The following is a 67,500-nucleotide window of genomic DNA, read 5'->3' as shown; positions in this document are numbered from 1 at the left end:
CTGTGTCTGCGTCTGTGTTGGTGGGAGCTCTGTGTCTGCGTCTGTGTTGGTGGGATCTCTGTGTCTGTGTCTTTGTTGGTGGGAGCTCTGTGTCTGCGTCTGTGCTGGTGGGAGCTGTGTGTCTGTGCTGGTGGGAGCTCTGTGTCTGCGTCTCTGCTGGTGGGAGCTCTGTGGCTGTGCTGGTGGGAGCTCTGTGTCTGCGTCTGTGCTGGTGGGAGCTGTGTGTCTGTGCTGGTGGGAGCTCTGTGTCTGCGTCTCTGCTGGTGGGAGCTCTGTGGCTGTGCTGGTGGGAGCTCTGTGTCTGCGTCTGTGTTGGTGGGAGCTCTGTGTCTGCGTCTGTGTTGGTGGGATCTCTGTGTCTGTGTCTGTGTTGGTGGGAACTGTGCGTCTGTGTTGGTGGGATCTCTGTGTCTGCGTCTGTGCTGTCTCTAAAATCCAGTCTTATGTGCCTGTCCCTGTCCCTTTCCAGGTCTCTCACAGTGTATTAAGCATCTACCATATTCTCCATGCTTCCTATGACACTCAGTTCTTGCCCTTCAGTTGTGCTCATGGTTAAGGTGCACCCCAGCCCCTCCCTCTCCCACACCTCCCTCTCTCTCTCTCCCACACCTCCCTCCCTCTCTCTCTCTCCCACACCTCCCTCTCTCTCTCCCTCTCCCTCTCCCACACCTCCCTCCCTCTCTCTCTCTCCCACACCTCCCTCCCTCCCTCTCTCTCCGACACCTCCCTCTCTCTCCCTCTCCCACCCACACCTCCCTCTCTCTCCCTCTCCAACACCTCCCTCTCTCTCTCCCTCTCCCACACCTCCCTCCCTCTCCCACACCTCCCTCTCTCTCCCTCTCCCACACCTCCCTCTCTCTCCCTCTCCCACACCTCCCTCTCTCTCTCTCTCTCTCTCTCTCTCTCTCTCCCACACACACACACATCTCTCTCACTTTTCTCCTCATGCTCTCTTTCTTTTAATCCCTCTCCTTGCAGCTGTCTTGGCATCAACCCCTTTGCAGGGCAGAAAGAAAGAGGGTGGAGGGCTCGAAGAAAAGAGGTCAAAATTGCATGACAGGAAAAGGACTGCTCTCCAGAATGAGGGGAAGAGGCATAAATGGAGGGATTACACAGCAGAAGGAAGGAGAGGGGAGAACAGTCTAAGAAGCAGGGAGGAGAGGAGAGAAGGAGCAAACAGGTGCATGCTATAAACCCAGACAACACCTGAGGAGACAGGGGAGGTGGACAGCGTGGGGGAGGTGGGAGTGGAACAAAGGAGGCAAGCAACATGGAGGGAGCAGAGGAGGTGGCGAGAGTGCACGGGCAGCGGCGAGAGTGCACGGGCAGCGGCGAGAGTGCACGGGCAGCGGCGAGAGTGCACAAGCGCGAGGGAGACGAAATGTGAAACAGTAACTCCATTACAAGGCAGAGCTGGGAGGCAGGGCGGCCTCCATGGTAACAGGGCTGCTTTGATCTCAATTGCGGCTCCGAGTCACCGCCGCTGCTGACTCAATACGTCTAGCGGAATAATTACCAGCCGACGCTTTCAATCACACGGAGGCGTGGCGCTGCTAGGGGGAGTCCACCAGTTGTATAAATCATCTCCAATCACGAGAGGGAGAGTTCGAAGGCGCGATTGGATGAGGCTAACCGAGAGCAATATCCGGCCGGGGGGGGTGCGATAGAGGCAGGGAGTGTGCACTGATGGGAGGGGACGAGGGGGCTCGCGACGCTACCTCGGGGGAACTGCCGCGGATGCTATCGCGCGACGACACGCATGCGCCCTCGCGCGGCTGCGCCACGAGACTGCCAAGGAGCAGCGCCCACGGCACGCACTCCCCAGAAACGCAGGCCGTGCTGATCTCCATGGCCCCCAGAGAGGTCGACGTGGCTGAGGGGTGGCAGTTTTTATCACGCTTAAAGTGGATAAATACCCACTCCTGGATATTTAAAAAGCACCTGTCATCTTAACCTGACCCCACTCCAGCTCTGGAGCTCTCAGGGAAAGCAGGAGAGCCCTGAAGAGCCCTGTGAGAGGAGCACGCCAGCCAGCTGGGCACACGCGAGACCATGCACCTGCCGAAAGGACCGTCAAGAGCGCCACCGCTTCAGTCAACCAGACACGCGAGAACGTATGTTAGACGGCACCCCTTCCGTGACCAGGGGGTTCAAGGGCGTGGGTGTAGAATGGCCCTGATTAGGACGTGCTTCTGGGGCGCATCAGCCACGGGAGCAGGAGCGCGGCTCAGCCGCTTCAGCCCGGCTAGGCTGGTCACGGCTCCAGCTGCGCCACGCGTCACGTCACGCGAGTTGGGGCAGTGCTTTGGGCGCAGGCGCGATTCCTCCAAGTGTCGCCGTGGCGAGCGGATTGCGTTTCGCCACTGGCCTGCACGTGGATTACCCAGCACTTCAGTGAGACTCTCACCCGTGGGTTAATCCACCACGTACAGCACGAGTGAGGGACGGGGGAGGGGCACAAAAAAGAGAGAAAGACACAGAGACAGGAACTGAAAGAGAAAACTAGATGACTTAATAGTGGGGGAGAGAGAAGGAGAGAGAGACATATACACACATACATCTCATCTGACACCATATTGCACCGCATGCACCACTACCTCATCCAAGCCTCATAAACAATTAGAGTGAACAGTTAATTATTTTAATGGCCTTGTTCACCCCTCTGGAAGCAACCCGAAAGCAGAAAAAAAGCTTGTAAAAATGAATATGTCTAATAGAGCAATCATAATTATTTTATTAGCTCAGCTTAGTACACGCTGCAGTTTATTTTACTTGAAACAAACACTATGTGGCTTCTACACTTTTCCTGCTAAAACAACAACCTCCAACTTCATAACCCAAGCAGTGTAGTATGGGGTTCACAGTAAGAAAGACATCTTTTTTTGTTTGATGTAAACAAACCCGTTCACCCGTGACCTGGTAACATAATGAATCAAATCGGCAATTTCATCTGAACCCAATGTTTCCCTGGGCACAAATAAAGTCATCTCCAGACTCCGATATTGGACAAGACTATATCAGCCCGGAGATTTTGGCAGGTGCTCAATGGCTCGCTTTTAGAGGTCCTAATTGATTAATTGAAAGGGAGGAGTGATGAGACTAATTGGTGAGCCCTAGTTGGCTGATCAATGCCTAATGACTGTCAGCAATTAATCAACCTTAGGCGCGTGACAAGTGCTGTTTTGAAAAAGGTATATGTGAGTGCTGCAGTGAAACAGGCTCATTAAAATGCATTAGAGTCCTGCCTGCGCAGATTCTTTAATAGGTCACAATATAATATTAATATAGTCTTGGGTATGTTAATCAGAATATAAATATGCAAATTAATGTATATATAAATAACTTCAAATAGTCAGAATCCTCCATACTGAGGCAATCACTACCAAAGTCATATTAGTTTGTCCAGGTGCACTTATTTTGTTTACCATCTCCCGTGTCCCCTGCCCACTGTGTGACATGAACATTGTGTGCCTGTCATTCCAAGTAACATGTCTAGTAATCTGGGGAGACTCTTCTTCCTCACTGATGAAGAAAGGGGCGATAAGCCCATTGTTAGCAGTGGGAAAAGACTGAGTGGATGGTTTCCAATGAGCAAATCATACTTCATTCAGAGCCGTGCTTGATAACTCACGAGCGCTTCAGACACTGACCACACTGCCCGCTGGTGTGTCAGCTAAGCAAAGGCCTACACCTGAAAGCCTCCCATCCTTGGTCTGTCTGGGGTAGCTGTGATTTTATGTGCTCTGTGAGCCATCACTGAGCCCAAGGTCAAGCCTGCGCAGACCGTAAACCAGGAGCAAGAAGTGGCAGCAGGCGGGTTAAATAAAAAACATCTAATCTGACGAACTGATGAAGACACTGATGAGTGTTACCAGTGGGCTCGCGTAACTATCAACAGAGGTTTGAACATCCCCTCCAGTGATCACTCATAGATGAACCCAATTACTTCAAAATCAGACCAGTTCATTGCTGCAAGGTGGGTGGGGTGGGGAGGTCTTCTGATTCAAACACACACACACACACACACACACACACACATATATACACACACACACATATATACACACACACACACACATGTATACACACACACACATATATACACACACACACACATACGACGTACACACACACACACACACACACACACACACACACACACACACACACAGAGACCTTCCAAAGCTCCATGATCTCATTTCACATTCCTCACTCACAGTCCTCCTTCCTGTGCTGTGGCATAACCTCACCTTGCTCTCTGTTCCTCCATTTTGTTCTCTCCCTGTCCTCTCCTCACCTTCCGTAAGCTCTGGGGTTCTCTATCCCTTTCCCTCGGTTCTTTCACTCTTTCGCTCTGTCTGTGTTCTCAGTGAAAGCCTCGGTACACGCCACTGTACGAGGGAAATAATCCTCTCTCCTTCCATCACCCTGGTTACCTCTTTTCTCTAACAGCTATTACTAATTCTCCACAGTCCAGAATCGTGCCTCACACCAGCTCTATCTAAATTACTCTCATCCAATTTACTCCCTCACATGGGCAAATTTGCTCCTGTAAATCGGGAGCGACTGATGTAGGCATTGCAATTTTTGAAAAATCAGTGCCAAAACGGAAACGTATTTGATGCAAAGCAGTAGAATTTTTTTTGCTCTAATTTAGTGTGACTGATAAATGTGTGTTATTACAGTCTTGTTTAAGCCTCTATTCAGGACCTGGGATATTGGTGCCATGGCCTTCCTTAGCCATCAGAGTCCCAGCTGTCCCGAGTTTCACAGTGACCTATCTCTCAGACGCAACCCTGCTTTGAATAGAGAGGACTGGAACCAGAAAAACAAACAGTTTGCATCGCAGCGACATGGCTCTTCATTGTCCCGCCCCATTTTTTTAGTCGCACGCACCTGTGTGTGGATCCATTGCTCTGTGGATGTAAACAGTACATCTGTACTGGTATTGACTTCTCCTCATCAGGAGCGCTGATGCAAGCTTGCTAGCACTCAGTCTTGGATGTCAAGGTTAAGCTTAGCCCTTGGCTACGTTAACCCTTGATTGGACATTTGGTTTCATTAACTGAAGGGAGAACTTTGAGTGACCCTGCCTTTGGACACCTTAATATGTGCAAATTGATTATTTGTGCTAATCTGCCTCTCAGTAACTGAGAGCATCACTCACCCACGTTATATATCAGAAGACACTACACAGAAACTCAGATTGCCTTGTTAACATTATTTCATGCCACAGTGACCTACAGTGCCCTCTGTAGATGGTAACATTAAATGGAACATATTTAATCAGTAAACTATGAATGGGTCTGGAGAGGTTTCCATCTTATAAGGTATATCTTATTTCCATCTTCTGTGGAAACTTTGAATAAAGTTACATATTTAATATCATCCTTACTGCTGTGGCACTTTCACCAACAGCAGCCGCGGCAGAAATATTCTCCTCTGGTCACTTCCTGTGCCATCAGGCGACATTTGCGGGGGGGGGCGGTTACGTGTTTGACACGCATTAAACAAAGAGCGCGTGTACGGGTTTAGACAGACGCAGCACAGCTGGCATTTTCTGTCCATTGCTGAGTTGTTTTGTCTACGTGTGTCCACCTGTGGGCAAAAAGATCCCTGAACCTGCTTGCTTTTCTTTCTCTCTTATCACCTGTCATCAGAGCCACAGAGACAGTACCGAAACTAATCAAATAAGGCTCGTGTGTGCGTGTGTTTATACACCATAGTGAGTTCATGCAAATGATGATCTTCTTTGCCTCCATACCTAAATATAAAATTCCTTATTTCCATCCTGAACCTTGATTGGCAGGTGAATATAGCCCCAGTGTTGGAGAAAAAAAGCTGAGCGCTGGATAATTGGTGCCATTCATCTGCAGGTATGTAATCATGCTCTTGTCATGGTGCTCATTTTCCGTCAGGTACTCCACTTCATGTGACAGTGAAAATGATATGTGTATCACATCACAGTTATGGAATAGGCTTCTATAAAAACTCTCGCCTGGATGTGTGCACATGTGTGTTAGTGTGGACAAGCATGACAGAGCATTTGAAAGAGTTTGTTTGTATGTACAGGCCTTTTATAACTCTGTGAATAAATATGTTCTGAAGTCCCTAGTGAATAGCCTGTTTGTGTGTGTGTGTGTGTGTGTGTGTGTATGCTAATTCACCCATGCACATTAAAAGATCCCTGCTCTACCTTCTCTTCCTCTTGTCTCTCCATAATTCACTCACTCATTTCTCTCTCTCTCTCTCTCTCTCTACCTCTCTCTACCTCTCTCTCCATTCTTCCTCTGCACCTGTCTCTTTGGGCAGGGTTCTCATTTTTCTCAATCAAAGTGCTGGGCTGTTTATTCTTAGAAGGGTGTGCTGATGTTGCGTATAATAGGACAGGCACCCTGTGCGATAATGCTGCCACACACACTCACTCCATCACAGAAACACAGCAGATGAGCGATGGGGCCCCGTTCCCTTATACTGACTGCTGATTGGTTGAGAAGAACTGCCAAATAATATGCTGATTGGCTGAAAGTGCTATCCTATAACCTGCCTTCAGTGTTTGTGGGTGTGTGCTTATGTGATCTAAAATCAGTAGATGGGTCAGTAAGGTTAAGCTGACCAGAGTGCAGAGAGACAGAATGTTTACAAAATACACACACACACACACACACACACACACACACACACACACACACACACACACACACACACCACTGTATCCTTTGCAAACCACGAACAGTCCATGATTGACCTGCACCTGACCCATATCGGAAAGCAGAAGTAACATATAAAATAATGGGCTCATGTAGGTCCTCACCACACGCTCCTATAGCTGAGTTGTTGGAGAGGGGAAACCCAGCTCTGAAGCCCAGGGCTGACCAGTGCCTAGCAATGCGTAAACAGATGTGTTCTGTAAGAACAATGGTTAAAGACATCGGGGTTTTTGTGTGGGAAGAGATAAACTAATATATCCTAAGTATCTAATATATCCTAGACATCTATATCCTAAACATCTAATATATCCTTGTCGCGGGACGCTCCCCCCACGAGTCACGTGGTACGGCCTGCCACGTGCAGGGGGGTTCACTCATGTTTGTAGCCACACCCCCGTGAAGGCACACACCTGTACGGGGTTACATGTAAGTGTGTCTGTCTATTTAAACCCCCATCAGTGTGCGCCTCACTGTTGGTCCCGGTCTGTCTGTTAGCGTCTGAATGTGATATCAGTACTCATGTTTGTCAAGCCTGTGTTAAATGTTAAAGTCGTTAGTGTTAAGTGTGTCTGTGTTCATCGTTAATGTTATTTGTGAGTGCCACCATTGTCTTTATGTTTTTGTATCATTAAATGTTTCACTCTATCGAGAGAGTCTGTGCGTCCTGCTCCATGCCCTTTGGCACTTGGGCATTCGATACAATCCTATACGTCCATATCCTAAACATCTAACATATCCTATACATCTATATCCTAAATATCTAATATATCCTATAAATCTATATCCAAAACATGTAGTATATCCTATACATCCATATCTTAAACATCTAATATATCCTATATATCTATATCCTAAATGACTAATATATTCTATACATCTATATCCTAAACATCTAATATATCCTACACATCTATATCCTAAATATCTAATATAACCTCTACATCTATATTATAAATATATAATATAACCTCTACATCTATATCCTAAACATGTAATATATTCTATGCATCTATATTCTAAACATCTACTATATCTTGCCCATTTCGGGAGAGGTTAACAATATATGGTTTATGGCATTTAGGTTATGGTATATTCTTTATCGTTATCTCTGCAGTGCAGTGTCCTTCATTTCTGAAAAGTTCTCCTTCCTCTCAACCCCTTCTTTTTCCTCTCAATCATTTACAGATCCATTTTTGGCCTGCTGTGATTTCAGTGCATTTACGTAGCTAAAGCTAAGACAGTGATGCAGACACTGGAGAATATACAATACTGACAGTACAGAGGTAAACACTTTTACATAATTAAATACTTAAGACTTATGTCTGAATGCTTTTGAGTACTGCACAGCCCAAACCTTTGTTCGGAGCTCACTGGGCCCCGTGGCTTAGTGATGTTTCGATTAATATCACCACAAACCGGCTGCTAGAGGAGTGCTTCTATTATTTTCTGTAACTCCCTCTAATCTGTATAATCTGTCAGACATATTGTTATATTAACATGGCCACAAAAGAACAGCATGTACAATTAAACTTTTTCCAACAAATAGGTTGACACATCAATGAAATTCCAGACAGAAATAGATAGATAGATAGATAGATAGATAGATAGATAGATAGATAGATAGATAGATAGACAGAGCATTATGTAGGCCAGTGTAAGAGCAAATGAAAGCCTCTGCCTGCTGCACTGTAATTACAGCAGGAAGCCTGTGGTTGGCGCTCTCTCTCCGCAGGCGCTCAGACGAGGTCTCCTCGCACACCACGTTGGTCCAGGATTGGGGGGGGGGGGGGGGGGCAGGGATGCTGGACAGGCCTCAGCAAGCAACCAGAGAGGGAGAAAACCACCCCCTGGAGAACAAAGGCAATTCTCCAGACACTTACAAGAGCAAGTAGAGAGAGATAGAGAGAGAGAGAGGGAGAAAGCGAAGGGAACAGAAAGAGAGTGAGAGAGAAAGAGAGACACAGAGAGAAATGGGCAGAGAGAAAGCAAAGGGGATAGAAAGAGAGAAAGAGAGAGAGCGAGATGGAGGGTGGGTGCAAATTGAAGCGGACTCAGAGTGGAATAGCAGTTCTTTTCTGCTAATTCTGCTCTGACTGGCAGCTAGCATAGTGGGAAGACCTGTGCTGCCTCTGGGCTCCTCCGAGAGGCACGTGGCTGACACCAGGCTGGTGACCTTTGTGTCACTGCTAGGGAATGAGGAATTATGGGCCGGGTGGAGGGGGGTGTCTCTGCCTTCCATCTCAGCGATGCTAGCAGCATTAATGCTAATGGGTCGTAAAGCAGGATTTACTGATGATCATTAACATAGGCTGTCAGTCAAACATAACCAACCAATATGCATACTGATGAAGAAGCATGCATAGACTTTCTCTCTCTCTCACACACACACACACACAGAAAGAAAACATATGATCATTCTCTTATTGAGAAATTAGATCTCACACATACATGTGTGTATGTCTCACACACACACACACACACACACACACACACACACACACACAAATTTGAAAAGTAAGACTTCTCTGGCACACACACACCCACACAAAAATACACTGCATCAGCCAGAATCTGTAATCCATCCACTTCCTTTGATCTCATGCATAAAAATATATTTTTTTCCTACCAGTAATCAACTTAGTCAGTATGCCATTAAGCACACACACGTATATCGGGTGCACATCCGCCATGCTGGTAAAGAGGAAGTGTCGCCGAGCTTCAGATCCCCTCAGAATCACCCGCAGCCCCGACCACGGCCACACTATGAGAAAGGCTCGATAGCGCCCCGAAAATTGCCAATAAACTGAATTATTAAAGAAGAGAAACTCAATAGCCTCCCAGGAAAAATGAGCTTTTTTATCAGTGAAAAGGCGCAGCGAAAACAGAATTCGATGGAGTGGTGTAATAACCATGGCATGTATGCCTGTATGTTTGTAATGTGATTGGTGAGCCACATGCGTTTTTCTCCTGGGGAATGTCTCAGTGTGTGTGAGAGGTGAGGTGTCTGGGAGGGGGGGAGGGGGGGGGCGTGACTATAGCGAGCTAAGGTTCGCACCGGCTGCTCATAAAATGGGTCTGGCTGACAGCGAGCAAACCCTCCTCTTCATCACTGGTACAAATGGCTGCGAGGTCACTTCCTCAGCGGGGGACTGGTAAAAGGTGGCAGCATGGAGGACTTTGAGAAGAGTGAGCTGTAGACCCTCTCTGACACCACGCACCCCTCTAAATCACACTCCTCTCAGAGCCCCAACCACACACACTCAGGGCGCAGAGCAGGCCGACACCGTACACTGCTCTAAATCACACTCCTCTCAGGAACCCCCCCGCCCCAACCCGTCCACAGGTCTGGAAATGGTTCCTGCACCATGTCATCCAACACAGGGGTGGAGCGTGCGTGCGTGTGTGTGAGTGTGGGTGTGTGAGTGTGTGTGTGTGTGTGTGTGTGTGTGTGTGTGCTTAAAGGGACGGGGTGAAGAAGAACGCGTGCAGTTAGATGTCCAGCTGCTTCACACCACGATCGAGATAGCCCGTCTTAATTGGAACAGTGATCCCAGCTGCCTCACTACCTCACTGAGATAAACGATATTACGGAGACAGAGAAGAAGTGGGGCTCGGGAGGCGTGGGGGCAGGAAGGTTGAGCGGGGCTGGGGGCTAATGAATCTTGTGGTTTAACAGGAGCACAGCTGACCCTCCCTGGATGCTCTGTAGCGCAGCACAGGCGAACAATGCCCCTGTACCTTAACCTTGACACGTCTAACGCGGTAGAGGGGATTCCTCCACTTCCACTCTTGACTGTCATAGGAAAAGAAGGAGGATGGAGGAGGGAGTGGATAGAGAGAGCAAGAGAGAGAGAGAGAGAGAGAGAAGGTGGAAGGCTTGCCAGCCTTTCTGAGGAGGCCTAATTTATGAGCCCACTGATCAATGGGTTAATTAAATAGAGAGGCAAGCGGCTGCAGAAGGTGTGGGAGGATGACAGGCAGAAGAAGAGGGTGGCACCCTAGAAAAGCCAAGGTGGGTGATGGGAAATGTAGTTCACGTAATTATATATGTATTGACCTGGCATGAGCTGCTTGACAGGCAGTAACACAGTGGCTATGGAACTTTAAAAAGATCAATTATTACGTCAAAGATTTCTGACATCATGTATAAAATGGATTTTCTTTAGGCAACTAACTGAGAACCCAGGGAAGCTCGTTTCATCTCGGCACCGAGGGACAGTGCAGTGCCCACCCCAGCTCTTTTTGATCCACACTTTAACTCAACAACTCACACATCGCTCGCTGCTCCCACCCAAACAACAGCTCGGTCCGGCGGCTGCTGATTGCGCTCCTGAGCTGGGGAGAGGCACGGGGTGCCGTTGCCAACGCGCCTCAGCACCGAGGGCTGCTGCTCATTAGCGAAGAACAGCTTCGGCCTACAGCAGAGTGCCAACGCTCACAGCACGGCTTGGAAGCGTCCAGCTTCCGGTGAGCGGGCATCTTCCTCCGGACCCTTCAGGTTCCATGTGCGGCTTTTGACACAGGATTACCACAGCGCCGACGGCAGCAGCTCAGGCGACGAGCGGCACGGTGGCGGTCCAACGGGGCGCCCCCGCCTCATATTTAAGACCCGCGAGCCGCCCCGCCCCTGATCCCTCTCGTGAGCGACAGAGTCAGCCTTCGGGGAGAAGCGGATTAATGAAACGCCGCCGAGCGCCATGAAGAATGGCAAAGCACAAAAACGTGACGCCAGCTGCCCAAGAAATAGCCTGTCGAGGGAAATTGGCTGAGAAAACCGTGTCAAGTGTTTATCCGTGTTTTTCTAAAGGTTCTTTCATTTAATTTCTTTTATTTTTCTCCTTCACTGCCCTCTCTCCTTATCTCTCTCAGTATCGTCTTCTCACCCCTCAACCCCTCTGCCTGGGGGCTGATATCCTCAGTGTTGACTGTGACAGTAACAGCGATGATCACCACTACTGCAGTGGTGAAAAGGTAGGAAGCGATGAGTGACACCCCAGAGCTGGTCCTTCATCACCGACATAATGCTAAATGTCCCCCTCTCCTCCCCTCTCTCTTTCTCCCTCTGTCCTTTTCTCAGTCTCCTTGCCTCCGTCTTTTCTATTTTTCCTACACTCCTCTCGGAATCTATAACAGGTGGGCCCTTGTCTGATGAGAGAGCCCATTAGGTGAGAGAGACAGCAGAGTACTAACTCACTCTGCATTAGCTCCTGCAGTGAGAGAGAGTGAGCAGGGGAGCAGCAATCTTCTACCTCTCCTGTTTGGAAAACACTCGCCTCACTGATCTGAGTACAGAAGAAAGGGCTCTCTCCTCCTCTTCCTTCCTTTCTTTCTCTCTCTCTTCCCCTCTCTCTCTCTGTGGGCCGGGTCTGAGTGGCCTCCCCGCTGCCGGCCCACCGCGGCACCCCATCTGGAGCGGTGGGGCCCTGCAGCGCTGGAGAGGCTCGCCAATCAGCTCAGCGGCAGCAGGAGGCCGCCGCCTGCCCGGCCCGGCCTGCTGCTTCCATTACCCTCTGTGACCTACATAACCAGCCAGCCAGGCAGGCCCGGCTGGAGCCCAGCGGACAGGGTGCGCTCCGCTCCTCCGCGCAGGCGCGCGAGCGTGTGTGCTCGCGTGCAGCAGGGATGTGTCAGTTTCGCAAAACGCTCCACACCTCACCTGTCTCCGTGGCAACCTGCCTGCGACGGCACTGGCGGCGACGGCCGCTTCCGCTCGGATGAGGGTGCAGAAGGAGGCGCCCGCCCACGCCCCCCTCGCGCAACGACCCCGGGGCCAGAGCAGCGTGTGAAGGAGGGAGAGGGAAAGGGAGGAGGAGGAGGAGGAGGAGCAGGAGGAGGAGCAGGCAGCAGAGAGGAGGAAGACCCAAAGGAGGCCATGGCAGATAGAGCGGCTCTGAGCACTGCAGTGCACAGCGTGGCTGGCCAGGCTGATGTCACAGGTCACGTGAACACTTCGGCATTCGGAATTAGTCTTTCCTCTGGAACTAGGCGGGTGTTAAAACGGGTCGGACCAGTCAGGAGTAGCCATTTTGGCTCCAAAGCCTCCTTCTGTTTCTGGGTTTCTGTACATGAGTGTGTGGGAGATGCGGCCTGGTTTAGCAGGCTCACGCGCACTCCGTGTCGCTCCCAGTTCGATTGGAGCAGCTTGTGGCATCCGAACGCAAGCAGCTGGGTACAGCACAGTGACAGCACCACTATTTTTACTTTGACATGTTAAAAAAATAAAAACCATGCTTCTTTGTGTGCGTGTCTGCATGTGTGTATGTAGGCATGTGTGTAAGTGTGTATGTGCATGCATGTTACGTAAAAATTGTATTAATCTATCCAGGTGTCTCTGTACTGTCCGAATTTACACAAATCCCTTCGAATAGTGGGAGCTGGGGAAGGAAGTGAGCTTGTTGCCATGTGCACAAGGCAGCGGAGTACAAACAAAGACAACCAATGGTGACAATTCTCAGATAATCAGTAATACAGAATGTTTTTGATAACGGTGTGATTCTTAATGAAATACTCAACAGGCAGCTGGTGTTTCCTCGGCGGGATAACGGAGACCTGACTGAGCCACAGATGACATCCTATGTGGGTGTGCGAATGGATGGATGGAGCAACACACACTCACCGGTGATAAATGTACACCTGCGATGCTAAAGTGTACGTGAGCCTACAACAGGGCTCAACCAGTATGAAACATTTTCACATCAAAAGGTCTTGGAAGAGCTTACATTTCCAAAGCCTGAGAAAATAGGATATTATTTTATGTGGTCTAAAAATTACAAAATTGAACAGACTGCAATATTTTTATTCTTCTACTGACTGATATGTTCATCGTTTTTCCACTGTCAAACATGTCAGTCAGTTCTTATTTGTCAGATTAAATAAGTATTTAGTACAAATTGAAAAGCCTCCAGTATCAGGGGCCTTCTAATACTCTCTGTCAACTGGTTCCATTTAACAACTGCCTCTCCATGCTTAGTCTGTACCTTGGGCAGGACTTCCTGACTACTTCCTACTGGTCTGAGGGTTCTGCTTGGCCCATATTGCTGCAGCATATCAGATAGATGCACTGGTCCTACACCATTAAGTGATGTACAGACCAGTAATAAAACCCTAAAGTCTGCAGCACACTGGTATTCAGCGTAAGGACTGAAGGATATGGGTAATGTGTTTTCTTCTTTTGCTCATAGTGAGAACTCTGGCAGCTGCATTTGGAATCAGCTGAAGCTGTTTGATTGTCTTTTCTGGGCGTCCTGTTAGGAGAGCATTACAGTAATCAATTCTGCTAGAAACAAAAGCATTGATGAGTTTCTCTATGTGTGGTTTAGTCAGGAAACCTCTGATCTTTTCAGTGCTCTCAAGGTGACAAAATGCTGATAAAGGTAACTGATTTGTTAATACTCCTAAAACTGCGATCAGAGTCTATTAGTATGCCAAGGTTATGAGATAGCGCTTTAGATTCCAGGGCTTTTGATTCCAAACAGGCATCTAGTCTGTGCTTCTCATTACTGTTCCCAAGTATAATAATATAATCTGTTTTATCTATCTGGGTTTTGGCCCACCCAGTTAGTTTGGAGCTTAAGGCACCTACAAAGTGTGTGGAAGGGAATATAGCTGTGGGGAGATGGCTAAGTAAATCTGAGTGCAGTCTGCATAGCTGCAGTAAGAAAGCGCAAAATCTTGAACAATTTGGCCATGAGGAAGCATGGATAAATTTGATAAGATCGGCCCAAGAACTGAACCATGAGACACAGCACAGGTCACTGGTACTCTTTCAGGAACATTGTTTGTATTTCAACGAGTAATCCCTGCCTTGTAGGTATGAACTGATCCATCCCAGAGAGCCCAACACACCTCAAAAGTCTATAAGAGTTGTATTGTTAATGTTATCAAAGGCTGAACTGCGATCAAATGGAAGTATAACTGATACCCTCCCAGCATCTACATTTAAACGAATGTCATTAATTTAATTAGAGCAGTAACAGGACTATGAATAGAATAGGCTGAAATCCCGACTGAAATTTGTCTAGGCAGCTATTTATGGATAGAAAGTCAGTAATTTGGTTAAAGACGATTTTCTCAATGATTTGCCCAATGAACGGTAGATTTAAAATGGGTCTGTAATTACTTAACAGGGTTGCTTCCAGATTTTCCCTTTTTTCTTTTTTTAGGAGAGCCTTCACAACTGCAGTTTTCAGTGTTTTAGGAGAAACTCCAGACACGAGTGAGGCGTTTGCTATCTGAACTCCGTTGGCTGCTACTGAGGGAAACGCATTCTTTAAAAAGATGGCCAGTAGGGTACTGAGTCTGCAGCTGGATGACTTCTTGTCCCTGTATCGATTACAGTGTCATTATTAATAGCACTAAATGCGATCATAATAGCCATTACATATGTGGTCATTGAAAGGATAGATGGACGTACTCATGGCTTGTCTGATACTGTGGATTTTAGTGCTAAAAAAGGACGCAAACGTTTTACATCGCTCAGTTGATGCTAATTCAGGGTCCATATGTGAATCTGGTAGTTTGTCAGCAATGGTGAAGAGTATTTTGCAATTGTTAATGTTATTGTTGCTAATGTTGGAGACAATGGAGTGTCTTGATTTGCATGATGTATTGTAATCATGCAGCCTGTCTTTGAAGATTTCCTTTTGAATCCGAAGCCTTAGTTTATGCCACATGCGTTCAGCCTTAGTTTTCTCCTTTCGATTTGAACTGCGGCAGCATTTCTCAGTGATGCTTTTGGTTGACATGACGTGGTTTTAATTTTCAACTTGTGCAAGCTCATTGTTAACACCAACGGCTTTGGAGTCCAAGTTGTCTAGCAGCTCGTCAGCAGTCTGCGCAGTGTCGTGAACATTTTGCTCAAGGAAAGCACGGCTGTGCTGTCAATTATGAACCTCTTCCTAAACCTAATGCATCTAGTGCCGAGTTCTAGAGAGGCCCGCATATCAAGGAACACACAGTAATGACCTGATAATGGCTGCATCTTGAACAGAGGCTGATATGTTGAGACTCTTGGAGATAGCCACATCCTGGATGTGACTGCAGCAGTGTGTGCTCCCAGACACAAGCTGCAGGACACCCAGAGTGTCCAACATGGTGCAGGTCCTTGGCATAGTCGTTTTGGGGACTGTCAATATGCATGTTAAAATTAGCAATCATAAAATAGTTAAAATCAGTGAGGATAAAAGATGCCATACCTGTAAATTCAATAGAATATTCAATAAAATCTGCATTGCACTTCAGACACCTGGAGACGATTACTAGTAATATTCTTGAATATTATTCAGAGATATTCAAATGAGAACTGCTTGCACTGGAAAGAATAACTAAATTTAACTATAACAGTTACCCACCATAAAGGTCACTGGTCAGCACTCTGAAGGACATCTCTCTCCACCTGCAGCTCTGTACCTCATCCAGGCTGAACTCAAACACACCCTAATCAGACAGATTACACTGCCAGTTGCTTCTCTGTCACTGGGGAATCAGAAGCCTGTTATTCCCGCCGGCAGCCAGGTGATCCATGTTCAGCTCCGAGACAGATCTTACTGCACCGCAGGAGGTCTGTACACCGAAGAGCACGCACGCACATGGGTGACTGTCCAACTTTATCTCGCGTATATTTGAGCAATCTACAATGTCTGTTTGTCCTAGTAGTTTGGTCTGATTTGCTCTGTTTCTCTGTTCCACACGCTGACAGAAACAGAGAGCACAAGAGGCCAAGAGGGCCAGAGAGAGAGTGAGAGAGAATCTGCATGTGTATTTCAAGGTTTTAATGATTAAGTGACCTTCGTCTAACCTTAAAATACAAGCCTGTGCGATAAAGACAATATTGAACACAGTAGACAAAAAGAGTGAGTAAGAATTAGGAGAGGACAAAGTGCTCAGCACAGACAGGAGCATCAGCACTCTGCCGTAGACCAGGGGAACATACACTAAAAGACACTCTTTAGAGCTGCTGTACTACTATCTGGAGTTCTCCACTGAATCTCAGGAAACAAACCAACCAATCTCTAGACTCTTTTAGTTTTCAAATAAAAGCCAAATGATATGTGATGGAAACCAGCAAGTATGCTTTCCCATTATGGTGGAGACATTCATCACAATAAAACAACAAAACAAAGAGATTATGTACACACTTACGGGTGCTGTCACAGACACGCACGCGCACACACACCACTGGGAATGCAAACCTCAGGGAGTGCAATTGCAAGATGGCCAGCAATAACTTACCCACCACACCACAGATAAAAGAGGCAGAATCCTGTGCCTCGTGTGCATGTGTGAGCGTATGTCTCTGTAATAGCAGTCTTCCTCTGTCAGTAGTCCTAACATCCAGTTACGTGTACACAGCCAGGTTCACCCCACACCTGTCTAGGCTACGGATATAAACACAGTTGCACACCGTCACGTGCATGCAAGGACAACGAGCCTGACAGTGCAATACACACACTAGGACACAGACGAAAAGGACGCCGTGACTCTGGAATGAAGAGTAATCAAAATGTTGCCATTTTGATTGGACTGTGCAGAGATTGTGAAAGGCTTCAACTCTGGAGCAGCAGAAATCAATAAGAGACAGAAAATGGAAGAACACAGGGGCCTGGTGTCCAGCTCCACCCACCAGAGACACCCGCACAGGACACATCCATCGCTCTCTCTCACATACATACACCTACACACACTTTGTCTTGACCCCCATCAACCCATTTTGCCAGGGTTTCCATTCTAGGATTTGATTGGTGTGTGACCTCAGAGTCCCCTTCTGAAACACCATCTCTACACACACACACACACACACACACACACACACACACACACACACACACACACACAAACACAAACACACAGGGTCCTCTCAATGACAGGGCCACCTGTCTCCCTGTGTTTAATCAGCCCATTGCAAATCAATTAGAGCCCATCGATCTGCTGCTTCCATATGAATGAACAACACTGCCTCCAGGCATTGCCATTGACACACAAACATACACATGCTTAATGGAGACAGCTCTGCACAGAAATAAATCACCCTCTTTCTCTAGCTTTGGCTTTCTCACACACACCCACGTCCACACACACCCACACAGCCTGACACAGACATACATGAGCTCTGGAAAAGAATTTTTTGGTGGGTGAAAACAACTTTGATGACAAATCAGCTCAGTGCAAGGGCAGTAACAGTGAGTTCCATCCATTACAAAACTCCCCAATGACACTGTGAGCTATCCATGTCTGTTATTTGGGCCAGAGAGACAGAGAGAGAAGGAGAGAGAGCAGGACAGAGGGAGAGATAGAGAGAGGTTCTTCTCTAGTGTTTCCATCAAAGAACAGAGATCTTCTTGTCTCTGCTGAATTCCACCATCCACTATGCTTGGAATGGACACACCAGAACGGCATATAAATGTGGCCCATTCTTCCTCTGTGTGTGTGTGTGTGTGTGTGTGTGTGTGTGTGTGTGTGTGTGTGTGTGTGTGTGTGTGTGTGGTCGGTGTTTGTGCGTGCTGTTCTACACTTCTGCCCATTAGACGATCAGAGAAGTGCATCAGAGAAGTAGCGAATACTACTTGTCTGTGATATATGCTTATAGATGTGTGTGCCAAACAATAAGAAGAATGAACCGAAAGAGAGAAAGATTTTCTAATGACTGTAATTAAAAATAAATTAAAAAGTGGATCCAGGATTCAACTCTTTAGATTCCCCGATTCACATCCTGGTGAACGTGTTGGACAAGCAGCCGACAAAACATCTCAAGCAGATCTGGTGCCCAGCACGTTTAAATGGGTCATTGTACGTTTCGTTTCCAGCCACCGCGCTTCGACAGCGCCTGGATGCGAAAGCGCCATACGTGCGTACCCATCCTAACCCAGTTATAATGAGCCAGAATAAGACGCCTAGCGCTCCAGTTCTGGCCAAAGCCTCGCAGCGCCTAAAACAGGTTGCTTTAGCCACGCTGTCACTGTCAGCTATAGCCTGTTACAGGGTCATCGTGGTTAACTGAATTATGAGCGTTTTATTTTAGTGTGTCGGCAAAAAAGTGATCACGATTAATAGGCTAACTGAAGGAAATACGGGCTTTTGATGTCACACATACTGGTACTCTTCCCCTTATTTGCCCAATATTGAAATATTCTTACCTTACAATAGCCCGATGGCAGAAATCCTTTTTTTCCACGAGTGGCTTAGATTTTTCCCACGTCAGTCCCTTTTCTCGGTGACAATTACACCACTCCTTTATCTTGAAATATTTTCATATTAGCTGAACTGAAAATCTAAATCAAGTCCTTCGTCTTTTACATGACCCCAAATATTTGTGGCTTCTTTGAGGATACCTGGCTACACCCGGGAACCGTCACAAATATGAGAATGATGACAAACAGCATAAAAGTGAGACGCCTGTGTGCCGACGGAGTCTAGTTTGAGCTTTCATTTAAATGCCTTTTCCCCATCGCAGCTGGACCGGGCGTCCGTTTAAAACACCATGCCGTTTTGTTGCTTTAAATTAATTTGGCGCTCGATTCCGTTATCTCTTAAATAAAACTGCACCTTCGCAGAGTTAAATCCATCAGCGTCTTGTTCCGCCGTCTTAGATGTGTAGTGTTAAGAGTCATAGTGCTCGCTTGCTCCAAACCAACGATTGCTACAGTGTATCCCTGATTTCTCACAAGCCTTGCACCGGGAGATGTGCTGTGCTTTTTTGATTGCGCCTTATTCGCTCGCTCGCACTGGCATCTCTCTCTCTCTCTCTCTCTCTCTCTCTCTCTCTCTCTCTCTCTCTCTCTCTCTCTCTCTCTCTCTCTCTCTCTCTCTCTCTCTCTCTCTCTCTCTCTCTCTCTCTCTCTCTCTCTCTCTCTCTCTCTCTCTCTCTCTCTCGATGTCCTAGCCCGTTTGTCGCTTTGACAACGCTCCTATCTCACGTATCGGCTACCTTGGCGCATACCTACAAACAGCCTGCAGCATGTTGCATTTCTGCTGCCAGCGGCGTCTATTCAGCGGCTCTCCTGCCCCTGTCAATTACACTGAATCACTGTGTTCCCCGCTACTTGGTTGTCAAAACGTAAAGGATGAATTGCTTGTTATTTTCGCTTTTTCTCTCTCTACGGCGTCATCTGGATGATCTGCATCAGGTTGACGTCAGAACACATTAAAGCGATACAAACCCATTTTTATATTTTAATTACACCGTTCTAACGTCGAATAATGGGGCACTGTACCGAAACCACCACTAGAAATAATATCATATACTACTAATTCGTGGGTTACTTAAAACTATCCTATAATCATTGTAGAGAATGTTCATTTTAAGACTAAATAATTATAATCTATGAAAACCAACGACAAATAGCTTACCCATTCTGTTGTATATCTTAGGCACACGCTTATCAAAGGAACTGAAAACAGAGCTGAAGTTGTTGCTAACCGTTTGTCATAGAGCCTGGTGAAACAGGTTAGTGGGGTTTTATGTCTGCGTGACTTGTGCAGCTCTGTGCATCCAACACGTGCCTGCACACAGAGCTAGCTACTGTCTGGACACAATTTCTCTGTCACATGTATACAATAATAATTTTTTTTATTTTTAAATGAGGCAATTCATTTAGTTTTTATTCATGAACATTTTGGTAACATTTTTTCAAATCTTTTTGTTTCCTTTTGGTGACAGCACCTGTGTTTTGGACTGACTGATAACACTGACATCTTTATTATTCTATTTTAATACAAAAGCATCACAAAGAGAGAAGTACAATGCCTAAGAAACATAAGTTCATATATTGACAGATGCTATTTGTAGGCTACTAAGAAGTTGCATACTATAAATAACTCAATATACGAGTAGTTTTTTGACCTCCGACTTTGCAAACACCACTTTGCATCTCCCAAGCAGCCTCAAAGGTATTGCATATACACAGCCACTCACCCTCCCAGGGCTCTGCTCCAAGTAACGGGCTGTGGGAACCTAGCTTCTGAATTTATGTTTTTGGGTTCTGACAGTTCTGTGGCTTTTGGCAAGAGTTAAAAGAGTGGATATTCTCCAACTGTTTAATGAAGTGTATAAACAGAGCATTCTGTTTTGGCTTCACTTAAACTTGTATGTGTGTATGCCTCAGACTTCTACCTGCAACAAGAATGGGAGAAACAGGTGAAAGGTGAACAGTGTGCTCCAGATATTACTGCATCCTCCTCCAAAACATGATGACATTTCTTGCACCTGTGCAGAATAATATTCTGAATGTGGGATCAATCTACACCATTTTAACAAAAGTGAAACACGTCTGCAGAGTTTGTGTTAAAAGTCTATTTATTGTGCTTTTAATGTCCAAGTCAGACCTTGCCAGGACTGAGAAGTCTTTCATCCCTCCCTGCAACAAAGGTGTTTTATGTGGAGATGAGACGTTTAGGGAGATAACTGGCAACTCAGTGTTCGGTGATGTCTTACTGAAATGGATCTCTGAATCACGAACACAAAATACAGCTGAAGAGCTTCATCACTGCTAATAAAACCTCTCTAAGAACAGAAAAAAAGAAAAATGCATCTGCCAGGACCAATGAAATGTCATCCCAAGTAACATGGCACCTTTTCAACTGGTCCACTCATCATGAAATATTCCCATATAAAAGACAGCTGGTAGAAAAGGGGGGAAATGTGAAAAAAACTGACAAAAAGTTTCAGGGTTTTCTTGTGACAGCGGTATCATACACATGCAAAGGCAAATCGAGAGGATTCTGAAACGTCATTATCCACTATCTCCAGGTAGTGTGTGTAACACAGGCCAACTTTGGGAGGATCCCCATGCCCACTGTCTGCTTCAGCCTTCCATTGAAACAATGTCAGATGGCAGCAGATGCATGTGACTCTGCTAAAAAAATCTGACCATCTCCCTGAGGCAGAGCAGGGAGCAGTGCTCGGGGTTTTGACATGGTGTGCTTCTCCCAGAGTTCCACCAGTGCATCAGAATACCAGACAAGGTCAACCTGAGGTGGAATGAAATGGAAGCTGATTGGTACTGGCCGCCACCGTCAACAGTATAGTTGCAGTCCAAAGAAATGCACAGAGCGAGAGAGAGAGAGAGAGAGAGAGAGAGAGAGAGAGAGAGAGAGAGAGAGAGAGAGAGAGAGAGAGAGAGAGAAAGAGAGAGAGAGAGATGCAGTTGAGAGGTTACAGGTGATTCTCTGTAGATAAGAGCCAGCCATCAAAGATAATGGCTCACAGTACTGGGCAGTGACATCTGTGCACAGCTAAACCTAATTCTACACACATACGCTTTGATACTTCACATCCTTTTTTTCTCACACACATACTAAACTGCATGCAGAGGTATAAACACACACACACGCGCGCGCACACACACACACACACACACGCATGCACACGCACGCGCACACGCACGCGCACACGCACACACACGCGCGCGCACACACACGCACGCACGCACACGCACGCGCACACGCACGCGCACACGCACACACATAGAAGGTATATATTCCTCTACAGGTTCTGCTCCATTTTACATTTCTTTTATTCTCTCCACTCATTACCTCTCTATGTGAAGAGATGTTTGATCGCCGTCATTCTCCTTAAATTACCAACCAAAAAGTCACATTAATCTGAGTTGCTGTCAACCTCCAGACTCCTGGAGGGCCTTTACACACACACACTCACTGTCATACATGCACATCTTAATAACCTAAAACAAAACAAAAATGCTGCGTATGGATTACACAGAATATTCAAATGGTTGAAAAATTCAGTTGTAAGGTTTCTTTTTGAGGGACAGTGACTAATACTGTAGGCAGGCAGGAGTGGGATTCTGTGAAGGCAGCAGCTCTCTTGTGGTACAAAGGGTCTCTTATTCCTGCTTTCAGATCCAACACGTAGATGAAACTAAAATCACTCTCACACCCCCATCTCCATATTTTAATCGCAATCACACCTTACCCCTCCTACAGAGTACCTAACTGTGAACACACACACACACACCCAAACACACATGCCTGCTTGCACCCTACCACACAGCGTAAGAAACACATGAGCCCATCTTGTAATGTGAAGTACAAGATTTGCACCTTGCTATTCACATGTGAGATGATATCCTCGTTTCCACTGCGGGCGACTGCTAGCCTTCCGCACAGAATCCTGCAAGCGAAAGCAAATCCCCTTCCTGACATGCAGCTTGAGGAATCCTTTATTACCTTGCTGATAGCACTTTTGTTTTTAAGATGACACCCTGTCAGTCTGGTCCTCAGGGCCTCAAAAGCTGCATTTGAACTGCACCCTGACATCCGTCACCAAGACTGGCGTCAGATGACGACTGGCGTCAGACGACGACAGGCTCCGGTGTCAAACCACTTTCAGTAGTTTATACACAGGGATGCAGCTGACATTGTACGTTATATGAGTTTGTTTGCTAAGTCATGGCTTGAGTTACCCTAACCTGCAGTGACAGATAAATCTGAATAGCTGGCTCGGTTTTTGCATCGTACTACAACACTTGGCAGGTCAGCAATTGTATCATAAGCCATGGAGTACAAAAGCATTGATTAAGAATCAGAATATGACCATTAAAGGCTGTGCTGAGAAAATTTCACAAAACTCCTTTTAAATTCCTGTTTGGATATGTAAATAGGAGACACCTGGTGTAAACGTAACATGTAACATGATGCTGAAAATAAGAACCCCCCTAGAAGGCATATGTGCCTCATTTTTAAAATAAGATAAATGTTGTACCATTCCCAACCAGTAATCCTGTAACCTAAAATCTCAGACAATCTCTTACAGATCAGTCTCAGATTCTGGAAGCAAGGTATATGGGCTGGAACACACTTTTAGAATGCTTAGAATGTTTATAAAGGCAATGCTAATATTTAGATTAGTCATTAAAATGAATTACATAAAGTATGAGATGACATGGAGGCAATAGGAATTCAGAAGACAAGCAACTGTAAGGGAGAAATGTTTTCAGTCAAAGTTTATGCTATTTTCAGAGAGTGGCTACAAACATTCAGCAGTCACCTTTAAGGAGCATTGTGACACTGGAGCACATCTTGCGAGATGAAAAGCATCTCCAGACTCTCTGGGATCTCAAATGTTTTCACTCTCTCTTAAATCTTAATTAAGGAGGGGTTACACTGGTGTCAGTCCACGGCCGGCAGAGTGAACGGGCATCTGTGAGCGGCTACCACCTGGCACTGGCAGAGGAACAGGGCAGTCACCGGGGGCAACGGAGACTGGCATCCCCCTGCTTCTTCCTCTCTATCGCTCTCTCTCACTCATTTGCATGATCAGAGACAGATTGCTGGGTTTGGTACTAATGGGATGTTGTGTGTGTGTGTGTACGCCTGTTTTGTGTGTGGGTGTGCATGCATGCAGTCTCACACTCCCTTGGCATCTGCTATTAAGTGATGCTCATCTGAGCCCTGAGTTCTGGTATGGAGTGAGCAGACTGAGTTAGAGAAGGGAAAACAGTATGTAACTGTGCCCAGGCTCACTGGAGCAGAGCAAGAGAGAGAGAATAGATTAACAGAGGAATGACGAAATAGAGACAAATAGTAATCATAATAAAATAGTATTTTATTTTGTTTATATAACTCTTTATCAGGCTTTCTGCAATAAATGGCTAGAAACAGTGTAATAATTAGAAACAGTGCATGTGCCATAAACATAGTCTAGAAGGTCAACTGCATCAGCTGAAGGTATGAGACAACATAGCAAAACATCTCTCTGTATATATGTATATGAACACACAAATACACACACACAGAGATACACAACAAAACACTTTCAGGTGCAATTGTACATGGGTAGACAACGCTACCCTACATGAGTTTTGGGCAGACAAAGCTCGTTAGCTGTGGCTGGTAGTCCATCAGAATCTAACCTCCCCTTCCTTGTGGCTTTATGCATATGGGGGGAGGCTAGGGAAGTAAACCCAACAAGAAATCTGGAACCGGAGTTCCAAAGACAGTTTGCAGATTACAACTTCATTCTGGCAACTCCTGCAACGCCAAGCTGTACTGGCCCTTGCTTTTCCCTTGGTCAACAGCAATGATGTGGAGAAGGGGTGTCTGCTACATGACAACAGCTAATTCTCCATATCCTCTTGCTCAGGCCTCTGCCCTGGAGAGGATACTTCAACAATGCTTCTTAGTGCTGACACACCATGGTAAGCAGCAGTTAATGGTACGAAAATTTGGCGAGCCTCAAAGCAAGTCCTACATGACCCACACTACCATCTATGGAACACTATCTACAGTTGTAGCCAAAGGTTTTGAGACACAAATTTTGATTTTCACAAAGTTTACTGCCTCAGTTTTTTGTCATATTTTTATATGGTATAGTGAAGTACAATTATAAGAATTTCATAAGTTTTTAAAACTTTTTATTGACAAATACATCCAGTTTAAGCAATGACTTAATATTTATAGTGTTGACCCATCTTTTTTAAGACTTTGGTATGCTGGATATCAGAATCAAAACTTTGCCTAAGAACACTGCCATGAATAAAAAATGGTATCAAAACATCCTCCAAGAGCAACTTCTTCCAACAATCCATGAGCAATTTGGAGATGAACCATTGTTTTTCCAGCATGACAAGCACCATGTCACAAGGCAAAAGTGATAACCAAGTGGCTCGGTGAACAAAACATCGCAATTTTGGGTCCATTGCCAGGAAACTCCCCAGATCTCAATCCCATTGAGAAGCTGTGGTCAATCCTCAAAAAGTGGGTGGACAAACAAAAACACAGAAACTGTGATCAACTCCAAGCACCGATTAGGCAAGAATGGGCCATCAGTCAAGATTTTGCCCAGAAGCTGATATCCAGCATGCCAAGGCGAACTGCAGTAGTTGTAAAAAAGAAGGGTCAACACTGTAAACATTAAGTCTTTGCTTAAATTGGATGTATTTGTCAATAAAAAGTAAAAAAACAAACAAACTTATAATTGTACTTCACTATACCACATAAACATCTGACAAAAGGATCTACAAAAAATGGAGTAAATTTTGTGAAAGCCAAAATTTGTGTCAGTCTCAAAACTTGGCCACAACTTGTACAACACTGCGATGGCTACCTTTGAAAAAGACAATCAGGTTTGCTGATTGGTTCCAGGCCTGCTCCTATGAGCTGTTACCTCTGATTGAGAAGAAGAGGACCAAAATGGAAACATACAAGTCCTCTCCAAATGAGAGGAACCTGCAGATACTGTGGGCTTCTTGAAGCAAAGTCCAGCAGGCTAGCAGGCTGCCAGGGGGTGTGCCAGTGACTACTAGTTTGACATCCACTAGGTCCAGCATTGCTCTAAGATCCAGCTGGCTGTCTCAACATCAGAGTCCTTTGATATACTCAGTGGGGTGAAACTGGAATGCATTCTTGCTCTGACACTGTTTGGAAACTTCTTTGCAGCCCTACTCAAGTATGCCTTTGGAAAAGCCATGGAGGATATTTATCTCTGCAAGGCCTCACCATCAGCTGGCCTCACCATCAGACTGGCCTCAACATCAGCTTGTAAAAGGTGATGGGTAAGACGTTGACTCTGACCCATCTATCAGCATTGCAGCTATGAGCTGGAAGCTGACCGTGAGTTCACAAACCCGGCTCAGTGAGCTGTCTTTCAAGAGTGAGAGTGCGTAGGAAAGGCAGCTGCAACTTTCTCTAGACTGACCAAGAGAGTATGGACCAATGGCAAGTTCATAGTGAACACCAAAGTCCAGGTATACATTGCCTATGTAAGACTTGGACCCTTTGCATGAAACTAGAACAGCAGCTCAACTCCTTTAACATGTGCAGTCTCTGGTGTAGACTCAGCTGACATCCTGCTGTCAGACGTGTGCCAGGGACTGCAGTCAGATAATGGACTCTGCAGCTATAGTCGATGCTGCACAGGCTTGTCCACTATGAAAAGCTGCCTACCTGCCATATATGCATAAACATGTACTGTACAGGTAATAGCACTGGCATAACTTTGCTTTGCAAAGTGATGTGGCCAGGGTTGTTGCACTCAGTTCAGTTACTCCTCAAATTTGGGTTCTTTTAAGAAATCAAGTCCTTTAAGAAAACACACATTTTCACTGAAAAGAAATCAGCATTGGGAGTGAAATGAAGAAATCAGCACTGCGACTGAAATGAAGAGTCTGACGAAAGGCATTATGTTTGTCAAGCCTATGTGTGTAAACAATACAAGAAGTATTAGTTTAAAATATATTTGCAGTGCAATTGCTTTGTATTTTATTTCGTTTCACGAAATGTCAGTGCTGTATTTATTACCCAAGCATCGCCTGACAAAATACAAATATAAAGGTTTTCTGATTCTGTCTTTAGGAACATAATATGTTTCATTTTAATAAATAAAACAAATGTCATTATTACAGAATAAATGAAGCGAAGACATTTAGTAGAGTAAACACTAATATTGTGTTTGAAAGTGTTTGAGTTGTGTAAAGTGAAAAGTGGTGGAGACAGTATCAGCCATTTCACAAAGTGGTGGGGACATGTTCCCAGTGTCCCCAGTATAAATTGGGCCTATGGGTAAGTGAATAAAGGCAAAAGTGAACGTGAAAGTGTGAGCGTGTGAGTGTGCACACGCTACTGGGAACAAAACCACATGTGGATGTTTTATCCATGACAGGAGGTGTGTATAAATCATGGCAGGAGAAAAATGTAGGGTTTGATTTTTCCATGAAAGAGATTCTCTCTCCATAGTGATGCACTTCTCCTTGTCCCCATGGGCCTGGAACCACGGCTGGAATACTGCACTCCTGCTGCTAGTGGGTACAGTGAGCCCTCTCACTCTCTGCCGTCCAGCTTTACATTCTGATCTATAGGCATCATATTATAGATCATTTATCATTATGCCTTTCTTCTTACCCAAAACTGAATGTTCACTTACTGACATAAGTCTTCCACTTACGTACTGCTTTAGTAAGTACATTAGATAATGGGATTATTGATAAGAAGAAGTATGAACATCCACTTACACACTCTACTTACACATTCCCACACCCATTTACACACTCCCACTCACTCAAACACTACGACACACACTGTTACACACTCCCATACTCATTCAAACACTCCCAATTAGACACTCACACACTCACTGCAACAAACACTACCACACACTACCACACACACACACACACACACACACACATATCTTTAATAATAGAACACATTTTCACAGGTAGAAATATCTCCATTTTTATGTATTTGCTTATGTGTTTTCTTTTTTATTGTTATTTTGTTTATAATTCTGAATTTGTTGAACAGCAGTTCATTAAAGTTTGTAAGGACTGTAAACAAGCATATTAGGGGAAAATAAAAAGCCAGATGAATCTCAAAAAACTAAAAAAAGACTGAACAGCCTGTAGTCATAGCTACATCTAAAACATTTCACCCTTCCAAAGGTAGCTTTTAAATAGCAAGTAATACAAGAGTTCTGAATATGAAAAAGCAGATTACATTAATGAGATTGTGTAATCCCTTATGGTGCAGATCAAAGTAGACAATCAGGTAATGAGTAATACTTAATGGAATATACTTTACATCTTACATGATCTTACAGATCACACAGCACGAATGCGTGATGCACTGGTCAAATTCATACTGCTTAATTCTTAATACCTAATGACCTCCTCCAGAGAGTGGTACTTGTTTATAACAGTGCACTATGTGCATGATGTTCTACACCCATGTGTAAACTGTTGCGTGCATGTATGCACACATGCGCACGTGTGTGTGTTTGGCAAAACGTACAACTCTTAACTCATAGTGACCCCATCTTCCAAAACAAAGTGAACCCCCCCCCCCCCCCCCCAAGGGCAGTTCATTCTTAATCCTCGTTCAATTAACCCTGCTAATAGGAGTCATTCTTTGGTTAAGAGCAATTAGAAATGTTCTTTACTATATTAGTTTGCAAGTTATAACACCTGGCTTACAAGGATGCAGTTGAACATCCTCCTAAGATCCTCACAGAGCTTTCAATCATCTCTGAAAAATCCATGCAGATTGATCTAGATGTTATGATAGAGAAAAAAAGAGGCTCCACTGGGAAGCCATTAGTCATGAGTGTAGCATTTGAAAAAGAAAAGTGAATCTTTGCTTGTTAGATGAAGCAGATGACCTCTAAGAATCAGGCACTCAAAAAAAAAAAAAATAGACAAGACGTGACTGTCTGAGAGCATCTCTCTGAGACAGCCAGCTCACGACTAACACAGAACATCACCTAGCAACCACCCAAATATTCTCCAAACCCCAGAATGAGCTGCTTAGCAATATAGCATCACCACCACACAGACCCTGTGCAACAGACTACATTGCCGTAGCAGCAGACCAAGGAACCTTCTCTCTGGAGTTCTCAGGAGGGAATCACGGCATTGATATTTTGTTTCATCACCTAAATGACTAGGGGACCAAAGACATCCCTCACACCTTATCCAGACTAAAGGATGGGTTTGCCCAGAGTTGCATCCTGGACAATAACTTCACCCGGCACATAGAGCACAGGTGAGTGACTGCAGAAAAGACTTCCCCACCTGGTAGCCTAGCAGGTGAGAGCAGGGACCCGGCCCTACATTTGCTCGCTAGAGTGTGGGTGAGCTGCGAGGGCACCACCGAATGAAATGTACCTCTCTCTCCCCAAACAGTGTCCTGAGCAGCAGAATGGAGCAGGTAGGGATGGACAGCTCAAACGGGAGCCAGTGGCTAAACCCTGGCAATTTGCATTGATCACCTTTGAAGAGGAATGCAGATGGGTTTAATGAGCTCTGCTAATTACAGCTGTGCTACTTAGCCTCCCTCTCTAGGTCTCCCTCTGCTCTCCACAACCAGAGACTGGAACATACACTGAGTGTTAGTTAGGGGGACAGAACGGACTTGACATTTAAACTGATGGGTCAGTAGGAAACATAAGGCCAGGTCTGAAATCTGGTGACATGGCATGGGGGCATGTCATGTAGTGTCTGGGTGTTTTCTCCTTGACTATAAGGGCGGTATACTACAACACAGAAATTGTAGAATAGAAGTAGAACAGCTCTACTTCCATCATTTTGAACACTGTTGCAATGCCCTACCATGATGGTCGCCAAACCTCCTGAATATCCACCACCCTTATAAAGTTAAGTTCCAACATTATTCCTTCCCATCTGGCCAAACTAACTATGGCTGGAGTGGTTCCTTGAGATACTCAAGTAAATCAATTAATAAAAATCATTGATTCTTTTAATCTATAAAACTATATCCATGATATTACTACACCCTATCATGCCTTGTGTGAAATATGTGCAAAACATCCACCAAGCCGAAAAAAGATTCAGTAGCTAAACACCATCACTCACGAAGACCAACTAGGGCAGAGTGAACTAGTCCTCAGTTCCTTACAACATGGTAAGTAGGAGAATAAGCCCATCAGCGTTCTGCAGACCTCAAGGTCTTCATTCTGAGTGAGTACGAAGTGGATAGTTCAGTTTCAAAAAGCCTTTTTTTCTATACGCCTGGATTTGCTAATTTAGTGAAATCAACTCACATGAAATAATTGCATGACTTTTACTTATTTATACCAGAATGTAAGAATTTCTGATTTTTCCCTTTCTTGACCTACTGAGGATTCTGTCCCAAGTGACAGAACATCAGATGCTCTTTGGTGAAATGGATGTTTCCTTGGAAAACCTTGTGAGAGACTGGCAGCCATGCACTGAAGTCATCCGTGCATCGGCTAGGAAGGCTTCATACCTGTTCTGTTTGTCTTGTTTGGTATACTGCAGGTCACAGATACTGCTGCTGGCACAAATATAAAAGGAAAGGAGAACTGTGAGAACGTTGCATTTAGTTTGAGCGCACTGTTATGTTATAAAACGAAGCATTCGTAAGGGAGAAGCTACAGTACACAGACCTGGTGGCTGAGGTGAAAGAACAAGGGGTGCAGAAGTATATAAGACCAGTAGAGATAGCTGCTAGGGGATTAATAGCTAAGTCTGCCATATCCTTGTTTGTGGAATTTGGTTTTAGAGGCTGTAAGCTAAGGGGAGCTATGAAGGAATTATCAGACATAACTGAAAGGGCTAGTCAGTGCCTGTGGATGAAGAGAGCACAAGCTAGTTGGGGAAATGCTTTATAAAGGTGGGATGGCTGAGGTATTTGGAGTCTCAGGTACATGGTGATTGAGCAGGTGAGTGGATTGTTGTTTCATGTCACTGACGTGTCTAGTATACTAGATCTGGATGGAAGTGGTGGCACTGAGAATGTATTGTTGGTGCCAGTGGGGCTGAGTATCGCCTTAGACACCAGGGAGGACAGTGTGGACTTATGTCTAGACAGATTTTGTCTTAGTTTGGAGATGTGTGGGTATGGGACACCAGATCTGACAAGATCTCTGTTGAGCCTTCTGAGGGTGTTGTGGGCTTAATTCAGTGAAACACTGATGAAGGAAGGTGCCTACCTGATGAACCCTGAGAAGAGTTTGCAAAGCTGTGAAGTTGAGGATTCTTTTATGAAATGAGCAGACTGGGCCCAGCATGACTCTCTCATGGTTTGCCACAGAATATCTTGCATCTTATCCTGTGTATAAAGACAGACAGACATAAGAAGATCCTCTCACTGATGTACACTCACACTTAGCACCAAAACAAACACACAGGCCAAAACAACCAAAATCAGGGAGTCATATATGGACCAATACAGCATGACCGATTGGAGAATCAGATCCAGCACTGCTTTGTATGACAGAACTGCATGTAAATAGTATGATCATGTACATCTTCTCTTGCTAATACAACAACATCATATGAAAATGTGGCTAGAGGAGCAGACTGCTTCCATTGTTATCACCCACAAGAAGCTTGTATGAATATATTTGTGAAAATTAATTCACAGTAAAGGAGAACTTGACTGACTCCAAGCACACATCCTTTTTCACCCCAGGATTGGCTTGCCCACATGCACAAATAAGGCTAACAGGCTTGTTTTTAATTAAATTGTAATTATAAAGTGTTAATTATAACAAGGGATTGAAACCTGATGCCTTTTCACCCAAGGCCAGAAACTCTCTAAGTGTGAGTTTTAAAACCATTATGAATTTACCATATAATTCTAGATCTTTTTTCAAACTTAAATATGGCAGGGCCTTTTCCTCTTTTTATAATGGTCCTAGTAAAACAGCGCCCCCCATTGGAAAATTGAAAATGTGTGGGCCCTGGAAATAAATATGAAGCCCCCATTCCCGAAACCTATGGAGAGGAATTCGTGCCAAGTTCAACTGCATTTACGACAGCCACCGTGATGTTCACTAATCTCTAACTATTTTGCTGAGAAGGGTCACATCACGGCATCTATAACATCTTAGATTTCGGTCATCTGTGATCGATTAGGAACCTGCTGTGGTGTGTATGGCCCCGTATCATTGCCCACGCCCAAAATTCGGCAGTGGGCTGCGATTGGACAGCGATTGCTTTCCATTGCTCTTGACTGAAATGCAGTAATGTGCGTTGTTTTGGTACATTCACAGCAGCAAATCGTGTAATACAATTTAGTTGTGAGCATTTCAAGGTAGTTTGCATTCAGTTTCTACAGAATTCAGCATTTCATTTCATTGAATACAAATTCACACGTAGGCTATATTTCTCTTAAGAGATCTAGCGACGTTAAATTAATTACTATCTTTTACTTATCAGTCACGTTTTCCACAGGTCTAGTGTGTGAATTTCAATCACCCATTGTGCTTTGATTATCTGGTGGATTCAAGCTGGATTGTATTCAATTCTGGTATGAATGATCGTTTATTTTATTTTAATGCAAAGTCCCGTGTATAGTTTTTCAGTAAAAAGGTGAAATGACGTGATGACAATACAACGTATAATTTGCTTTTCATTCTGGCATATATTCTGCACATTGCTATTGAAAAGCCATGTCATACGTATATTGAATTTGACGGGTTTCCACAGTCGTGATTGTATTTCGATTTGGCGCAAATTCCTTTACATACTAAGTACACAGGGAAATAAATCCCCTACGGTATTTTCATTATTTATTCTTTTTATTATACAAATAGTCCTACAATCGGTTTATTGGAATCTAATGGGACACTGAGACATCCTCTTTTATTTTGTTTAACGCTGCAAACGGCAATAACTACATTCATAACAAAAGATCGTAGCATTTTTTTTAATGAAATGGAAGTGGAAGATAATTAATCATTTATATTTTTTAAAAATCTGTTTAAGTTGACTTGGTGCTAAATTTTTGAACACCCATTTTCGTTTCGAATGTCGCTATAACTAATTGAAAGAAGACTGAACATCCTGCCTGTTGGGAAGGAACTAGTAGGTCGATCCTTATACATATATACATTTACAGACTATTTATTTAAATATTTTACTATTCATTTAAATAGTGTAAATATTATATATATATATATATATATATATATATATATATATATATATATATATATATACACACACACATACATACATACATACATACATACATATACGTACACACACACACACACTTTATATATTGGCTTCTAAGATTAAGTTTTATACAGACTATTTATTTTAAGTTTAATAGTTCTGTTGTCGTGGCGACAAAGTGGCTGGAGGACAGTTTATCTTGCCACCGTGCTTTATGGCTTGTGTTTATGTAAGTACTTGCAAATGGACTTAGTGAAGTACCGCAGCGTTCCGGTATGTACCTACGAAAACGGTCACGTGTCTTGAAACGGTAGCGTGTCGCGCCATCTTGGATCCATGTTTTCATATGTAGGCGGGTGGAGGAAGCTTTGCCGTACGGTTCGCACATGACAGCTGTTTCCGGCCCTAATATTGCCATGTTGTGCTAAGTACAGAAGCGAGCTATGCGTGCGTCGTTAGCGGTGCAAAGGTTAGCTGCTATTAGCGGCGCTTTTGCAGTCACAGCTGGTGCATATGGGGCTCACGGTAAGCATTATGCGTCCTTGTCAGAGTTTTTAGGATGTTCTCGTCCCTGCTCGCTCCGTGTCAAGCCACCATGTATTCAGGTTGAACGGCCTAGTCATCGTCAGAAGCTTGCCAAGCGTTACAGTAGCGCGGTTTTGAATAACTAGATTTTGTCCGTTCTGTTTTATTATTCGTCTGCATAAACACAGTACCACTACTTACATTGTGTTTTTTATTCCAAAGACGTTGATAATATCCTAAGCATTTGTTATAGTTTTTGGTTTTTTTTCGTATCAGGCTTCAGACTTAGTCACAGGAATGAGTATCAGAGAGAGGTATGTATGTTTGTTAAGCAATTAAATAAAGTTAAGCTGTTTTGGACATTACAGAAACAGTTCAGTCACCAGTTTCTAAAGTTGTAGGTTACTGGTTAAATTGACTAGCAAAATTACACTGGTTAATGTCTCTAATTAATTGCTCTAATAAGTTTATTTTTGTCTGCAGCTGTATAGCACAGCCAACACTTATCACTTCTACCACAGTTTGGCCCTGTTGGGAGCCTCTCAGTGCAGGAAGCCTGCTCTGGTAAGCTTCGTCACGTCTGTGGGGAAAATGTCCACATTAAAGGGAGATTATAACAGAAAGCTATTAGCTAGTTTATTTGAAGCTTAATTTAAAAAAACAATTCCTCTACAGCTGTTATAAAGCTGATCCTTACAACAAGAGAATATGATGAGATGTACGCAATGCACAAATCCCCAGTGTGTCAGACTGCAGGTACAGTATGCCATGCTGTTTGGCACATACTGCTGTTCTTACGGCTCTTTGCTATCTCTAGGCTGGTGCAGTTCTCCTGGCTGGAATAGGCTGTTTCTGTGGTCCTCTTTACCACCAGGCCCTCACAGGTGACCCCTCCTTCAGCAAACTGGCACCTGTCGGGGGCATACTCTTTATCGCTGGCTGGATCACCATGGCTCTCTGAAATTTGACCTTCTGCCTGTCTGTAGCATAGCTCATGGCTACAAAACCATCAGACTTGCTGGGATTGAGAAGAGTGATTGCTGGAGAAAGAGAATTGATGATGTGGGTGAGAGGGTGAATTGTTCGATCATGTCCGGCAGGTGATAATGAGGCTTTAGGATCACATTCCTCTTTTGACATAAATCCCCATTTTGTATTCATAGAAACATGTGGCTCAGCTGAGACTTAATATGAGCAATGAAGTGTGTGCACTTGGATGTATTGAAATGGTGTAGTTTTGCATTTTTATTTCTTGGAGAAAAATAAAGCTGTCTGAAAAGCTGATTGCCAGGTTGACCTTCTGATATTGTGAGAGAAAAGGCTTGGTGAATTACTGTTACAGGTCAATGCGGAGACATTGCAAAAACCCTTCAGGGTTTCCTCCCTCTGAGTTTGATGGCATAAATCAGTCCATTACTACCAGTCTCAATTTTGAGCTGAGTTTCAGCCCATCTGTATTCAAATGAACAGTGAAACCTATCAAGGCACTACTTCCTGGGTCTCTGACTAGGCAGAGCACTGGGTTTTGTGGACCTTTTTAAACGTTTGTTAATAAACCTCCAGTCAATTTGCAAAGGCAGCCTCATAAGCTGACTTCATAGAGGGGAGACACTCCTATAGGCACTGCATGTTCCAGTAAAGTCTGATCAGCTCTCATAAAACCCTTACTAACTAACTATAAAATTGCCCTGCAAATTGGGGTCAAGTAATCAAAACCACGTCAGTCTCCACTGCATGAGACCTAGGGGTGAGCACACACTACCATGCATGAATAGGGCCTCTGTCCTGAAAATGGGGCTAAACAGTGTAGAGCTACATGATATAATGACTTTAAATGTCACTGACCCATTTAATTGGGTCTAATTTGCAACTGGGTCCTCCTAAGTGAGTGGATGTGTCAGGGTGGGGGAATGTTCTAGAGCTTGTGCACAGAGGCTGTTTTGATAAGTTTGTAATTTTTAGTTTTTTTTTTTTCCTTTCTTTCTTCATGCATGTTTTTCCCTCTGCACTGACATTTCAGCAGTCATGGGAATTCAACCAGCCGCTCATTACCGAAGTTGGATCTGCGTCTCCTTGTTAAAATCCATAAGAGTGTAACATGCCGCTCTGCTTCAGGAGGCCATGTTAAGTGTCTCTTCTGTCTTCTCCATCTCGCGACACTCTCCATTCGGAAGGGATCAAACTTCACAAATCATTGATGCCTGACATCACCATGAATTCAGTCACTCTGTTATGTTCTGATGGCACTCAGATTACCTGTGTGTGCTAGAGCTAAGATCCAGGACATGGAGCAGAAAGTAATCGGTCTGATGGTGAAGAAGCTTAAAGCAATGTCACTAGTAGTATGTAATGTACAATGTAGTCTAAATTAGTAAGCAGGGACTGGTAGAGTGTAAATAATCGTGTTTCACCTGAGTTTGACGTTTTTGTCTTTCACATTCTCACCATACTGGTGTTTTTGGATACCGACCATGTTTGGATTCCAGTTGATTTTCTGGTTATGATCAAAATTTCTGTCACTATGTGTGTTCAATCCTAACACTCCACCCCCCTCAGGACAGCTTAGAGACACAGTCTGAGTGTGTAGGAGGATGTACTCTTCCCTCTAAATTGGATGTTTGGCCCACACACTGATGTGATTATCCAAAGCCCTTACACACATACAGACACGTGTGTGCGCGCACACACACAGACACACATACACACACACAGTGTAATGTGTTAAGAGCAAAGTGAAAGTGATCTCTCTTCCTCTGAAGCATCAATCAAAATGGTGTAGCACATAATGCTTAGTGGAATCTTAGAACAGGGCACTTCAACCGTGCAGCTCCCTGTCATGCTGTCTTCCAAAGGTAACTCCTAGAGTGTACTTTTATGGTTTGCCATAAATGCCATAAACCTTCCTCAAACTAAATGGTATTTGAAATTGTCATTTAAGATTTTCTGGCTCATCAATCCAACTATTTAACTTCATTTGTGCTTTCAGTTGGCTGGATGTAATAAACCAGACACATTACAGAAGTCTCAAAGGGAAAGAAAGTGGGAGTCTCCTATTGCACAGAACTACCCCACATTAAGAATTTAGTTAAAGCTCAGAAAGTTATATTTGAATTTCACTGATGGCTCCAAACAGCTGTTCAAATTTTATAGGATGATGCCGAGGTGAATGCTTACAGTATATGATGATACTGCTGCACTCTTCGTCACGAGCAAGAACACACGCCAAGAACAACTCCATGTACTTAACATGCACCAAAGCATGTCTTAAAAGAGACTCTTGCTCAGATATATGATGCTGTATTATAAGATGGCAACTGTTAAGAGGAAGTTACTCACCGGAGCACTCAGGAACCAAAAACTTCTAGCTCTGTCTGGCCTTCCCTCTACAGCACCAATTATCTGCACTGCCAGTCTCTCGAAAGCCTCTTCAAAAGGGAGGCATTTCAAGGTGACGCCTCAGTGGAGGGGGCTGGGATGGGAAGCAGGGGACGCAGCAGCAGTTTTCGAAGATCTTTTGATCATGTTTCGCCTGAATAAAGTGAGAGAAGAGGGGAGGAAGAGTTTAAAAGCTGTCAGGGGGCTCTTGAGAGGTGCGTGAGAGTCACTGTCTTTCAAATGCCTCTTGCTTGTTTATATGCTGGAATATGAGGATGCAACACATACTCGCGAGGTGTAGAAAGGCTGTATAATAGTAATAGCTCCACTAAAATATGATTGTGATGAGTTCCATTATTATTCCAAAGTGTTGGTCAAAGTCCAAGGGAAAAGTAACGGTTCATTTATGATTGTCCTAAACAGGTCTTTAAGATAAATTACATCACAAATTGTGAGTCACTTTCCTAAACCCTTAATTAACACATGACCGTGAAGACACCAGGAGTGTGCGAAGTTTGATCCCGTAAAAATACTACTAATCCCAAGATTCCAAGAGCTAGCCCGTGATTTCCGGGGATAGTGTTGCCAAGGGGGAGGCGTGTGCCAGGAACTATTTGGAAATGACGGGAGTCGATATCGGATTCCAAATCAAATATCAAAACCAAGACACTGGGACGAAAAGCACAGATCTTCAAGACAGCGAATTAGGGTGTGTGTAAATGATGAGAGGGTTCTACACATCGACTATTTAAAACATTGTAAGTGTTTGTGTTCTTATCTTAATGCACTTGTCCCCACCTGCTTGGCTAGTGAGCCAGCTAATCTGATATGTTTGACCAAAGCTATGGAATGTGGATTTTCCTGCAGGGACTCAGCTAGTTAGCCAAAATAGCTACTCTTATGTGCTACACTATAAACCGCTTCCCTTGCCACGGGTTACTGCACAAATATCAGTGCAGATATATTTCGCATTTAGTGGATTAGCTAATTTCGGTAATGAGCTATCTGAAACGATGAACAGCAAGCATTTGGCTAGTTATTTGGACATTAGCTAGGTAGCCACACTGCTAGCGTTAGCTAGGTAGTTATCTAATGTGCCCATTCTGACATGTCGCCAGCTAGCGAGTTAGTTACTTCCATAACCTCACATAACCCGGTACAGCGTGCTTCAGTAACCTGTATTTACGAAGGCTATTAACGTAGCTCTGATACTCTGGCAGTTGGCGATACTGTAACGTTAGTAGCTAGCGTATATGTCAAAAGCTTTAAATTAAATCCTAGTTGGGTAGCTATTATATAATCTCCACATCACAGTACCTGTTTGGACCCCTTTTGCCATTGTTTTGTGAATATGATGTAAACCAACTAAACAAACAGTCTATTGTCGTGAGAAGAGAACTTGTAAGAACACGTATTGCTCCATGTCATTAAAAAAGTACTACTCCTCAAAGTTCTCCCCTCTCAGGTAATGCTCAATGGAGACGCTCATGAGCGCGGTGTCTCCTCGCCCCGCCGCCCCGGCGAAGCGCGCAACAGAGGTGGACTTCCGTTCCGGCAGCCCGCTGGAGCAGCTGTCGGTCCAGGTGCAGGAGCTCGTCCAGCTGGAACAGGGCGAATTCGGGGACCAGACTGCGCTCGAAGTGCACACCGCCAAAGACTTCATTTTCAACATGCTTGGTAAGAATAATAGGCCAGTTTTGTTATTTATTTAATAAACAAACCGTTTAAAGGTTAGCCTACCATTTCAGAAACTTTAACATGAGCTACCTACATAACTTGCCTATATGATTTTGGACTTATTTGAAATATATTTACATCTTTAATGGACATATTCCATAACTATCAATAATTAAACTAAGATATAAGCACACTAGACATAACTCAGGCATTTCTGCTGATGCTTTTAATGTCAAATTGATGAAATGTTCAACACAATTTGGTGGTTTCTCCTACCTCGCTTAGTTGAACCTGTTTGGCCAATAGGTGGCAATGTTACCATGCCATCTCTGTTTCTGTCCTACAGCATTAACAGCCGGTTCCAGTCTGGCTCAGCACCCTGTTTTTTTTCTATCTCTTTTACATCACTTCTTGTTGGATCTCTCTCTTCTGCCCATATATTAGCCTACAAGAACTGCGCACACATCCTGTTTCCTTCTCCTGTGCTGTGACTCTGAGCAGGAGACAGATTTCTTCATTGTTCTCCTGAAATAGCATAACAGCAGCTTCACATAATCTTCTTAAAAACTGGATTAGTTAATAGAAAGCCTACATGCACCTGTTGCTGTGTGCCTCTGTTTGCCTCGTTCCTTTTCCCTGTTCATTTTTACCATGTACTTAAGGTGTTTGTCTCTGTCGACACAAGTTCACAACCCAGTGACCTTCAGACGGTTTCCCTCTGCCCATCTCTCCCTCTCAGCTACCCCTGCTCCATTTATTACCCCCCCCCCCCCCCCCACCGTGCTTTTGGTGATTGGCGTCCAGAAGCCTTTAAGTGGTGATTCTTCTGATAGAGCATGGTAGCTCTCCCTCATCCTGTCTCTTTCCCTCTCTCTCTTGCCCTGTCTCTGTTCCTGATGATCAAAAGAGTCAATGGTGAGCTGTGTTTGAATAGAGTCTTTTGAATTAATATTAACAAAGGTGTTGAGGCTAAGTCTTAACTTAACAGTACTAATTATTTCCTCTAATTGCCTTGCTCTCAGGGTGCGTGCTTGGAAAAGATAAAACTTACTTAAATTCTTTTTTTGGGGGGGGGGCGGCATTACAGGTAGGCTCAGAAAGGCCCACCTCAGTGTTTTCCTATAAACATAAGCACAAAGCTTAAATCTGTAGTCCTGTGTTTATTGAGCTCTAGTTCTAAAAACATGCTAAAAAGAATCATAGAAATCCTCGGTCTAATCAAAGTGGCTCGTCGCAAGCTGTACAGCGCTTCCCTGTTTCACAGTGCCGTGGCTGGTGAACCTAAGCATAGATCAGTAGATGCTCACCGTGCTTTCCCCTGAACGTACATTTCACCCTTCGCCCTCTCTTCCAACAAGAACTCGTTATTATGCATGAGTAGCATTGTAGCCATCTTAAAGTCTCAGTGGAGTATGAGAGGAAACGTGCCAGTAAGATTTATTAACGAGCAGAAACACTGAAGGGCATGAGCTGCTCACTGAATGAGTGGTGACTAACTCAGGAAACGAGCAAAGCAGAATCATTACGTTAATGCCTGCAGTATAGTGTCTTGTACAATACACAGCCTGAAGTGTGTGGAAACCCCTCTTATTAATTGAGTTCAGATGTTTCCGCCATACCAATAGCTGATGGTTGTCTAAAATCCAAGCGCATAGTCTTGCAGTCGCCATAGACAAACATTGGCAGTAGAATGGATTGTAATGGAGAGCTTACTGACTCTAAACCTGGCACTCTCCTAGGATGCTGTAAGTCCATGAAATGCATGCACAGCCAGATCTACGTAGGTCAACTGTAAGCTGTTATTGTGAAATGGAAGCGTCTAGAGCACAACAGCTCAGTCATGAAGTTGTGGACCACTTACCAAGCTGCTGGGTGCTGAAGTGTAAACATTACTGTACAAATACTGTGTTGCATCACTCGCTGGCTGGCTGGCTGGCTGGCTGGCTGTGGAAGCAACATGAGCACAAAGATTCATGAGGGCTTTGTGTCCAGAGCTGAGCAACTGCATGCAAGTCTAAGCTTGCTATCCATAATGGACTCTGGAGCCAAAGTGTGTGCTCTGGCGTGATGTATCTGGCATCTGGCTGACTCTGGCTGCATCTGGCTGTTTGGCAGCTACTAGCAGAATGGTACCTACTGCAATGCATACTGTTAACTGTAAAGTTTGGTGGAAGGACAATGGTCTGTTTGTTTGTTTGTTTTTGGTTCCAGGGTTTGGGTCCCTTAGTTAAAGTGAAGAATAATGTTAATGCTACTGCATACAGACATTTTAGACAATTATATACTTCCGATTTTGTGGAGAGAGTTTGGGGAAGGCTCTTTTCTGTTCTAGCATGACTGTTCCCCTGTGCACAAGACGATGTAAATAAAACATACGGTTTGGTGTGGAGGAACTCTAGTGGCCTGCACAGAGCCCTGACCTCAAGCCTACAAAAGTCTTTTGGGTTGAATTGGAATGTGGCTTGCAAGCCAGGCCCTCTCATCCATATACATTTGGCCATATAGTGTGCATTTACATTTTCATCTTTTGGCAGTTGCTTTTATCAAGAATCTTATCCAAAGCAACTTGCATATTTATGAGCGTGACAGTATGTGTTCCTTCCTGAGGATCCTTGACCTGGTGGTGGTGGTGGTGGTGTTAGATGTCCCGATCCCATCTTAAAGATCGTATTGTTGCAGATCAAGGCATTTTTTAAACTGGTCGATATCGGCTTTATTGAGCACGAACCCAAGCCCGCTCCTTTGTTTGCGCTCATACGGGTGTGGTAAACGGAGAACAGGCCGCGCCTAAACTGTCTGCAGTGTGGGGATACTTTAAAATGGAGAATAAAACAAGTGCAACAGATGTTTGGTCACTTCTGCAATGCAAGCATTTCGCAAGGCAGTAGTAACAGATCTATGGACAATACTACCAATTTGATACGCCACCAAAAAGTAAACACTCGGCGGAATACAGTGAGTTTAGTCAGGTTAGCCAGGCAAAGGCTGCACCGAAGTAACACACACTAGAGCAAACATTTTTAAAGAGGGGATTTTTTTGGTAGAAAATGCGGGTTTTCGTCACCTTTTGGAGCCACGCTACGTCCTACCCTCTCGACACGGCTCTAGCGAAGCTTTACGACAAGGTCCGCGAACACATACGAGGTCTTTTAGCAGATGTGACTGCCGTGGGCTTTCCCACAGATATTTGGGCTTCTGATGTTTAACCGAGGTCTTTACGTGGTCTCGCGGCTCACTGGATCGACTCCACGCGCGGAAGTTCCGCGAGCCTCGCACAGCAGAGCGTGTAAAACGAGCCCGCGAGGAGATGTTGAACACTTGGGAAGCGGACGAGCAACGGGTCCGTGTCGTTATTTGGCACAATGCGAGAAATATGAAAAAGCAGTGCACTATTGTCAAGCATATGCATTGGATTGATTTTAATAACTAATGTACTTGAAGTACAAGTGGACTGAGACTCAATATCGGAAGATACTCAACATTAAATTACTCTGATCGGATCCGGACGTCCCTAATATAACTACTTAGAATCTCACGGTGTTTATATGTGAAGTAAACTTTAAACGCATACATGCCCTGCAATCTGTGGCCTAATTACAAGAAATATGTGGAACTGGAACTTAATATTTGTTTATACTACGTTTGAATGTTGTATGGTCTGATATGCTGTGTGTTGTGATAGTTATGGTAGAAACTTGGCTTTGCTAGTGGTAAAATCCAGTTGAGTGGGCTGAGTGGATTATGAGGCCTTTGAGGTCTAACACCCATAAATGTATTATGTCTTTGCATTTTGGCAGTAGGAGAAATCTGATGCGCACTCCGGACCTGAGTGAATACCCTAAACAAATCATTACTGCTCTGTGGCTTTGTGGCATCTAGTACTGCACACATGAGCCACATTTGCAGTTTATAAATAGATTCCCATCAAAACATTAAAGAAGTGCAAGCCATTAACTGGTAATTAAGACCCACTCTCAGGAGACTCACTCTTGCTCTGTAGGCCTGGCAGTTCCCATGTTCTTTCCTGCAGATTTTATATGGACAATCCAAATTGGGTTGGTCGTGACATCAGTCACTGACACTTGGTCACCTCCACAGAACAGCTTTACCTTGGTATGGCACAAACCCCATGTTTACTTGCGCGTTTTCTAAACCCAGCAAAGTGCTCCATTCATATCATGGGCATTTTAGCCACTTAGCATTGTTTAACTGTGTCCCATATCACTTCATGTAATCAAGTTGAATGAGTTTAGTTAAAGAACAGAATCATGAATGAATGTCGGTTGAGAAGCAGATATAAACTGATCTCCAGAGTTGGTTTCCGTTCTACAGCGGACTGTATTTGCATGATTGAAGCCCACAGTGTCATGTATCTGAGCAGCATATGGCCGTCCATATGGCACATGTGGCAGTCGCTGTGCAGATGTGTTCCTACACAAACGTGCTTTTACATGTGATGCGGCGTGCATTTAAAATGTTGCCCAAGAGTGTATACACTCTGCCAAAGCTGGATTTTCACCATGCCACCGTTCCACTGTGTCTCTTTGGAAGGTTCAGGCACGATTGGCCAGACAGACCGACGTCAGAAGGCGGAGAAAAGGCTTCTCCATCCCAGACTTGAGAATGACGGCTGTTCAGCATGCATGGTCTTAATCAGTAAATACGTAGTTTCATAAGGCTATTTGTTGATTTATGGTGATTAATCTTCCTTTCTTAAAACCAAAGATATATTAAAAAGGTGGCGTGTCTTTCTGAGCAAGCTGTGTTAAGCTATTAATTTCTCTCCATATGTCTTGACTGCTGGCTCTCTCTGACACATTCTTACTGTCCCCTTTTAAATGTCCCTATCTAAATGCAAAGGCTTCCAGGAGCCTCCTGAGTGTTGCGTCACATTGCTCTTGTGTTTTTGCCCTTCCCATTCATGTACTGAGGTGATGTATCCTAACCAAGAACCAGTTATGCTTTGTGTCTTATTGGAGAGAAGTGTGTCGAGCCAGAGTTAATTCGCAGTCTTGTTGCAGCAGTGCTGTGTAGGTGGTGTCGGTCATACTGATGTGGGGGGATTGTGGCTGGGTGGCTGTATTTTGTTTGTGTAGGAGAACGCGCAGCACGCTCGGCATCTCCTCACAAAGCTGAGCGTTGACAGGAGTTAGATGAAAGAGTTGGGTGGGACCACCAAAAGCTCTATCTTCCACTCCAGTACCTCTACCAGGCTCAGAAGTGGAAGTGGAGGGACAGGACTGCCCCAGTGCCCTGTGGCTTTTCTCTGTGTGGGAAGTCATCACACACTGAGATAAGAGGCTTGCTTGACCTCTTCTTCCCATCTGACCCAATTTATCATTCTCGGATAAAACACAGCAAACCTGAATAAAGGCCTTGTCGCTTCGCTGCCGTGTGTGTGTGTTTGTGTTATATACTTTCTCTTTGCACAGTTTATATCCTTTCCCCTCCTTTTATCCTTTGCTTTCCACCTTTTAAAAGTGCTTGACAAGTCTACCCATTTCTCCCAGATTGGTGTGTTTGCCTGCAGTGTCTCAACTACAAAAGCCACACATTCACACTTCAGGTTTCAACACATTCTACAGGCTTGACAGGTGCACACACACTAAATATATGATTCGATAAGCATGCTGCAGCCTATGTGTAACTTGTGTTGCTACCACAGAGTAGAGGACCAGGCAAAAGCAGTACTTTCAGTTCACAAGCAGTACAGCAGCTGAAATGGCCGAACATGGGCAGAACTGTGCGGAAGACTGGGAAGGATGGCTGGGCCCCCCTTTCGCTTGTCTCCTAAATGACACGTGAGCCACTTTTCTGTATGGGTGATTAGAGGCTGGAGATATGGCCATAAATAGCATTTTTATTTTTCTTTCTTTTTTTTTTTTCTAAAGGCTTTGCATTAAGTGCTTGTTTGCTCTTCAGTTGTTCTATACATGTTCCTATACGGTCAGTCTCTTCTCATACACACACACACACACACACACACACACACACCCACCCACTGTTCCTCACTCCCTCTTCAATACACGATCACGTGTAGGAGGAGTTAGACAGCCACCCGGAGCGGGTGGCCAATGGTTCGGACGCTGGCTTGCTTATGATTTTGCGCATTCAACGACGTGATCAGGCTGAAACTGCAGGATGTTGCTCAGGGTCTGTTGGGAGCACAGCCAGTCTCACCTGTGCACACTGCATTCTGTTTTCATACAGAGACTCTATAGCTTTGGGCCAGTGTTCAGACCTTAAAATGACTTTCACTTTTCCAAAGTTTAGAAACCGTATAGCTCAGTGAAACATTGCCTCAGGTCAGGGAAAGCTGACATTTAAAACAAAAGTGTCTAAGCTGAATGGATTCGAAGCCAGTGGTGATGTCGTTGAACGCCGTTTACTGGGCTTCCGTAAAAGACATGGGTGCATGTCATTTTCTGACTCGGTGAATATGTCCTTCCGCAGGCCTGGTCCAGAAGGTGGACAAGCGGCTGCCAGTCGCGAATGAGTACCTGCTGTTGTCAGGCGGCGCCCGGGAGGGCGTCGTGGACCTGAACCCTGAGGACCTGGGCGACTACGCTCGGGGTGTGGATTTCGACCTTGACTTCACTCTGCTGGTGCCTGCCCTCAAGCTGCATGACCGCAACCAGCCCGTGACCCTGGACATGCGCCAGTCTCCACCGTGTCACTCCTGGCTCAGTCTGCGTCTGTGCGACCCCACCATGCTCGCCCGCTGGGCCATCTGCTGCGAGGACGAGGTCGGTGGGAGGCAGGGAGAAGACAAGGATGAGGATGAAGAGGGCAGTTCTGTGCTTGGGGCGATCCCGCCGTCCCTGCATGCCTCGCAGTCCTTGGACGGATGCTACTTCTCGCCACTGCTTGTTGCGGATTGGTTCTGGAACGTGGTGGGCGTGGCCGTGGAGGAGCTCCGGCGGAACCCCCAGAGGGGAATCCCCGTTCCGGATCGCGTGGAGCGCAACGGCCCCTTGACCACACTGATCCTCAAGGCGGGCACCAGTCGCGTGCTCTACGACCTCCTGCCCGTGGTGTCGTTCCGCGGCTGGCCGGCGGTCGCGCAGAGCTGGCTCACCACCAACCATTTCTGGGATGGGAAGATCACCGAGGAGGAAGCTATCAGCGGCTTCTACCTGCTGCCGTGCTGCTCGCTGGCAGCCGGCGTTCCATCCAGACCCGACCGCGAGTGGAGGCTGGCCTTTTCCCGGAGCGAGGTCCAGCTGAAGAAATGCGTCCCCTACCCTATGGCCGCTGCCTTCCAGGCTGCCAGGGCCGTGCTGTCCAGGCTGCTTGCGCGGCCGCGGAGCAGCCTGAGCCTCTACCACCTCCGCACGCTTCTCTTCTGGGCCTGCGATCGCCTGCCTGCAGCCTACGTGAGCTGCCCCGACCAGGAGATGCCCGCCCGCCTGTTCCTGGGCCTCCTGGATGAGCTGGCACACTCCGCGCTGGGGAAAAACTGCCCCAACTACTTCCTCCCTCAGTGCAACATGCTGGAGCACCTCACCGACGGTGCTGCCCTGCTGGTGGCCCGAAAGCTGGCGCACCTGCGCTCGGACCCGGCCGAACACCTGCGGGTGGCTCTGGAGCAGGCGCGGCAGGCGTGCGAGCTGAAACAAAAAGCGGCTGGGGCGAGTAACGGGCACGGGGCATGGTCACCTGGCAGCGCCCCCTCCGGGGCTGCCTCGCCCCAGGACGAGCGGCTAGCCCAGAGGCTGCAGCAGCTGGTCACAGAAAACCCCGGCAAGTCCATCTCCGTCTTCCTCAACCCTGACGACGTCACGAGGCCACACTTCCGCATCGACGACAAGTTCTACTAGGAGGGTGGAGCCACGCCATAAACACTACACAGAGCCATGCCTTCTCTTCCTTCTTTAGCCACAGAGCTAATGCTTACGCTAACCTTTTAAAAGCTGAGAGTACGCGTGCACACACACACACACACACACACACACACACACACACACACACACACACACTCCTCCGCTGAGCTGAAGTGTCAGACTGAATAACCCTGCAAGCTGGGTGCGATTGGTGATGTCTTTTTGCCAGCGCTACAATCTGTAAGACAGCTCTGCAAAATATGATTAAAGCTGCTACTGCAGAGACCATCTGAGCCCCATCAGGCCCCTCTGTCAGCTCCATGGCTCTGCTACCAAAAGGAAAAAGATTAATCATCATAAATCGCCAAACGGAGGGAGAGGCGAGCAGCTGGGAGACATTGGAGCTGCGTTTGGGGCTGGAATGCTGATGGCTGGTGGACGGTCTGGACGTGTGTTGCTTTGAGACCTTACAAAGTCCTGCAACTTGCAGTGGGTCATGACAGCTTGACTTATCCAGTGCACCAATGCTGTAATTAAGACGTTTTAATCTTGCTATCTACAGTCGAGACAGTTTTCTATTGTCCTTCATGAGCAAGTGAAGGGGTGATCTGAAACAAGGTACATCTGGTGAAAATGAATGTGTTGTTCGTTGGTTTTTGCCCCCCCCCCCTTGTTTTTTAGAAGTATGTTTAGGGACTTGAACAGTAAATGGCTTTCCGTTTACTCCTGTACTACTTTCACTTCTTCTTCTTCTTCCTCTTCTTCCTCCTCTTTCTCAGGTACTTTTTGTTGTTGTTTTGTACTGCTCTGTGAAGATGAAGGCCTTTCCAGCATGTACGGCATTGCCTGTGTGCCTCCCGCGCTCCTGTCAGCCCACAGCACTGAAGAGGCCGCGAGGGCTGGATGCTAAATGTTGAGAGGCGAGCGAGGGGAGTCTGTGGCGCCTCTCCCGCCGGGCTGGGCCTTTCTCTCTCTCCTGCACTATCCAGCCGAGACCGGACCAGACCGAGGCCTGAAGCTCTTAACCGCTAAAACCTCAGTTCTGTTTCTCCCAGCCGTGATGGGGTCTGCCGCACGTTTACTCGTGGTCCAACCGTTTCCAATCGGACCAAACTACCTGCGCTGGGATGGAGCTTCATGCCACAATGCTGTCTTTATCAGGATCCTGCTAACGTGAGTGAGGTTGACCTAGGCAGATGGCGCTCGATGACCCTGTGATGTCTGCATGTGTAGATATGGTTAAGGAAGTACTTGGCAGACTTGAAGTCTTGTATTTTGTTTGATTCCGCTATTCTGGTGTGTGTTTGGGGGGGAAGAAAAGAGAACAAAATAAGAAGAAAGGAAAATTTTTTATATATATATAATAAAATGTACCTACATGCACAATATATATATGTATATACACACACACACACACACACACACGTGTGTGTGTGTGTGTGTGTGTGTGTGTGTGTGTGTATAATATTTATTTATACATATATATACACATATATACACACATATATATATATACACATATACACACACACATATATACATATATACACACATATATATATATATATATATATATATATATATATATATATATATATATATGTGATATGTGTGTGTGTGTGTGTGTGTGTGTGTGTGTGTGTGTGTGTATCTATATAAAAAATATATACACACACAAATGTTTTCAGAAATTGTGTGCGTGTTGTAAGATCTTGTTTTGCTCCTGGAGTTTTGCACCAGTAGCTGTGGAATAGATGGATGGAGGGATGGATGGAGGGATGGAGTGAGAACCACCAATAATATCTACTGTCAGATTAACCAGAACGGATGGAACTCCTGGGAGCCCAGACAGCTGCTGCTCTCTCTCTTCCTCCTTCTCTCTCTCTCTCTCTATCATTCCTCTCTGCCTCCTTCTTCTCTCCAACTTATCCTCTTTCTCTGTTTTATTCCTCCCTCTCTCTGCCCTCTAGTGAATTTTACACTCCACCTCCCTGAAATGACTCATTCTCTAAAAGGCGAGTCCTGAATTAGGCTTGTCCAGTACATTTTTACATTGTTTTCTCCTGTCTGCTGAGTGATGGATTTGGCAGGTAGATGTGGGGTACTGTTAAATACACAGAAGATGTAGAACCCAGCTGTGGGTGCGTGGTACCATCGCACACTAGGGCTCTTAACAAGCACATTAAGGAACCGAAGCCAAAGAGCGTGAGATCTTGTGTCCGAGTGGTCTCCTGGTTGGAGAGCTCAGAATGTAATGAATCGTTTGCTAATGTAGACTTGACACTGGGTACTTTTTTTAAAATGGTCTGTTAATTGGGCTTGAATAACATAAAACGCTGGAATCAGACCATTATCATGTGTGTACTCTTCTTTAATTATGACCAGTGCACAGGACAATGTCTGCTATTAGGTGACCAATCATCCTATGCAATTTCACCTTAACCATGAGGAGCACGTCTGTTTGTCGGCTCCAGCCCAACCCACGAGCATTTCAAAATGATTTTGCTGGCAAAAATTGATGACTTTCTGCCTCAGGGGAAAACAGAATTTTCAAATGGCCAAATTTTAGATGTGATAACTTTATAAGACCAAAGCATAGACATTACTCTGCCATCTATTTTGTGTTGCAGTCTTTAAAAACTGTATTATGCTATCACGCTTAGACAGGCCGACCCCTAGGCGGTTATTAAAGTGACGGTACTGTTCTGTAGTTGCAGTGCAGTTGAATGAAGAATGTTAATGAATGTACACCTCTGAAAACCCTTTACCTCTCAAATTAAGTTTTCATCTGAATGAACCCAGAATCCAAAACAAACTAAATGAAATCGTGCAGCATCATGGAAAGGATTATATATTTTTTAATTTTCTTGTGCCAAATTTATTTTGTGAATTTTGCTTTTATGGGCCTCCTTAGGTGTTCAGGATAATTTATTTATCTTTCTGTTCAAGTGCGATGCTGTCAGTCATGCCATGAAATAAAATGTTCCATCACGAACAGTGCGTGTGGTTAATGTTGCTATCGTCTAATGGCAGTTTACACCTAGTTAGCGTACATCATTTGTTGCTATCTGTTAGGCACTTTTACTCTGTCCTGACAAATTACCTACATCATAAATACAAACTGAGCTCGAGATTGAGAACCAAGTTGTTTTGCTGCTGTAGTGGCATTTCTTCCCAACAGAGGGTGCTGTGGTACAGCACACAGCTGCCTCTGCACTGCAGCCAGCTCGATTTTTTGTAATGTAGTGAGGTGGGTATTCGAAAGCATAGGCAAAGGTGATACGCGCACCAGAGTGAATGTTCTTATGCCGTATGTGCTGTTTATATGCCCTCTTTCTCCACACACACACTCCCTTCTGCAGATTGCGCTGTCATACAGTGCATTCACACCTGCAATGTGTGAAACATTTATTTGTCTCATTAAAAACCACTCACACTTGTTTGATATGCGGACAGTGTAATCCACAGTGGCCTATCTGTGACTACTCTGTTTTCAAACCCTACACCTAAAGGAGCGCTATAACCAATGCCAGCACAGAACATTCATTGGGCAAGGAGCTTAACTCTGACTGTCACTCATTCATTTCTAGTAAGAATACACACAGGCAGTTTGTTCCGGCTCATTAAGAGAATGACCTGTCTGGCATGTAAGACTGCCCACAACGTGGCCCACCTACCCGGCCTGTCTCCTGAGAGATAGTCACAGCTGATGACTTGCATAACATCTGGACTGCTGAACGTTTTTTCCACCCACACCCACTTATGTGGGCTACCCGTGAGAATGCTAACCTGAAGTGCAAACGCCCTTTAATAAACTTTAAACCAAACAAACATTTACTTGACTGATGACTAAACCAGCATATCCAAATGCCTTGCTTTCCAAAGACTCCATGCTTCTTCCCACTATAGGCCTTAGGGAAAACAATTTCACCTTGGGATTGTTTAAACAGAAAGAAATCCATAAGCAATGAAACTATCACCACCTCTCTCCTTTATTTTTGTCTCTCTGCTGTGGTGTTATTTCCTGACGTTCTCAAATGAGGTGTCTTGTGGGTTTTGTTTTGGGTTTTTTTTGTGTGTTTTTGCAACGTTTTCTGAAGTTTTCTCCTGCTGTACACTGAAAACTTACAACTGGGGTAATGTTACGGATGTCAGCTCTAACCTTTAAAGCCCTAACTATTGTATTCCTGCAATATTTTGCTATTGGCCATGCGGTCTTCACCCTCATTACCCTGCTGAGCCACAGGACACTGCTGTCACATCCGTCCCCTCTCCGAGCTGCCGTCTTCATGCCGCTGCTGTAGGTTCACTGGGGGGAGCCAGAGAGGGAATCCCCCCCGCCGAACAGCTGCCTTGGTTACAGAGATGCAGGCAGCCCCCTTCATCAACACGGCCGGACTAAATGCACCGCATGGTAATGGTCTGTAAAGACTGCATTTAAGTTGCTCAGAAAACAAACAGCAGGTGCTACTAAAGTGCAGGAAATGTGCTTTCTCATTCCAGTTTTGCAGAACTCACCCAAAACCTTCTGTTAATCCAGTTTACTGCAATCCTCTTAGGTCCCAAGGTGTGTCTTGTCTGTTTAGTGTATTTCATTTATGCCTTTGTGGCTTCCCTTGTCTGGGTCTTGTCTGCTCTGTTACCCGTCCCAGGCAGAGGAAATTGGGCCGTGCTTGGGTTGGACGGGACCTCAGGCAGAGCAGGGGATCTGGGCCACCCTGTTAACCTTCGCTCATTCTTCAGGGGTCGCCCGGGCTGCCTGAAGGACGCGCATGCACAAACACTGCTCACAGTGCCAGCCTGCAGTGCCGGGGACTCTGACACAAACACCTCTGAATTTACTGCTCATTGCGGAAGAGAACGCGATCCTTCTCAACCCCAAGGTGTTGCTATGTTACTATGCTACTATGTGTAGAGTGTTTCACCTCTATGGTTTTACCTCCTTCGTTGCACAGATGGGCAATGTGACCAAGAGAACAGAATGGGTCCACCAGAGCTGAGGGCAGCGCGGTGTTGAGGGCTGATGGCATGATGAATGTGGTGCACTGTTCTGAAGGCTGGACTCTGAGGATTTACTGGAAATGTCTTCAGTGCAGTCACTGCAGAACTCAGTACAACAGACTAGTCACCACTGGGTTCAGATACAGTTTGTCTTCTGTGCTCCAGTAACGCTGAGCCCTGCGGGCACTTGGGATTGTATGGCTGAAGTACGTCTGAGTGACTTTCCAGCTTGTGCACTATAAACAGAGATATAAGAATTTCAAACATTGGAAAAGGAAAGCAGTAATCACTGGTAGACTGGTCAAATTTGCCACAAAATATCATTTGTGTGTCAATCAGGTTTATTTCTGTTGGGAAGCAATACTGGTGTCACTGTTTCACTGAGCTGCTGTCTATCACGACAGACCAGGACTTGGTGTATCAGTGCCTAAGTCCGCAGCCGGCACGCATCCGTCCTGGCTACTGGCCGGCCCGATAATCCAGCGCTCCAGAGAGACCTGCTTCACATGCGCTCTACAGTGCCGCATGGCCAAGCTGAGGGGTTCGGAGGTGTTGGCTGAGCCCAGATCTTTGGCCTGTTCTTTATCACGAAGCCTCCTGTTTACAGCCTTATGAAAAGTCCTGCTCACAGAACCATGACCCGTTTAAAAATACAAGCTATTGAAAACGGTTTACAACTGACTAAAACCACAGCACTTTAAATGGCAGGCACCTCTATTAGAATTTTATTTATTGTGCTCATTTGCCTACTAATAATGCTTTGGTGCAGCCATGAAACAGGCCTGCATTTATTTGGTGAGCATTTGTATGTGTGTGGAGGGGGTGTTTGTGAGATTTATAATCGGGTACAGGTCCATTACGGCTGTGCGTTTAAGTAATGTAGTTGAATTAGTGTTTTCCTCCTTTCTTTCAGACCAGAAAACATTCTACCAGATTTCATTCATCCATCTTTCCTCATCTTTCATCTCGCGTTCTCTCATCTTTTACTTTCTCTGTGCATTTATCTCTGTTACAGTAGCACGGGTATTAATAGTTTCTGGAACAGAAAAAACAAAACAAATATTTTCACTGTAGTTACTTATGTTGTTTAATATCAAAGAGACAAAGTGGGTATATGAGTTGGTGTCTTCCCACCTGTCCTTTTATCACTCTTTTATAGTGCCTCACCCAGGTTTGGTAGAGCCTCTCACTGGCTCACAACCACACCTTCCTACTTTATTTCGCAATCATTATTTCAGAGTTGTCATCATGCTTTTATGGGACTGGTGCCCCAGCCCTCTTCAAATCTTTTCCTTTTTAATTTTTTTCTTGAAAACAAGGTTGTTGGAGATATAAATCACTGTCCTCTAGCCAGGGTTCCCTGTGGAACATTCAGCCAGTATTACTTTTTGGTGTGTGTGTGTATGGCATGTTTAGTTTGATTGCTCATAAATTCAGTGTGTGGGAACATGATCAGGAGCACCAGACAGAGGCTGAAGCCATAGTGGCTCCACGGTGTGCTCTCCATGGTGCTGAACCTGTACTCCCCTGCCAGGATTTAGTACCACTGTTTCAAACCAGCACAGTCCTCGTGGTGCAGGAGAAGGGGCGGAGCCTCCAGACAACTGGCACCTGGCAGCTACTAATGAGGTGCAACCGAGCCCACACCCTATGCAGGGTCGTTTAAGGTGAAACCACGACTCTGTAGCCATGAGGATGAGTAGGGAAAAGGCCCTGGGCTCATGGGGCTTCTGTCTCCTCCTCTTTCCTGCAGTCGCAGCCTCGGGACCTGAATACCTGAATGCCATGCAGACACCTAGCCTCACTTTAGCACCCAAAGGCTTTCATTAAAAATCTTTTCCCCTGCAGCTGTCACTGCTGCTTCTGTTTCTGGGTTTGTGTTTAGTTGCATTATTATTCTGCTGCTTTTCCACACGCCATCAGCGCTCAGCCAGTTAGATCTCTGGAAGCGTGGCCTGCAGATATATTACTGACCAGCCCACAAAAGAAGGCACACCGCAGACAGTATCTCCTACAGCAGATCTGAATCGTCTCCAAAACTTCCCAAAGCAAGCGAAGAGAAATGCCATGTTCCTGGGTTTGCTGGGTAGTATGTAGTATTATACATAGATTGATTCTATTCTGTCGTGGGAGGTTGCTGATCCTTTCACACACATCTGCTCTTTGTTACAGTAATAAAAGCTGTGTGTGGTGCTCTCTTGTTCTAGTTGGTGTCAGCGGGACTATAAACAGTACTTGAGATAGCGGGGCATACTGAGGTAGCAGTGAGGCTTTACCCTCTGCCCTCTGCAGCATTGCCTCTGAGGGAAGGGACACTCCTGTGGTCCGGCCTGCGCCAGCCATGCAGAACCAACATAGCACGCAACACCCACACCCAGCACCACCGCTCTCTGTGTGCAGTGGCTTACGAAGCAGACAGGCTCTCTGGGACCAACAGTTTAAAGAGATCAGTTTCTCTCCTTCTCCTTCCCTTTTTGGTTGGTATTAATGAAATTACATTTTTAACATTCACACAGTCAAGAGGGACTTTGAGGCTCAACTGGAAAGTGGTTGTGTTCTTGAGTCTTTGATGGGAAAAGGTTCGGTGGAGATCAAAACAAACGGCGGAAAGACTATGAAGAGGGAACATGGAAATGGACTACTGAAGGTAACACAGGATATGTCTTAAGACAGAGAGAGTGTGTGTGTGTGTTTTGTTAAGCATTGTCCTTTCATGCACTCATCGGTACTTGCTTACCCCTTGTCATAGTTCCAGAGCAGGAGAATAAGAATCATGATGAATATTGTGTGTGTGTGTGTGTGTGTGATTGTGCAGTGTGGAAAGTGAGTGCATCTGAATATCTGAATCAGAGTACATTTCAAAATCTTGTGATATGCAATTAAATCATCAAATCTGGACATTTTAACTGAATTAGAGATGACATGGCCATAGTGAGTTATGTGTTTCTGAAGTGTTAACTGGCCATTTCATGTAATGGTAGGATATCCTTTAGAGATATTCTGAGCTACTCTACACTATTTTTTGGTCATTAAGTTAGAAGGAGATATGAATTGTACACCCAGGAGTAAATGTATTTTCGATGCACACAACTGATACGAATATCCTAAAATATAATTAAATTATTTAGTTTGTTTAATTAATTTCATATTAAATATCAGGTGTATGTTGGGCCAGAAGGTTCATGACAATTGACAACACTACAAACACTGCAAGCCCTGTTATTCTTCCATGCTCTGATCAGAGCAAATCTCATATATCTCTGTAGATTACTTAGAATCCATACGTTTATATGTTGATGATCTTTTCCTGAACCTACTACAGTTTACAGTTGTATTTACACTGTGTGCACAATTATTAGGAAAGATAGTATTTTGACCATATCATCATTTTATGCATATTTTCCAACTCCAAACTTAAATGCTTATTGGATTTAAGCATATCAGGTGATGTGTATATGTGTAATGAGGGAGGGTGTGGCCTAAGGAGATCAACATCCTATATCAACATGTGTATAATGATTAGGCAGCTTCTTTTCCTCAGGCAAGATGGGCCAAAAAAAGATTTTTCTGACTCTGAAAAGTCAGAAATTGTAAAAAAAACAAAGAGGGATGCAGCACTCTTAAAATTGCTAAGATATTGGTGCTTGATCACAGAACCATCAAAGGTCATATTACAGAACTGTAACCTACCTGGAGTGCCCAGTACAAGGTGTTCAGTACTCATGAGACATGGCCAAGGTAAGGAAGGCTAAAACCAGACCACCACTGAACAAGACACATAAGGAGAAACATCAAGAATGGGCCAAGAAAAATCTCAAGACAGATTTTTCAAAGGTTTTATGGACTGATGAGATGAGACTGACTCTTGACGGACCAGATGGATGGGCCCGTGGCTGGATCAGTAACGGACACAGAGCTTCACTTCGACTTAGACATCAGCAAGGAGGAGGTGGGGTACTGCTATAGGCTGGTATTATTAAAGATGAGCTAGCTGGACCTTTTTGGGTTGAAGATGAACTTAAAATCAACTTCCAAACCTACTGCTAGTTTTTAGAAGACACTTTCGTCAAGCAGTGGTACGGTGGTGCATCTTTCAAGAAGACCATGATTTTTATGCAGGACAATGCTCCATCGCATGCATGAAGTACTCCACTGCATGGCTAGCTAGTAAAGGCCTTAAAGATGAAAGAATAATGACACGGCCCCCTTCCACACCTGACCTAAACCCTATTGAGAACTTATGGGCCCTTCTTAAACAGGAGATTCACAGTGAAGGAAAACAGTACAGCGTCTGGGAGGCTGTGGTTGCTGCTGCACAAAAAGTTGATCAGCAACAGATTAAGAAACTTGACAGACTGCATGAATGGAAGGCTTATGGAAAGAAGGGTGGCTATATTGGTCACTGAGTCGATTTTTTTTATTTTATTTTTTTGAAATGTCAGTGTTTATTTGTAAATTGTATGAGTTCTTTGTTTATTATTCTCACTTTAACATATGAAAATAAGCAAGTGAGGAGGGAACGTTTCCATTTTTCATTTAGTTGCATAATAATTCTGCACACTAATAGTTGCCCAATAATTATGTACACAAATATTCTCATAAGAGAATTTGGATTGACCGAGAGCACTGTAGTTGTTTAATAATAAAATGAATTCTCAAAAACACAACTGGTGTTCTATAAATAAAGTGATGACGATGAACTGCAGAGAAATCACTTCTGTGATTCAGGCATATTTAGAGCTGCAATAAAACAAAAAATATTAAAAAGTTAAATACAAATATCAACTTTGGGTGTGCCGAGTTGGGTCTGGAGCCTTTTGCCCTGTATAATGAAATGTTTTGGATTTCGGTGGATGACTCAGACATGCTACAGTATTATTTTTCATATATTTATCAAGACTTCACCAGAGTCTCTACTGGCCCTAGTTTGCCTACATTTGTGACCCATTCACTTATTTCACTTGTGTTTATTTTATGAGGTGTATTTTGTAAAGTGCACATTGTAATTGTAGAATTGGAACTTTCATAGTTCTTATGGCTCTTAAAAACAGTTCATTGATGTTCCCCAGACCTATGTCTTTCCAAACAGAGTCTTAAAGCCACATTAGCCTGTAGGAAGCATCTTGTGTCTCTTCCCAGACATTACTTTTTCAAGCCCTGCTGTGGCTTGAATGAAATGCTAAAGACTACTGACCCACAGTCTGGAACGGAAGTAAGGCGTGGATGCATACACTACCTAGATAACACTTTTGTTGGGGATGCACTGCTATTTTTTTCTGGAGCAGAATATTCCAATTTGCAAATGCACAGTTAGCTACATTTTGTGGTAATTTTCTAGATATTCTTCTAAACTTGAACTGAAATATTCAACAACACCCCCCCCCCCCCCCCCCCCCCCCCCGTAGTACACATGTTTAAAATACAGAACATATTTCCTGTCTTCTGTCTTTGCAAGCTTGTCTGTGTCATCAGCACATTCACATAGAACGGGACGGGACAGCTTCGTATTACCGTATTGCCCTCCTCAGCTCTGACCACACTACCGCCTTGTTTACTTGTGCTGTACTGAGAACAGTCATTAGGACTGGCGCTGGTATTGACGGCTGTGTTATTAGACTGGCTCTGCTGCAGGGTGCATTAAAGGGCAGGAACACGCTTCTACGTTACTTAATTACGCTGTGTTTTTTTCAGCAGACCCCATTCTCCTTGGCAAATCGCTATTTTAAAATGATAGCAAATCCCTATTAAGGTGCCTGTAGCAGGTGTAACACACACACACACACACACCAAAAAAATTAAGCTGAGGTTCCACATTTTGTCATCACAGAACCGAATGGTCACTGCAGCCGTTTTTCATCTTCAGGTTTAATGTGTGTGGGACTGCCATAGTGTGACCCTGCAGGCTACTTTCCTGCCAGCGCTTTCTCTGGATCTCATTAGCATCGGGTAGAGCTACGATGCCCGGCCACACAGAAGAAAGAAGAGAACAGCAGCGCCAAATTCTTCCTAAAAGAGGTGTAATGTCGTGTGCTCTGGTCTAGTCTTTTACCTTAAAAACATACTTCAGAACAGTTGCTTCCGTTTATTATCGAAACTGTGGCATACGTACATAAAAACATGAATGGCATTTATTCCTCTTAACCATGCAGCGCAGCACGCTGCCTGTTCTAACTGCAGGCTTCTCACTAAGATGGATGGTCCAAGCAGGAGGACAAAAGCCCACCAGATAAAACCATGAATAAAGGGAACACTTAGGCATGCTTTAACCACCGCTCTTATTTATCTGGGATCTTTGGGCATATTCTTTTTTTTCTCTTTGCTGGCATCCTGAACCTTTTATTGGTGGAGGCGATCTGATGAGACCCAAAACTGTTCTTCTGTTTCTGCATCACTCCATAGCCTCCATAGCTACCTTATATTTTCTTCCTGTTCCTCTCTCTCTCTCTCTCTCTCTCTTTGTTTCTCCCCCTGGATTAGTTAAATTCAATCTTTGAGCGGAGAGGATGAATAATTCTATGGCGATGCTGTATTTATTATTGCACTTAGTTTAATGGGACTGTGGTTAAGAGCCAGTGTGGAATCAGTGTGAGGGCTCATACACCAGATAAGCTGAGCTGGGAGTTGATGGGATATCACTTATATCACCCCCCCCCCCCCCAATACACACACACAAAACCCATCTCTCTACCTCTCTTCCCTTCACTCATTCTCTCTAAGCAAGCAAGCCTACCCCCCCTCCGTCTCCGTTGGTGGAGGAACTCATTCTAAGAATGGAAAGTCATTGAGAAGAAACGAAAATGCACCACGCGCATGCGCTGAACGCACACACACTCACATGTGCACTCACTCATGCACACACACACACACACACACACACACTCACACACGCACACACTCACACTGACACATTTGCTTCCAAAAGACACATGCGCACGCACTCACATGCACATATTCGCGTCCCAAACACACATGCCCACGCTCAAATGCAGACAGCCTCACTAACATACACACTTGCATGCACGCAGTCTAACATGCACACAGACTCACTAGCACACACACATTCACACGCGTGCATTCACTTTCCAGGCACACGCACACACGTCTGCAGCGAAATTGAAATGAGGCGGCCATCGATGGAGAATGGATTCCGTAATGGAGCGGCCGATTCCTGTGTTGCTTTAGAGCACGGCCATCAGTGGCTGCAGTGACCTTGAACCAGAGTGAGAGGACACGGAGGGAGGGAGGGAGGGAGGGAGGAGAGGAGGAGAGGAGAGGAGGAATGAATGGAGAAGTAGCCTTTGTATTGCCTGGGCAACACAGTTTTGCACGCATGCATGCGCACACACACTAATGTAATGCTGCTAGAGCCTTTATTCTTTTGAGTCATAAAAATGACAACCGTGGTTGAAGAGAGCGGAAACACACACATTCACATTCATTTGGCTTGAGTAGTCACAGCAGGTTTGAAATATAACAGCGAGGGGGAGGGAGAAAGTGAGAGAAATATATCTCACGTCTCATTTAAAGAGCGAACATCTGCATACAGGCCATGTCTGTGGTGACAGATGAAGCGTAGAAACGTGTCCACTGCCCTGCACACACAGACACACACACACACACTATGCAGACCTGCAGTGTTTATGTGAGAGAATGTGTGTACATGTATGTGTGTGTGTGGGGGGGGGGGGGGGGGTCTTTTGTTTTGTACTGTAGGATGACTTATCTCATGCAGTGAACTTTGGTGGCAGCATTGTATGTGTTGGGGTGCGTGTGTGTACATGATTTTAGATTTATTATGGCTTTGTGTTTACCATTAAGTTACTCTTGTCTTTTTTTCTTCCCGGGTCCATGTTCCTTTCTAAGAGTCCTTTCAGTCATTCTGGCAAATTTCATGCATCCATCTATCATCAGTGTCTCTGGTTCCCCTTCTCCTTTACTCTGACAGCTGAGCAGAGGGTTTACTGATGAAGACACTATGGCATGTGTTATCCCCTCTGGCAGACACAAGGAAAGTGTGTGTGTGTGTGTGTGTGCGTGTGCATGTGTGCGTGTGTGTGTCTGTGTGTGCGCACACGCGTGTGTGTGTGTATGTGTGTGTATGTGTCTGTGTGCTTATGTGGCACCAGGAGATAGGTTGTGTGAGCTCTGGCTGTCACTCCCAATTTTGCTGTACATACATCTCCCACTGTACTGCAGGCCACATCAGCCTCCGTGTGTATATCGCTCCCACACTCACGAACACACCCATATCCAATCCACAGCAAGGAGAGAATCTCATTACATCTTCCAGCCCCCAGAGATAAGACTCAGACCTCCCAAGATGTGTGCTGTCCCTTACCAAGAATGTGTCCCCCAGGTCATAATGCAAGATACACACTTTTTTTTTTACTTGCATACACTAGAGAGAATGCTCTATTCACGCAGTTGTGAACCCAGATGTACTGGTAATCAATTAGCCAACCAGTCTAGCAATCAAACAATCAATAAGACCTTCGGAATAATAAGATCTTCTTTGACAGACTTCTGAAATGGCTGAGCTCGTGGTGCAAGCTGACTATTTGCTTTTCAGCCATGACAGAGAAATCAACAGACGCTATAGAAACTAAGGCTAAATCCCACACAGACGGTGGAGATATGGACAAAGATCATATACATGAATCAGCGGTCATGAAAATCTACTGTAGCTGTATAATCTATTGTAAATTCGACCTGAACAATAACTGTGTGACAAAGTCATTTGTAGAAGGAGGGCATGAACTTTCCACTTCCTCTGCTTACTCCCCCTGCTCCGGCTCAGCTGTGGACGACCTGGCCGCAGGGTCTGGTCACGGGTGGTCCATGTCCGACGCCTCCTGACTGAACCCATCCCCAAGTACATGCTCGATCACTCCCCTGAAAAGTGCCCAATTGGTTCCCTAAATCAGGAGATGTGGAATGTGGAAACTAAAGCTGAATTAACTGTATGGTTTGCTCACTGAAACTTTATGGTGACAGGCACTAGTGGTACTTGTGCACATCCCAGCGAATACACCTCACGTTCACCATCGCTACTGTTCCCAGTGCCTCGTCTTGGATCACGCATTGGTGAATAGTGGTTTGGTTGTATTCTCTTGAACAGTTTCTGGTACATGGTATGACGGGCACGGTCGCTGCCCGCCCGGTTGGGGGTCAGGTACAGGGAGCGTTGAGAGGGAGATTGGGGAAGGAGTGGAGTCAAGGTTAGAAGGGGCACTGGAATTAAAGAACGGGGTGCGGGTTTGGGCTTTACCGCCCCCTTTATGTGGGGAGTGGGAGACGAAAGAGGAAGAGAGAGAAGGAACTCCTGTCCTTGCGTGTGCCGCAAGGTGTGGCTCAGAGAGCCGGACGGTCAGTGGTGCCGTATCCCCTCTGTTGTTCCCCAGGGCAGACGGGCGATGAATTGCACCGCCTGGACGAAGATGATGGAAACATCGCCATCCTGAGCCAGCAACCAACGTCCGCGATTGTGATCCAGTCAGTATTGGCGTTTTTGTGTTCATTTGACGATTTCAAACATAGAAAAGGGGAGGGGACACCAAGAAATGATCCAGCTAAGAGATGGGATGCGGTGGGTTGGCTTTCTGCTAGCTGAAGCGAAGTCTTAGTCTGGGAAGCTCTTTGATTCTCTCACCTCCAAATGCCTTGAGATCCACTATGATGCAGAACATACGGTCCATTTGGGCATCTTTACACCAGGAGTTTACTTTTGACAGACACAGGCATGGGTCACATTTATGAAGCACTACACTCAAGCTGGAAAATGAGTTGCTAACATTGGCCCAAGACAGAAATAAGAGTTGTGCAAGATTCTGAAAATATGCACTCACATACCTATTCTTGGCTTTACTGGGATTATGTATATACGTTCTGAGTAAGTAGCAATAAAGAGCTGTGACAGAAACCTCTCTAAGTTGAAATTCACATTTGGAGCTCATGATGGACTGAGTAATAATTAACTCTTGGGGCGCTCAAACACAAAGCGACTCCATCCAACCATCCCTTAACTTCAACATTTCAGTTTATGCTGTTTTAATTAAGATTTTTTTTGCAGGGGCACCAAGAGGTCAGCTACGATGCAGTTGCTCACTGAGATGAATCTTGAGGTTACGTGAGGTTATAAAATGCAGTCTGTGCTCATTCTTAAATGTTTGATGTTCTTGTGTGTCCTCAGATGCTTTGAAAGTGTCCCCATGCCTTATCTCCAACATTTAGTGGCTGAACTGCAGTTTTTGTCCATTTACCAGCCACATGCTGAAATCACAACTTATTATTTATGATATCAACACAGATCTGGTGAGCCTCAGGACAACTGTTGTGTGTGTGTGTGTGTGTGTGTGTGTGTGTGTGTGTGCACGCACATATAAAAATAATGCCCATAAAGTGTGTTTATTATATGGCCTGGTTTGTTAGTTTTTCCACACTTTTTCTGGGGACAAAAAGACAGAGAGACAGCCCTAGTATCTCACACACATTAGTATTTATATGGACTATATGCAGCAGTAGCTGTGGACATAAATCACCTCAGAACATACAGTCCTCACTTTGTCTTTTAAAAGTATAGAGACAAAGATCTCTATGTGCATATTTTCTATGTGAGAAATATTAATGGCCCTAAAAGACTTTGGCAAGAACACACACACACATACACAGCCTGCATTCACAGCATCTGAATCAGCATAAGTTGTGTGTGTGTGTGTGAGTTTCTTGTTGCACTACATGTAATTGTCCGCACTTTTCTGTTATATTTACTGTTTCTACGACAAATGCCACCACAATGAATTCCAGATTTGTGCATTTGTACTAGTACGTGTAGAATAAAGCTGATTCAGATTTTGAAAGTAATTGCACAGTTCTAATGGAGTGAGAGAGTGTGAAATCAGCTCACGTTGTGTGTACACACATGACGTGCCTGACTACCTAATTTTGCATGTCATTTGTGTAAATTTGAGCATTGATTGAGCATGTGTGTTTGTGTGTGTGTGTGTGTGTGACTCTCTCTCAGGGAGTCAGGGAGCCCTCTCTCCTACAGTCCTGATAAAGATAAATGGGACATAACAAAAATTCCAGTGAAAGTTTTGTGAGGAGTGAGGAGTCCCTGCACGCTGGCAGCTAATTTATCCTGCTCCACTCCCCATGCCGCTCCTCCGCACCTCTCCACAGTCCTCCTCTTTGACCGCTCCATTTGCTCTTTCTAACTCCTCTTTGACTGCTCCATTTGGAAGTGTTCTGTAACATCACGTTATCCATCAGCTCTCTGTGCTTTAGAGTTTGAATCAGAGTCTTGTTTGAACCTGTAACATTTAATGTTGGCTTGTAATGCACGTGCACACACACAGACACACACACGCACACACACACACCAACAGACCTTGCATCATGCACATTGACTAACATCCAAGAACCAAAAAGTTCTGTCATCCACTGTGTCATGTCATCCACTGTGTGCGTGTGTGTGTGTGTGTGTGTGTGTGTGTGTGTCTGAAAGGTTTTTGTGTCAGCCTGTCTCTTTGGAGTCACATGCAAAGCTGCCAGTCATAGAATCACAATGTGCACTCAGACATTTACAATCACACACCACATTCAGAGATGTAAAATCACACACTGAATTAATGCCTAACTTCTGCCAACTTTTTTTGTGAGTTATTCAAATCCCCGTAGATGTAGGGGGCACTGCACAACCTATCAAACAACAGAGGCCTGGCAAAGAATAATATTGAAGGGAATGAACTTCTTCTAATCATCTCCTCAAAAGATAGCTCAGATTGCGACTGATGAGGAATGATTTACCTGTCACACATTGTTTAGGATCTGAGAGTTGGGAACACAGCCCTGTATCATTCACAGTATCAATCCCCCCCCCCCCCCCCCCCCCGCACTGTGATGTAACCTGACATGAGTGGATCTATCTGTACTGGTGAAGTGCAGCATACAGAGTCAGTTAATGCAGGTTAACTAAAACCTCCTAGACACTTTGTTGGTGAGGGGCCCAGGCGCTAAGGTGATAGATTGCTCAATTTGTTGTGCTATAATTGTGTGGGTACAATCCTAGATGGAGATTTCCACATATTTCCCCTCAGGGATCAGCAGGGCAAATGCAGCTCTCTGTTGCTAGTCCTTATATCCTGAGCTGTAAACAGCGTACCCAGAGGTCCTGGCCATTTTATTCCGCAGCTCAGAAATGGATTATGGACATATTAGGCTCGTGGACATGAGCGTCTTTACAGATCTCCTCACCCCTTCTCTGGATGAATCCCCTCACACACGCACGCAAAATTGATCACATGGGATTAGCACTGCAGGCGCATACACACCATGTCAGAAAACCGCAGTGTTTGCGAATATCGAGTGGATTGCTGGGTCCATCGGCTAGCTCTGTGATCTGCCCCATTGCTGGACACCCTCACAGCCTGTTCTTTATCTGACCAGCATTTTGGACTGAACCGCCGCCCTCCTTCAGGACGGTGTGCCAGGCTCTTTAAATGCCATTCACCTATAGCGCTCAAGATGACTCAGGCGTTTCAGTTTTCCACAAAGGCAAGATGAACTACTCGGCTCCAAACAAAATGGACGCCTTCTGATGTGGTACATTGTTGATTCTCTCCTGCAGGAACCTGTGGGCTGACTGAACACAGGGGACCGAATGTCATTTGGTCTATCTGCACTTGGTAAACACTGCCTGCTGAGTTGAAACATTAGTCATGCCCGTCTTGCATATTTTTTGAGAGAATGCTGGCAGGATACATCTGCTCTGACCACTTGAGATAAAAATGCCACCTCAGTTAGTTAAAAGGGAGTTGCAAAGAGCCATTGTGTGAATTCCAGCAGTGCCCTGCTCTGTCCTCGGCTACAGATGTGTCCGAAGCTTTGGGCAAGGCTGGACTGCAGTTTGCAGCACTTAAAACTGGGGCCTAAAACGATCTCCACCACACAGATACGGTTTCTATACCGCTGGTCTTGCTCAGAGGAGTTTGTGTGCACTCTGCACTGCTGATGCACGGCTTTGAGGAAGCCTCATGGAGTGTGTCCCGGGTGTGTCCCGGGCTTGTCCCGAGCAGCCACCCCTGCAAGTGGGAGGTGGTGGTTCCGAGGGAGAAAGATCGAGGTCTTGGGAAACAAGCGGACGTCTGGCAGTATCTGCGAGCAACTCTCTGCAGGGTCATCCACTCCATCTCCATTGTTAAGCAGTGAGATTATCCTGCATCCTGAAAGCTCTAGACTGCACCACTTACTCGCACTGTCTTTGGATGATGGTTGGCAAGTCTCAGTCTGCCCCTAAGCAGTCTGACAGCAGTGCAGTTGTTACTTCAGCTAACAGGGAATGTTTCCAGACCATTGCCTACCATTATGTAACATTTCTCACAAAGTTAGTAGAAAATGTTCAGAACATATTGTCCTTATAACATTATATGTCTTAAAATGTAATATATCTTACAATGTATTAAAAGTATTAATTGTTACAGTTAATCCCGTACATTGTTCTGTAAATATTATTATTATTATTATTATTATTTTTTTTTTATTAAAACTGGTCAATGGGAATGTTCCCTGAAGTAAAATGTTCTGAAAACATTTTGTAGAATGTTTTGATAGCCAAGGAAAGTGAGCATAAAAATAAAGAATGCTAAGAGTGTTAGGGAAGCATTGCTGGGATGTGGGTTTGTTAGTTGAGAGTGCTGGGACTACTGATTGCTCTCTTCAGCCCTGCACCAGTGGGCTTTCTGACTATCCCTCTTTCCTTCTCTCTCTCCCGCTCTTTCTCATTTTCTTTGCTCTTCTATTTTATTTTACTCTTTCTGCAACCCTCTCAGTAAGTAGGTCTGCTTCCTCCTCCCTCTTGTGCTGCTTTATGGGTAAGTCCAGAACACACCTCCGCGTCTGACTCTATAGCGTTCACCAGAATACACCTCCGCGTCTGACTCTATAGCGTTCACCAGAACACACCTCCACGTCTGACTCTATAGCGTTCACCAGAATACACCTCCGCGTCTGACTCTATAGCGTTCACCAGAACACACCTCCACGTCTGACTCTATAGCGTTCACCAGAACACACCTCCGCGTCTGACTCTATAGCGTTCACCAGAACACACCTCCGCGTCTGACTCTATAGCGTTCACCAGAACACACCTACGTCTCTGACTCTATAGCGTTCACCAGAACACACCTCCGCGTCTGACTCTATAGCGTTCACCAGAACACACCTCCGCGTCTGACTCTATAGCGTTCACCAGAACACACCTACGTCTCTGACTCTATAGCGTTCACCAGAACACATCTCCGCGTCTGACTCTATAGCGTTCACCAGAACACACCTCCACATCTGACTCTATAGCGTTCACCAGAACACACCTACGTCTCTGACTCTATAGCGTTCACCAGAACACACCTCCACGTCTGACTCTATAGCGTTCACCAGAACACACCTCCACGTCTGACTCTATAGCGTTCACCAGAACACACCTACGTCTCTGACTCTATAGCGTTCACCAGAACACACCTCCACGTCTGACTCTATAGCGTTCACCAGAACAAACCTCCACATCTGACTCTATAGCGTTCACCAGAACACACCTCCGCGTCTGTAATAGGTAAACAAGGGGTCACCATGCTGTGCTTGTGCAGTCCACACCAGCATTTCCTGTGCCCTCTCTATAACGGTGGATGTCCAGTGTTCATCCGTTGACATCCTTTTATCTCTGTGTGCCGCTGTGGTGATGATGTCTACCATAAGTAATAAATTATAAATATAAAATACAAATAAATAATTACATCAGTTTTGATATGCTTCCTGCACATGGTGAGGGCTTATCTGAAATAGAATGTAGGATGGACAGCATGAGAAGATCACAGATAAAGGGTCAAGGACAGAGAAAAAATCCTTTTTCTCCACTTAGTGCCTTGTTCCTGTTTGGTTCCCTCTTTTTCCTTGGCCTGTGGAGTATATTCAAGCTAAAATGTCAGCCCAGAGGACGTCTGTGTGTGTATCCTGCGTCTGGGACACAGGTACCCATCTAAGACACGCCAAGTGTTGTCAGGCGTCAGCGAGGACACAGACGAATTCCCTTCCCACTGGAAGATAGCAGCAATGATCCTGCACACAGAATGCAGGCTTGTGAGAGTGGCACTCCCTCACCAACCATTCACTCTGTCACTTATTTACAAAGAGTCATCGACATGGACATAGCACACATAGCACTCCCTCTCTCTCCCTCTCTCTCTCTCTTCCTCTCTCTCTCTCTCTCCCTCTCTCTCTCTCTCTCTCTGACAGCTGTGGCTGTTTAAATTAAAGGTCCCTCTGTGATCTGCCCTTTTCCTGTCTGTCTGAGTTTCAGTTTGAGTGGATCTCTTATGTCGCTTTCCCTCCTATCTTCTGAGTATTCCTCTCCTCCACAAAATCCAAGTTCTTCCCAAGATTTGATCCGAGCCTCTTTCCTGAGCCCTGTGGAACACCCCCCTCTGATGCCTGTGGGAACGCCCCCCTCTGATGCTCGTGGGAACGCCCCCCTCTGATGCTCGTGGGAACGCCCCCCTCTGATGCTCGTGGGAACGCCCCCCTCTGATGCTCGTGGGAACGCCCCCCTCTGATGCCTGTGGGAACGCCCCCCTCTGATGCTCGTGGGAACACCCCCCTCTGATGCCCGTGGGAACGCCCCCCTCTGATGCCCGTGGGAACGCCCCCCTCTGATGCTCGTGGGAACGCCCCCCTCTGATGCTCGTGGGAACGCCCCCCTCTGATGCTCGTGGGAATGGCCCCCTCTGATGCTCGTGGGAACGCCCCCCTCTGATGCTCGTGGGAACGCCCCCCTCTGATGCTCGTGGGAACGCCCCCCTCTGATGCCTGTGGGAATGCCCTCCTCTGATGCCGTTCTTCCCCCCTCACCGCTACTTTCAGCTCTTCTCATTCTTCTGAGTGACGATGCAACAGCTGGATCTGCATTAATCCAACACTCAGAGACTATGACTGCAACAGCTGGAGTTC

General features: G+C 45.2%; 3 protein-coding genes and 1 long non-coding RNA gene across 10 annotated transcripts in view; 2 read left to right on the top strand and 2 right to left on the bottom strand.

Annotated features, from left to right (window-relative positions):
• Nucleotides 1-19,790, bottom strand: part of nlgn2a (neuroligin 2a) — a 119,481-nt gene extending 99,691 nt beyond the window's left edge. For 2 of the 3 annotated variants that reach the window (XM_081694467.1, XM_027028446.3), the window contains exon 1: nucleotides 18,842-19,790. The gene's annotated coding sequence lies outside the window, so the exon portion shown is untranslated. Of the gene's footprint in view, nucleotides 1-16,940; nucleotides 17,087-18,841 lie in introns of all 3 variants that reach the window. The other variant, XM_081694466.1, reaches the window with a different exon arrangement.
• Nucleotides 19,791-25,628: 5,838 nt separating this feature from the next.
• LOC145643466 (uncharacterized) lies at nucleotides 25,629-39,094 on the bottom strand. Of its 2 annotated transcripts, none has more exons than XR_014115869.1 (5): nucleotides 38,957-39,094; nucleotides 36,965-37,157; nucleotides 31,132-31,250; nucleotides 30,295-30,470; nucleotides 25,629-30,132 (listed from the first exon to the last, which is right to left on the bottom strand). It is a non-coding gene; the product is annotated as an uncharacterized LOC145643466 (long non-coding RNA). The 2 variants fall into 2 exon arrangements; XR_014115870.1 differs by lacking the exon at nucleotides 38,957-39,094 and adding an exon at nucleotides 38,321-38,440.
• Nucleotides 33,443-34,912, top strand: tmem256 (transmembrane protein 256). The gene is made up of 4 exons (XM_027028922.3): nucleotides 33,443-33,628; nucleotides 33,905-33,942; nucleotides 34,112-34,192; nucleotides 34,446-34,912. The coding sequence occupies exons 1-4, from the start codon at nucleotides 33,547-33,549 to the stop codon at nucleotides 34,587-34,589; spliced, it is 345 nt and encodes a 114-aa protein (XP_026884723.1). The 5' UTR covers nucleotides 33,443-33,546; the 3' UTR covers nucleotides 34,590-34,912.
• Nucleotides 37,202-48,065, top strand: tmem102 (transmembrane protein 102). 4 transcript variants are annotated; one of them, XR_003411959.3, is made up of 4 exons: nucleotides 37,202-37,761; nucleotides 38,455-38,680; nucleotides 45,134-47,121; nucleotides 47,283-47,420. XR_003411959.3 is itself a non-coding variant. In XM_081694716.1 (3 exons), exons 2-3 carry the CDS (start codon nucleotides 38,479-38,481, stop codon nucleotides 46,498-46,500), a joined length of 1,569 nt encoding a protein of 522 aa, XP_081550842.1. In that variant the 5' UTR covers nucleotides 37,202-37,761; nucleotides 38,469-38,478; the 3' UTR covers nucleotides 46,501-48,064. The 4 variants fall into 4 exon arrangements, 3 of the variants coding, with proteins under 3 accessions (XP_081550842.1, XP_026884722.2, XP_081550843.1); XM_081694716.1 differs by having other exon boundaries at nucleotides 38,469-38,680; nucleotides 45,134-48,064; XM_027028921.3 differs by having other exon boundaries at nucleotides 45,134-48,064.
• Nucleotides 48,066-67,500: the final 19,435 nt, after the last annotated feature.

This window comes from Electrophorus electricus, chromosome 13, assembly GCF_041902795.1.
Source record: "Electrophorus electricus isolate QZ-2024a chromosome 13, ASM4190279v1, whole genome shotgun sequence".
NCBI lineage: Eukaryota > Metazoa > Chordata > Actinopteri > Gymnotiformes > Gymnotidae > Electrophorus > Electrophorus electricus.
This window is presented reverse-complemented; position numbering and strand designations above follow the sequence as displayed.

Bases quoted from the DNA above. Each gene is read 5' to 3' on its own strand.
- tmem256 (XM_027028922.3), top strand. From the start codon at position 33,547: ATGCGTGCGTCGTTAGCGGTGCAAAGGTTAGCTGCTATTAGCGGCGCT. The intron at 33,629-33,904 runs GTAAGCATTATG...TTTTCGTATCAG, and splicing joins TGGTGCATATGGGGCTCACG to GCTTCAGACTTAGTCACAGG. The intron at 33,943-34,111 runs GTATGTATGTTT...TTTTGTCTGCAG, and splicing joins GGAATGAGTATCAGAGAGAG to CTGTATAGCACAGCCAACAC.
- tmem102 (XM_081694716.1), top strand. From the start codon at position 38,479: ATGGAGACGCTCATGAGCGCGGTGTCTCCTCGCCCCGCCGCCCCGGCG. The intron at 38,681-45,133 runs GTAAGAATAATA...GTCCTTCCGCAG, and splicing joins CTTCATTTTCAACATGCTTG to GCCTGGTCCAGAAGGTGGAC.